The sequence below is a fragment of the Grus americana genome, unplaced genomic scaffold (genome assembly GCF_028858705.1).
Source record: "Grus americana isolate bGruAme1 unplaced genomic scaffold, bGruAme1.mat scaffold_115, whole genome shotgun sequence".
Lineage (NCBI taxonomy): Eukaryota > Metazoa > Chordata > Aves > Gruiformes > Gruidae > Grus > Grus americana.
Window position 1 is genome coordinate 1 of NW_026561437.1, and position 62216 is coordinate 62216.

A 62216-nucleotide genomic window follows, 5' to 3' on the forward strand; every position below is an offset into this window, starting at 1 on the left:
TTTTTTTTTTTTTTTTTTTTTTTTGAGAAATTGGAAGGAAAGCGAACTTCAGGACGCCTGAAAGGGCAGGTATGGTGGACGAAGCCTGCGTAATGGAAGGGTATTTACAGTGTTGAATGCCAGATTAGAGGAAGGGCACAAATATGCAGACTTCTGCTCCCAGAACACCTTGCTAGAACCACTAATTTAATATTAGGAAAAACTTTGCAAGGATAGCGTGTCTGTCCATGAAAGAAAACTACAAAAGAGACTGCTAAAATACTTTCAATATCCTCTGCATCTCCTAAAACCAAATTCCTCCAACAGATCTGCAAAAACAAATAAATCCAATGCATTACTAAATACTTCTATCCAGAAAAGACTACGAAGCTAAACCCAGAACCACATGAAGCGAGTATTACCTGATTTCTGCTGCCTTTTTTTAGGAGAGGTTTCGCTCATTTCCAAAACAGATTCAGGAGCCTTCAGCTAGGAAAGACACAAGCCAATGATTAAAAAACAAATTCAAAGTAACTACATACTATTTAAGGAGCAGAACCAGTAGTCAGTCTGACATGAACAAATATTTACCTGGGAGTTGCTGGGTTTCTCTGGAAGGCCTGGAGGTGAAAAATGTTTTGAAAAGTGTTATTTTATTTAACTGAAGGTATCTTTGAGTCCATTCAACATCAGTAGTTTGTACACCTAAGTATTAGTTGCAAGCATTATTTCATCAAGAGTACTATACCTAACATTCAGTTTACCTCATCATACACCATTTGTATCAGTATAACAAGAAACGGACAATGCATACTTCCCATTGTGCCCCTGGATTTTAAAAAAATAATAGTCACAGAACTAGGATAATTCACGTGAAGCAACAAGGTCATGCTTGTCAACAGAACAACATTAAAATGTTTAGTCCTTTTGCGGAGCCGAGTCCTGCTTTCTAAAAGGATTATTTCAAAAGCCAAAGCTGGTCTGCTGCAAGGAATGATCATAAACCAGTTCAACAGCACTATGACTGTGATTATCCTACAAGCGTTTAGTGTGAGGAGTATTCTCCTTTCCATGATGGAACAGAGAAAGCATGGGTGCAGACACAGAAACCTCATATACGCGTCATTCGGTGAGGTAAAGACGAGCTAGTTCTCATCAGATTGTTCTGGTTTAGCTTGCAAGGACAAAAAAAAAAATAAAAGAAACAAACGTTGTTTGCTTGTCATCTGCGTTTATAGCAAATAGAAATACCTTAGAAAGATTACCATAATCACCTTTTATCGCCTTTTCACACGAATTTTAAAAAGTTATCTTAGTAGACTCATACAAAGCAGACTTCCACAACAACTACTCAACTAGCAGATTCACAAGCTCCCAGGAGCTCGTAAAGTTTGCTTCCAGCTTACTAAACTAAAATTGGATTAGCTTCTTCAGCTATTCTGTTGCACCTATACTATGAGCAGGACCAACAAACCATTTGTTAAAGGAGAAATCCTTCGGAAAAGTTCTACCCCAACCACAAAACTTCCCTGCCATCCTATGCTCCAGAGACAGTGTCACAAAGTACAGGCAGAAACCCTTCGCAACAAAACCTGAACTTTTAGTTACATTTTAGCTCCTAGGCAAAGCACAACAGAATGCTATCCAAAATTAAGCTAGGGAAAAAAACGCTTAGCCAGATCATAGCTTTCTTCTGCTGCATTATCCAAGAATATTTAAGTGTTCCGACAGGTCAGTCCTAAAACAGGTAAACTTGCATCCCTATGCAACGAGAACCTGAAATCAAAAAATACAAACGCGTCCAAAGGATGCCCATAACGCGAACAAGACAACCTCCTTTACAAACTGGCCAGCAGTGCTGTGATAACTGGTGTTCATTAACAAATACTAAGCACTTCATTGCTATAGCGCACACCCACACCATAACAGCATTCCTAAGACAGACACTGATAAAAGTTCACTTTAGTCTATAAATGCTTACAAACAAACATTTAGTCCACCAGGAAGTTACCATTGTTGTGTTCCCCTGAAGCAACCTGTGAGGACGCTCCACGTCTGTCTGCAGCTGAGAGCAACACACCGGACGATCCTTTTCTCATATTTTTCAGAATCCGTCTCTATACTCTAAAACACACGCATGAGAATTGGTACAAATGCATTTTCAATTCATTTCTATGCAAAAAGCTCCTGCTAAGCCAACTTGCATAGCACTGTATCAAGTATATTAGAGATGCAAAAACCTTGAGAAGGTCCTTGGAACGGACACATCGAGACAGAGTATATTGGAAAATCACAGCAGTTGTGTGTGTTTTCAGATCCCAGGCAAAAACCTCAAAACTCATCTCAACTACTCTGTCATCGCTATTCCCAATCACAAAGGTGATTTGGGTTGAACAAACACTAGCGAGACAAAGCTTACAGAAACTAAGACTACCTAAAACCAAATAATTTAGTCTTGTATATTTGAGAAGGGGGTGCGGAAGAGTTGATTTTTCCTCACAAGAAAAGCCAGAGGGGGTAAGCTACAGACCCTGCTTGTTTTCTTCCAGCCTATTACCACGCACAGAAAAAACTTAAAAGGGCAGACACAGCCAGCATGCGTCTATCTCTGTTGAACATGACTTTCAAAAAGGGCCAAAGTACACCTACAAAACATAGAGAGGATCTATTGAGAAGCAGCTAACTGTCTAGGTCGTAGACCCTAAGGGCAGCCACCGACCAAGTCAGCAGAACAGAGCTGTATGGTGAAAAAGCAACAATCCTGCCAGCTCCTCTGGAAAGCTCAGAGCATTTTAAGCAGCAAGAAACTTCACTGCTTCAATACTATACTAGAAACCAAACTCAAAGGCCAGTTGCTATGAGACCCAAGTCATTAACTTGACCTGACTTCATCCCGATCCTAACTGAACAGCTGGCCTAGAGCAGAAATATTTCAAGGGCCCCCAGTTACAAGCACATGGCAGAAGCAGGAGAAGAGGAAATAAGCCTTGTCAACAGTAGGGCCCAAGTCAAAAGCAAGCTCTCAAATGTTTCTGGATCTTACTCCTACCCTCCCCCTGCCCCCAGTGGGACACCCCCCACACCCCCGTGCCCTTCACAGAAAGTACCTCAGAATCCCAGGGAGATTCATCATCTTCATCCTCCTCTGCTCCCACTGGTGGCAGGGCACCTACAAATGAGGTAAGAAGAAGTGAGACACTGAGCGTTTGTATTTCACTCTGCTTTTCCCCATCAGTCAAACCCTGCATGCAAAGGATGCACAGTGATTCTACCGCTGAGGAAAAACTAAGAAGCGAGCGTTACTCAAACATTTCTTCACACCCAGCCACATCATGGTATTTCCTTTACATTGCCACCTCCTCTTGCCTCCTTTCCACCAGGAGATGGCTATGCACAACAGCTGACACAATTACAAGCCAATACCCAACACGTGTTTGGGTAACATTCAGTGAGACACTCCAGTATGCTGCAGTCCCGTGGTATACAGAGTTTAGGTCACCCGCTCTCCAGCCTACAGCTCCAGAATTTGGCATTTACTACCACTTCCCACTGCACAGGAGGTACCGTAGAAACACTATCCAAAACATCCGCACGCTAACATCACTAAAATCACCAAGAAACAATGCTCCTTTTGCAGTGCTACCAGCAAAGATCTTCCTTGCCAGAGAGTCCTCACCCTGCACCTTCCCAGAAGCTAGACACCTAAGCACTGCCATGCAAAAATACAGTAGAGGCTCACAGCACACACACTCACCCCAGACACACAAAAGTCACTTCTATCTCAGGATCCAAATCTCTTCTCTACCAGACAAACGTAAAGCTCAGTCTCAGTGGATTCCTGGCCAAATCAGACTGCCTTCACTTCTCTGTTTTAAGCTGCTCCATTAGGTAAAACTGATTCAGGAGTCACTCGTGGGGAGACACGCGTGCAAAGAAGGGGGAAGGAGCTGGAGACCAGCGAGGGCACCCACCTCAGAAGAGGACAACCACTGGTTCCAGCCTGGGCTTTACTTACCCCACGCCAAACACATGCTTACAGTAAAACGCAGAGAGACAGAAGAGCATGCACAGGCACAACACTTGAATACAGCAGGTTCTGCCAGGCCCCCTGTGTAGCGTTTGATCAGCAGCTACACATGCTCATGTGGTGACACCTACCACACGAAGCTACTCTCTGGAGGCAGACAATGGAAACAGTGCCTTCTCCTCCTGCTGCAAGACATGAGGTGGGGACCAAAATGCTCAAGTCTGAGCTGGTAATGCTTTCAAGCACACACAAGTGTGGCACCGGAGAGGCCTTCTACGTTTTAAAACTGGACAAACTGAGGCACTGGCACAGAACAGTTTTCTCTCAGGTTGTCTCAAATCTTTTCCAGGCTTCAGCCAAGAGCAACCACAGTTTTTTAAGCTGACAGCACAGGCCAGAAAGGGAAATACTACTGTCACACCCAAGACACTCTAGTCCCCTTCTCTTTCTCATCTGCGCACTTTGTTCAGGTCGTTTCAGGGAAAACACAGCAACAAAAGCAAGAACGGCAGCTGCTTCACGTAGCATCGTTTGGAATCCAATGCCACAATTTCAGTTCTTCAAGAATGAATGAAAAGGAACAAAAGCTGCTTTCCTTCTCTGCCAATGCCCACTAGGATTCACAGGCAAGGGGAAAAATTGGCTCAGAAGTCAATCACCCTTTTAGTTCTTTCACTCTGTATTAATATTTGTAGAGGAAGACTTGGGATCCATGTTTACCAACTCATTTCTCTCACCAGCATTGCCTTTTGAAGCATTGTGGACTTGATGGCTATCATTACAAATAGAATTTTTCACACTCTCAACAACTGTAGTTCGGAGCTCTTCACCAGTGTCTTCCTTCCCCTCTTCTTCCCGTTGAGGTGATTCTTCCTAAAAGAGATCACCCAAAACAGCTCGAAAGAGCAGAAACAAGCATTTTCTTCACTATCCATCGACAACTTGAAAAATACGTGTCTTGAGAGACAAAAAAGAGAAACTTTGTTGACCTTTGTTTTGCAAAGCCTTCAGTTTTTCCATGGGAATCTGTATGAGTAGATTGCCTAGTGTCTTAAGTCTCACCCTTGGTTTTGCAAAGCCCCTGAGAAGCACTTCCTCATGTCAATCTAACTCTAGCTTCACTTTAATTACATCATTCTGGAACACATTCCTTCTTTTCACCTACTTTGCTCCAAGGAAAAATCACTAGCTTCCTGCTCTCAGTCTTCTTCAAACTTCCTGTTGTTTCCTCACTTTCAGCCATCACATCATGAATTTTACTAAATGGCAGTAAATCTTCACAGATAAAATCTGTACATACAACTGAGAAAAATGTGATTCCAGAAAAAGTCTACCGCCTATTCTTTTTCCTGCAAAACCACTGTAGCTAATAGAAAAAAAAATATTGAAAATACTGCCTAATATTATTCTCATACCTAAGAAACTGCTTTGGCTAGGTGTAAGACATTTTCTAATATCAAAAAAGGATAATCAAAAGACGGATATATGTGAACTATTAACAGAAACCCAGTTTACCATTTGTTTCTTACCTATATTACCCTTAGAAAATATCCTGATGGGATTTAATCATCCTTATATACTTACTTTGGTGCTTGAGTGAAATGCTGCTCTTAAATTTTCTTCACACCTATTTGAGTGCAAGCTTTCACTTTGTTTCAGTGCTTCACAGACTTTATCATCTACTTGTTCATATTGCTCTTCTTCGGTATCTTCATCATCCATGTGTTCAAGAACAACAGAGTTCTGTCTTTGACTTTGAAGCCTTAGGTTTTTTGCTGCTGACGAAGAATTATTACCACTTTCAAAGTCATCACCAAAGTTCGACTTTTTCTCTTTAAGACCACAACTATGTGAGAGAGGCTGAAGTAGCTCTTTTTTACAGCCTGTCATTTCAGAGTCTGCCAAAAAGGAGTCAGCATTCTTGTGAAACTTCTGAATCATGCTTTTCCTGCCCCAGCTTTCTTGTGTATTTTGCAAATTATTTACATTTTGAAAGACAGGTTGTTTTGGTACTGACTTGCAAGATACTTCGTTATTCATTCTCTTTGGAGACATGGCAGTTACATTTTCCTGCAGCCTTTCAAAACACCCAGCTATAAAAGACACAGGAGTATCAACAGATTCCTCCACCTCTTCATCAAGTTCTTTACTTATTTTATCATCATAGACATCTCCAGTTCCACACTGAGCTTGCCCTTCAAACTTAGCATTACTAAAATACTCCAATTTCTGATTAATTTTCCGTTTAGGTTCTGATTTCTCTCCCTGCTCCTCCTCCAGTATGTCATTAGACCGAGTTTCTTCATCTTCCAGATCTTCATCCTCTTCATCCTCCTCCTCCTCCTCAGAATCTTCATCATCATCATCTCCATTCTCATTTTCATCATCATCCTTCTCCTCCAATTCTTCTTCCTCAAAGTTGCTTCCATCTGAGACATCTTGATTCAACAATTCTCCACGTACTCCTTTGTTCAGGTTTGCATGTGACGGGGTTCTTTGTTTGAGGCGGCTCTTTGGTGTCTTAGGACTTTCAATTTTAGAACCATCACCATCATCTTAAAGCAGAAGGAAAAATACATGTGAACAAAAGAAGTTATGTAAATAGCAACAGGCATGTTACCAGATTAATGCACAGGAGAGGAGTTGTCTGGAAAACAAGTCAGATAGGGGATGATCAGGATGGAGGAAGGACTTGAACAGGGACAAAGGCTTAGGAGGGTATTAATATCTTTATTTTAATGATATGACTTATTTATTTCTGAAATGATTAAGTGATGTGCTTTCAAAATGCTACTTTGCTTATTTACTATAGCAAAAAAAAAAAAAAACCCCAAAAAAACCTGCTTAGCAAGTCTACTTTTATGTATCAGTATATCATGCAATCTTTTTCCAAATAGCTTACTGTTTTTCCTGAACAGCTGGGAAGCTTTCATTAGCAGTGTCAAGTTTGGCTTCTGCAGCTTCTATAAATAAAGATTTAGTTAAGAAAAAAAAATTAAACAATAACAACAACAAATCCTTTGTTCACATCAAATCTTGATCAGTAAATATAATCAGGCTGTCGTTTTGATAGTGCTCAGGTGCTGGCTCCATTCTATACCTCTAACTACACAAACACTCCTCACATATGCAATTCAGAGACTATTTCACCTCAAAACACTGTTCAGGTACCCTTCTGCAAGTTGTTTCCAAAACACTGTTTACATGCATAACAGCTCTAAAAATCTGTTTTTATGTTTGTAATACTTAAGTAAAAATTCAGCTATATTTAGGATCGCTGTTTCAGGATGCTTACTTGCAAATACACAGAACGCAAGTAACTTAAGATCCCTAGACTTCATGCATAAATTAGTCCCTGCAAGTACACTTACCAAAATACTCCTAAATTTCACAATCATACCAGAAAAATGCATCGTTTCTATTTAAATCAGTGCAAGAACATGAAATCATGTTAAAACTAAACATGCTTGCATCTCCAGCATTACAGAATGGGTTGAAGTACCACACTCAGGTTCCTCATCACTGCACAATCCCAGTGCAACAGAATAGATGCTCCAGACATCACTGTGGAAGTTGATAATTCTTCAGAACATTAATAAAAACAGTAGCCGCGAGAGCTTGTAGCTGACAAAAAGAATACTACTCAAGCATTCAAAAAAGAGGGAGAACATGCAGTGTGAGATTACATGCAAGCACAGAATGCCATCTCATAGAAGAAAATAGACAACCCATTTGAGTAACTCATCCACTGAGTGCTCTTGAAGAACCTGACAAGGAGGAAAGGAGAACTAGGTGATGAAGGATTTCAGAAGGTCTTGATAAATAAATGCCCTTTGTCTTTAGCAGTTAGGATTCTATCACCAAATTCACAGGAAACAATAAATGTTTGGTGAAGAACAGAATAGGTTATAAGAAGTAACTTAGAAACTTTTAGTGTCTGCAAGTCTGACTCAAACGAACAAGAACAAATGAAACAATGTGGTTGTTTATCTTGTCACCTATTGCTCTTTTGCCCCAAACCACAAATCTACTGCATGCTCTGCCACAGCTACAGGTCTTTTAGGAAAAACTCACAGCAGAAGAAAGGTTGGCAGGCCAGAGACTGCTTCTAAGGAGAAACAACATTGGCTGGAACCGCAGTTTCTTTCAATCCCAGAGAAAACTTGCCTTCAAATCACTTATTTCTCAGGACTTTTTTTCTTGTAAATGTACCATACCTTGGGGGTAAAATCGAGTTCTTCTTCCTCAGAAGTATGCCAACTGTCATCACTCCCCTCTTTCTCAGAGCTTCTTAAAAAGTAAAGCAAAATGAGTACTGTGTCTCTCAAATCATTCCTCAGATCACCATTAGATATTTTTAAAGTCTTACCTGATTGAGTCTCCTTGGGAAAAGTCATCTATTGCTGTTCAAACATAAATTGACATGTTGAAATTAGATTCGGCATGCTAAAAATTAACCAGCACACAAAAACATTTAACATGGACAACTCTACAGGTCATAACAGAATGAAAATCTGGGTAGTCAATTCCACACAAGACAGCATGAATGAATGCATTTCCAAAACAACTGCTTTTTCAAGCCCTACCGAACTAAACAAAGAAAACAAAAAAAGACCAGAGTTATATCTCCTTTGGACTCTTACACCTGGAGATTTAAGAAACATCTCTAAACCAAAAAAAAAAAAAAAAAAAAGCATAGCATGAATATGCTGTGTTAGTAAACAGTTAACAAAATGGTGGTGGTTTAACAAGACAGTTAGTAAATGAACCGCCGAAGTACTCATATTACACACATGAGTACATATCATATGCAGAGACTTTACTATTTTATCTAACATCATGCTATATACTACACTATCTGCTGCTCTACCCAGTTACAGATTATTCTGAAAAGGTAAAGAAAAATCAAACAGCATAATCAAGATCTGAAGCTTGTCCTCAGGTAGAAGAATCACCTCTACAGCGATTCTACTACTAGTTCTCTACACTGCACCAAAAAAGGTATTCAACAGACAAAAAAGGTATAACCTGGCATTCTATACTACACTCCAAGCTTTCATCAGTGTTATGAAGGCGACTTGCACAAAGGACCACAGGGATAAATCAGGTCATAAGGGACCTCAGGAAGCCTCTTAGCCAACCTCCTCCTCAAAGCGGGTTCAGCTATAAGGTCAGATAAAGTTGCTTAAGGCTTTATCCAGTTTGGTCTTGAACACCTCCAAGGAGGGAGGCTGTACAACCTCTGTTTTACTGTCCTTACCATGGTGAAGCTTCTCCCATCCAATCAGAAACTCTCTTGTTTCCACTTACGCCTCTTGCATCGCTGCCTCCTGTCACGTGCCACTGGGAAGCACCTGGCTTCTTTGTCTTATCCTCAGATGTACTGGAAGCTGCTGCTACATCCTCTTCAAAGTCACCTCTTTGAGGCAGAACAAGCCCAGTTTCCTCAGCCCCTCCTCAAAGTGCAAGTACTCCTGCCCCTGATAACTTTGATGGCCCTCCACTGAACTTGCTCACTGTTAAAAAGACCAATCTCTCTTGTACTGGGGGCTTAAAGTCATACCCAGGAAGCTGGACGCAATCCAGTGAGTACCAAGTAGGGTGCATCATCACCTTCCTCAGTCTCTTGGCTATGCTGCTCTTAATACAGCCCAGGGCACTGTTGACCTTCTCAGTTGCCAGGGCACCCTGCTGGCTCATGCTCAGCTTGCTCTCTGCCAAGATGGACCCTCTGGGCCTTCTCAGCAAAGCAGCTCTCCAGCCAGGCAATCCCAGCACGTTTTGTAGCAAGTGGTTGTTCCTTTACACATGCGTGACTTTGCATTTGCCCTTGCTGAATTTCATAAGACAGGCCTGACAGTCCGTTCACCCAGCTTGTCGAGGTCCCTCTGAATGGCAGCACTGCCCTGAAGAGTATCTACTCTTCCCCTCAGTTTGGGACCATTTGCAAACTTGATGAGAGGGTATCCTAGGCACATCGCTGATGTACTAAAGAAATCCAAACTCTAGGAATCCAGCCTGAAGAGTGCTAAAACTTCTCTACTATCAACAACTAAGATAAAATAAAAGGCCTCTTCAATTCCCAAGACAGAGGGTAACAAACAAACAAATATAACCTCCACATAGTAGCTATTTCAGTGTTCCTCAAGTTCTCGATAACTAATTCTTGCTAAATATCATAACAAAATGAAGTTGCTCATAAATAGGAGATTGGTGACCTTCTATAAAGTCATATGATGATAACCAAACCAAGGTCTTGGACAAAACCATTAAAGGAAAAAAGAAAACAAAGGCATGTCTTGCCTGAAGACTTCTCCTCTACTACCAGCAAATAACAAATGAGCACAGAAATTTTGTTTGTCCTCAAGACAGGGTTTATATGGGAATTTTGAGTACATCTCCTGACCTGAACAGGACTTTCAGACAACAAAATACAGTGTACATGTTCAGTGTAGACACGTCATGTGGACAAAATCTAGAAGCTGAAACTTCCAGTGTGAGTACAAGCTAAAACACTTAAAATACCAATACAGTCTTCGATTTTTAATGTTTCCTATTACAAACATGAAGTATTTAAAAATATTAATTAGTTTTACATGCCACAGTTTTCTGTTAACTCAGTACCAGCAGTCTAACCTACCTGCTAACCTCCCAAGCTGAATAAAAACCTCTCTCTCAGAACTGGGTGGATAGTGTGGAGCAGTTATAAACTCTTGGCAGGTGACTTCAGTTATGTTTTCAATTAGTACAGTTATAATTAAGCAAACCAGCTGGGTAAGTTATCTGAACTTTTGCTTTCACTGTATAGCAACTTTGAGCAATGATCAAAACCAGGTCACATCATCCTTTAGAAGGCAAGAGAGAAAGTTCATGAGCTACCTTTCAGACAGACCTTGATGCCCTACTATAGAAATGGGATCTAGAAAAGCAGTCTCTGGGGATTGTTTGTTTCCACTTTAATTGAAGTCCGCTTCCATTTGGGAGTAACAGAAGACCATATTTAAAAAAAACAAACAACAAACTACTACCACTAATGACACAAAGCAAACACTCAATTCAATAATAAAGGACCCATGCAAAACATGCAAACAAATAAGAAGTGCCCAAAGCCTGCTCTCAAATTTAATTTATAAAACCAAACCCATCAAAACAGGGACATCCAGGACAATAAACATCATAGACGTGTTAATATTTGTATTTCATACGACATGTTTCATATTTGAAATGCTACTGTATAGAATACCTTTCCTTGATTTTCCTGTTCTTGATGTCTGGTTAGGAGATTGTTGCATTCCTATATCCATTTAGGAAAAGGCATGGAAAGGATAGATGAAACAATAACATCAGAATAAATTTAAATTCCCAGAAATTTGGAAAATGTCATCAGTACCTCAACAAAGCTATAGCAATGGGAGAACGTACCGTGACTATCAGTCTGCTCTACAGTTATAAGTGGTAGAAACAAAACCAATCTACAGAACTCTACTCTCAAGGGACAGTGCCAAACAGTATAACTTAATTTACTTGCTCCATGTGAAACACACACATTCCAATATTTTGAAATAAACAGATTATCAGAAACGTACTCTATTGCCAACTTTATATTTCCCTCAACTTGACTAGTCCTTATCTAGCACAGACCACAAATGCAATACCTTCATATCTGTAGACTGCTTTATACATACAGCACACTCAAAATCCCTCTAAGCATCCCAAAAATCCTTAGGTGCCAACACCTAAACTTTAGAGTTACGCTGTCCAGAAATTTTGAAGGAAATCTTGGCACTCAGTACTCACACCACTATGCAACTTGGAGCCATTATATTATTTACATTCACTCATCTCAAGTCAGTTTTAGCATGTTTGTTATCCCTCGCTAAAAAAAAAAAAAAAAAAAAAAAAAAAAAAAAAAAGCAACCCAAAAACTTGTTGCCTTAAATCAGGTCACCTTAACAGTGTGTCGGTGCCTGATGCAAACATAGGCTCCTCCTACCTCAGTATGAAGACAAGAGAGTCCTGCGTATATTGATTTGACCATGCTGAACTGTTCCCACACAGAAGCTATGCCACCAGCCAAAACACAGACAGGACAAGTAGTCAGAATGACTACCATGTTCCCCCAGGGCTATAGGGCAGGCCACAACTGGACCAAAATGGGTGCATTGACTGGTGCGAGTGTCACGCACGTACGCGTGTGCCTATGCATTTCTGTGTCTTGTGGAATAGCAGTTTGAGGATATAAATCACTATCCACCTGCTCTACCCATCCTACTTAGTAAAATTTTATACTTTAAGTCAATGAATGGTATGGTTCTGTTACCGCAGCTACCCGACACCACATTTCTTTGTGACAAGGCCATAACATGGAATGGATGTGGCAAAAGGACTCCTATTGAAGACATGCACTTAAAGAGTTAAGAAAGGACCTCAAAATGCTTTCTCATCCCTTCTTCATTTCTCAGTTTTCTTAAAAGGTGATACAGGACGACTTTTCCTGGCCTTGGGAGATGTAAATCACACTGAAGCACTTATTTCTTTAAGAGCTCTACAATGAAAAAACAACAGTTTCTGCAGGGACTCGGGGAAACACTGAAGAAACAATGCACTAACATGCAGTGCAGTAGCAAAAAAAAAGTTGCCACTGCACACATACTAAAAATTCAGATCCTCGCCTTTAGAAAAAAAATGCATAATTATTATTTTTTGCCAAAGAAATTCCAACTTCATATCTAAAAAGTCTGTCATTCGATATGCTAGGGTTGGAATCCATTCTCTTGGAGGCTTTTGCAAACTTGTCTGTGATTAATAAAAAGGTTCACGTTCTGACAAAAAGTAAACATCCAAATAAGCATGAGCCAACTTCTTAAATATGCTGACTTGCTCATTAGAGGAGAATATTTGAAGACATTTCAGCTAGTGCAAAAGCAGCAAAAGGAACAAGGACAACACTGAAGATCCCAGAACAGTGGTACAGAAGAGCAAAAGAAAAAAACAATTTCAAAGTGGATGCTTCTCTGGTCTCTCAAGATCATCCCAGCTTCTCCTCTAACAGCAGCTTCAAAGCCTGTTACTGCAGCATATCAAAGGGACTCTCAGCATGCAGGAGCTGTGCTTTGTGGGTGCAAGCCAGAGACTGCAGAATTAATGCCAATAAATGTTCCCTATATGCTACTAATCTCTCTCGCTCAACATGACGGCGTCATCTTTTAAGAGACTGAGCACAAGAAAAGGATTCATACTACTCAGAAGAAAAACGAGCCCTACTAGAAGCAGACTGAGAACAGAGCATACTCTTTCTCCTCCCAAGTCCTTAAGCCACATAACTTACTATGCCTCTTCAAATGAGGATAAGAAGTCACCATTTCCCATAATATTGGGGACTTATATTTGTAGTATCATAATTTTCAAGGAATGAGGCAAATTATTTGGCTCAAGAACCCATATTTCCCTGAGGCTATGTCACTTATAGAATCATATAACAGTATTATTTTTCAGGCCACATATTATTTTAAAATAACCCAGGCCTGTCAGCCATTACAATGTGGTACCACAGGAATTATCTACATGCACAGGAGGCAGAAACAGTGCTGTTTGGGCAACAGCAACATTTTGCTGATTCAACTACCTGTACCAAGCCCTTTCCAAAAAATTAAAAATAAAATAAAATTCTTCCTTCAATCTATGAAGAAACTTTACAAGTCTCCAACTAGATCAAAGCCACTGTTCCCAAGTCAAAGGAACAAAATTTGACTCTAAATTAAATTCCCATATCTGGGAAAAAATCAGTGAGGAAAATATATCCCACGTTTTGCTCATATTTCTTGACATATTTAAAAAAGGAGTAATGAACTGTGTTTGAACACTGTCTGCTGCCTATTTGCCACATAGTTTTAACACCCATAAAAAGCCCCAGAAAGAATAAAACATCCCACTGTAAGGCCTGAGATGTAAAGTACAAGACGATTTCATTTATATTAAAATATTAATTTTCTACGATTCCTCTAGGGCAATGTGAGCTCATAAGTATAGACTGGACTTTAAAAACTCACTGAAGGAGTTAATGTTTTGATCACAAGACAATTTAATGGTTTTTCTGTATCACAAGGTAATAGGGATTTTTTTTAAAGTTTATTTCATACAATTACTGAAAGTGGAAGAAAAGCTGTATTTTTATTGTAAATCAAACTATGTCCAATAAGATACGGTATACACAGACACTGCATTGATGTTGCTAACAAAGTTACTTTTCCAAGACAATTTTTCCTAAATACATCTCTATAGGTCCTACACAGAAACAATTGTAACTGATGCTGGAAATGAGTCACTGGAAGGAGCTTAGTGCTGGTGAAACTATTAATATTAAAACCACAACCACACAAACTCAGTGGAAATCAACTAGATATATCTTCCTGCTAACTCATCTGTTGCTTCCCAGATGAACAAGTACTCAGGATGAACCTACTGCTTTTGCAATTGGATTTTCAAAATCTGAATGCCCATCTATAGGTAAAAGTAGACACCTGAAAAACAAAACCACTCTCACCTTAGTTCCTTCCCTGTTCCCTTCTCTCTCTATAGGAAAACCTATATAGACAGGCAATCTGACAGGTAGAAGGCAACAACCCCATAAGGAGACAGACATGTAGCACACAAATCACAACTGCCTTCACAGCCTGACAAGAAGCACCTCCAGCTAGCAACAAATAAGCATGTTCACAAAACTTCTTGTGCTACCCCATCCAATGCCTCCACTAAATGTCAATGGCGAACACACTAAGTGTTAACAATACCAACCACCTAAAGAAAAGGCCATAGTGATTCTCCTCGTAAGCTCCTCTGTGGTTAAGGATCCTACCTCCTCTGTCCATAGCAGGTGCACCCAACGTAAAGCCAGCAGCTCCCGTCCGGTGAGGAGTGCTAAGTACCGTGATGCCTTGTGCACCACCTGCAGAAGCTTCTCCTGTGTTTTCCCCGTCTGTGTATTCTGCCAGTTGTTCACTAAGACTATATAAAAAAAGAAAGGAAATATATTTGGTAGAAATAACCACATACTTCCATATACCATTTAATAGAATAATTAACAGCCACTTATTATCCATCCTACACATATTCATAGCCACATGAATTCATATACGTGTATGTATTTGTTAAGGGTAATACACACAGAGCTTATTGCATGACTATTACATACTTCAATATTCGCTACAGTCATGTTCATTCTACAGATGCATATTCACACCTACGAAGTTATTAATTCCTGCTTGGTACACTTGTTTCAGCCTAGCTTTTAAGCACATATAACCACCTTAGAGAAGGAGCGCTTGTGGGCACAAAGCTATGAATAAGAGGAGTAAAACTGCTTAAGATTTTAAACAAAAGAGATATCAGTTAGATCTCCTCTAAAACAAAAGTCTGGTAGTTCCTGGTCATTGTAGTGGAAGTCAGTAAAGACAACGGTGCTGGTCTGGGGAGAGGGTTTACGTGCATTTCAGTTTGCCAAGTTCCACCTCTGGATAACTGTAGGATACAGACACTGTGTAGAGTTTACATTGGGCGGATGTGAGCTTAGCTACAAAACCTGAAATCTAACAGAGAATTCTGGGCAGAAATTTGCCTCAACTTCCAAATTAACACTAGACATAGGAATGATACATATCAGAAGGCGTCACTCGGCACAGCTTCAAGACAGGTCTCAACATACCATTAAACCTTGGTGCCTTTACCAAAAAGGTGTTAAAAAGCCACACTGATAACTGACAACTCATTCTAATGATAAAGTTAAAAATTTACCTAGAATATCCATGAATAACAGCATAATCCTCAGCTGTCCATCCCTGACTGTCTTTATGGGAAACATCAGCACCATACCGAAGAAGAACTTTTATCAAATTAAGCTCCCCGCCAGAAGCAGCAGTCATAAGTGGGGTTCTGAAGCATTGAAAAGATGATATGAAATAGATTTTTTTTTTTTTGAGAGCAAATAGGAATAAAAATAATTACAGTGTCTGTGTAAAATACAGAATTTTCCCCATCATCTTAAAATGAACAAAAGACAAAGCAGTTTTCATTACGTATTAAGAGCAACAATAAAATGGGAAAGGGAGTCAAAACAATTAAATGTTCAATCTTCAGACAGCCTCCACATAGATAACACATACAAACGATGCTGCTATGCAGATGTTTTTTCAAATTGAGGCAATGCTGCTGAGCTAATGACATGTTTCTTGCCAGAAGGGCCACCAGAGACAATGCCTTCTTGCAATCCTCAGTGCAGAAAGCATCCACTGAGGTATGACAGCAGCCAAGTGCAGACCTGCTTTCACAAGTCACACAGAAATAGCTCCTTCTGTGTGGCTCCCTGGTTTTTTTTTCAGAGCTCATTCTCATGTCTCTCATCAATCCAACCTGGAGAATATTAAAGAGACCCACGAAGAGTTTTGACAAAGCCCTCACCTTTCACACTGATCTCGAGCATGCACATCAGCTCCTTTTTTAAGGAGCAACTCTACTATCTCTTCATGATGTTCAGAGACAGCAAGAAAAAGCGGGGTATATCCCTCCTGAAAGGACAGATAAATAAAGTTAAAAATCAAAATAAGAAAAACTCTTCAAGAGAAATATTAATGCAACTTTTTGAAAGAATTTCCTTAACAAATATAAAAGTTTACCTTATTGTGAGCGTCAATATTGGCATTATGCTCAAGTAACAGCCCTGCTACAGATGTATTAGGAGATATGACAGCGAGGTGAAGGGCAGTGTTGCCATCAGCATCTGCCAGATTCGGGTCAGCACCATGCTCTAGCAGAATAGCCACACACTCTTCTTGCTGGCACTGTACTGCCTGGGAACAGCACACAAAAAAGAAAGAACTTCCAGCATTTACATTTCACTCCGTTACAATTTCCCCACCTTCCCACTGCTGGAAAATAAGAGCACCTGCAAAGATTAGCTAACATATCCCTATTCCATGCCAATCACAATATGCATGTTTCGACACAGGTCTATGTAAAGAATCCTGCAAGATACATCATTAGTGCATAATCAGTAAGTCACGCTTACAAGAACATAACATACGCCACATACCTTCATCAGCGGTGATCTGTTATCATTGTCAAGAAGATTTAGTTTACACTTGTTTTCCACTAGATATGTAACAACATCCACATGGCCACTCGCACAAGCGAGGTGCAGAGGTGTCCTAAAAATTTAATATATTAAATTAGCACAGACAATTAAAGCAATCATTTCAAGCTGTGATAAATGGATATGACCACAAGTTTCACTTTGCAAAAAGCAAGCTTAAGACAGACTTCTCGTTCAATTACCAGTAACAGCAGTTGCACACCAAATGCCTGAGGCTGCCTAGCAAAAAACCCCTCCGCATCGTCTGCTTAGTAAGGTGACATTTCCTTCACTGTAGAACTGAATTGGCACAAACAGGTTCCTCTGTCCAGGCACTGGTCACTGCCTCCAGCAGGACTACACATATGGCACAGCAGAGACCAAAGCCTGGGAATCGGAGGACTACGGCAAGTAAACCTCTAAGTTCTTCTATGATCATTCATGTGCCAGAAGTGTATCACAGAGGTAGGAGATGGGTTTTATAACAAGAATATTAGTGTTTCCCTGCACTTTGATAATTTCTGCTTTTTCTTCAGCTTGCTTACTACTGCAGCAAAACCAAGAACATGCTTGCACCAAAGCGCCACTGATAACTTGTAGGAAACGAGACAGCAGAACACTGCCATCCTGACTGCAGGAAAGTAAATGTTTGGCCTTCCTGACGTGGATAACAACTATCATAGTCATAAAAAGCCTACTACAGAGGAAGTGCTCTCCAAGGAGGGAATACTGTGTTTCCACAATACATGACAAGCATAAGAAAATTAAACTTTTTTCTTCAAGTAAAGCCTTGCCAGGCAGAAAAGGGCTCCTTCAAACCACAGAACATCTTAGGCCTAATGTCAATTAACCAGCATACTTGTACCCAAAGACACAATCACCCAGAAAGTCCTTGCCTGTGTTTCCCCCTAAATCACAGGCACAAAGCATCACTAACTTCACCCTGTGCAGAAAGCAAAGTGCCTGCTGCTCTGCAGGACACCTGTGCCAACAGAGCAGGAGACAAGCTAGAAAACAGCTGGGACCTTTCTCCCCTGAAGGTGATGCAATAAAAATCCTGCAGTTCCTTAAGAACTGAGGGGAAAGCCAGCACTAGTTTTGAACTGCATCACTGTGGGTGGGTCCTCCTCTGTACTTAGGAAAGCTCAACTAACCTTGCAATTGGTTTAGTACCTTGCTGAGAGACACGAACCAAAAGGCTCACTGGCTAGGTGGGAACAGAAAGGGAGAGGTACACAAATGCAGTGGCATGTGATGCAGAAACAGAGCAATTTGTAATACAGATATTCTTGTTACAGGGCAGCTGATGAGCATCCTCCATGGCAACAAGGATGAGGACAAGAAAATCACAAGACTTCCAAAAACTTGTAATGTCTTGCTACAGACAGGGAACAGACTGAAGCATCAACAGAAGAGTCCCTCAAGAACAACTACCTCCACTTTTTGAGAAATTTCCATATACGTATGCATGATCCTTCATCTCTGAAGAAATGACTCACTGAGACTATCTGAAAGCTAACCAGGACTGGTTATGAAGGAGTCCATGATCACCTAAAAGCTGCTACTACCAAGCACTGGGAAACATGAAAAGCCTGAAGAAGTCACTATCCGCTTTGCAAACAGAAGACTTCAGAAAACCTGCATACTTCTTGCTGCCCTCCTCAATCAAGTGGCTCAGTCTGCCAACAGGAAAGGAGATTGCTCTACTTGCAACAAGACCTGCTGAGCTCCATAGAAGATCCACTTCAGGGAACAGGCTGGCAGAGAACATCAGAGTGTTCAGAGTTGCCTGTCCCCACAAGAAGCTTCCAGTAACACCAAAGCTGTTCTGCCACCCAGCCCTGGGAACCCTGCCCAGACTCCGCTCCTCCTGCTGCTGCAATCCTACGCTGATCACCCATGGGGTAGAAGAGAACTGCTCATGCCTGAGATGCTGCAGAACAACCCCACTGGGAGACCACAGGGAAATAGCAGGTTGGTGGCACACACTTCCAATGGAACTTGAGCCGACAACCCAGCAGCTACAAGATAAGCAAAGAAAAGCTGTAGAGTTCACTCTGACAGGCAGCTGACAGGGTAAATCTCTCAGTGATTAGCTTTGACCCAGGATTCATGACTAGCTGGCATTGTGCCTACAGCGTGTCCAAATCTGTGCTGAGTTTTGCTCATCTCTTTCAGCAAGGCTGAAGGCTTTGCTAGACCACCTCTGGAAAGCTACCTGCTGCCAACTGATGCTGTTCCCAGTGCATTTTCTGAGAGGTCCTATGGGCTACAGGACCCACTTTATGGAAGGAGCCTGTAGGTGTGATACTTGCCATGTCCCTGGTGCAGGATTTTGCTTTTGGAAATCCTGAAGAGCAAAACTGAGATATTAATACGAACAACGCACACATTTTAGCCATTACTTCCCACATTTCCTATTCTTCAATTCTATTTCCCATGATGTCAACTCTTCCAGTCCCTGGAGGACATGATGAAGCTCTGAAACAATTGCATCTGGTGGTCAGTGACAATACACATCACACCCACAAGCACTAAGAGGGCATAGGTGGTCCTGCAACCCTCATGGCTGGCATAGTCTACAGGGGCTGCAGCAAGCAGGCAGACACTCTCCATTGAATCCCTCTCAAGTAAGCTTTTCGAGCAGCAGGCATTGTCCTGTCATACCATCACAGTGTTCTAGCCTACATACACTGCCTTGTCTCTTGGCTTTCTATTATAACACTGATAATAATAGCGTGACACACAGAAGGAAAATCTTTCCAGAGGAAACAAACCTTTTTAACAAGATGAACTTAAAATGCAAAAGCTAGACAAATTTCATACCAGGGTCTGCTAAGACCTGATGACCCACTGAATCAGCCAGAGTGAAAGAAAAGGTAGTAAGAAAAGAGGAGGGGAAAAAAAAAAAAAAAAGAGAAACATTCAGCAGCGATTTCCATAAATGCCATTGGGCACCTTGACTCAGGCAGCTGGAATATGCACAAAACATACTCAGTCCACCTTAAACTGCATCCTCCAACTCCATCTGCATAAAAGAATACTGACTGGCAACACTCAGGCACACAACCCACATTACTAAAGTGCATGCTTACCATGCTCTTCCTTACTTCTACAAATCTAGGTGGGTTTAGGTGTTTCCACGGCAACAAGCTAGCAGGCTGGCAAAAGTCCAGTCTTCAGGATAGACAGCCTAGGAAGCTGAGCTACTCTGATAAAACCAGCATCTCTTCAGAATATCACGAAGGTTTTGACTCCAAGTCTTTTCAGAAAAGGCATTAAAGGGTTGACACATACAAGACCCAAACACTTTGGTCCATTCCCTTATGCTTACAATGGACCACTAGGAGCTATGCTGCAGCCCAGGGCTTCTCCTTACGAGATAATTGCCAAGTATTTGCTGTGCTTGATTAAAAAACCTACACAACAATACCTGCCAGAAGCAGCAGCTTTTCCTGTAAGTCGCTGCTCACATCTTCCAACCTAACTTCCAACAACTTCCTTAGGCTGCTGCCAGCTCCCTTCCACTCCTGCGCCCCCGGGCAAAGAAATAGGTCTCCGGGAACGAGGGCACTGAGGAGGCCGGGGCAAAAAGGGTAAGACGACACTTGGATGCCAGGCCGAATTCAAGGGCTTGTGGCAGCACAGGCCTGATTCCCACACCCAGCCGAGGGCTGAGCTTGGCTGCGGAGCCAACTCTCCTGCTCCTGGCGGGGAGCTGCCGGGGGCTGCGGCTGCACCTGCGGCTCCTGACACCGCCGGGACCCCCCGCCCCGCCTCAGCGCCCGCCCGGCGCCGCTTCCCCCCTTACCGCTCCGCCTTGTCCCGCCCGTCGATGCCGTGTTTCTTCAGTCCCTGCCGCACCCGGGCCAGGTCGCCGCTGGCGGCCGCGCGGTGCAGCTTGCCCAGGTCCTTCTGCCGGAGCTCGTAGGCACCGGCGGGACAGGGCACGGAGGCGCTGCCGGACGGCGGCTGCCCCTTCCTCTTCCTCCCGAACCCGAACCCAAACCCAAACCCAAAAAACCTCTTCATCCCGCGGCAAGGACGCGGGCACGGTCCCGCCTCAGGGGAGCGACGGCGTGGGGCACCCGGCGGGCTGTGTCGGGCCCCAGGCAGGGACAGGGGAGCGGAGTCCCCGGCAGCGCCCTCGGCCCGGTACAGCTATCGCGGAGAGAAACAAACCACCGGCGGGCTGCCCGGGCAACAGAAGCAGCGCGCGCCGACGCAACCGCCCACCCAACAACACCGCTCGCGCAGGCGCGATCGAACCGCGCCGGGAGGGTAGAGGGTAGCTCCGCCCACCGCGCCGGGAGTGCGGGTGTGTCCGCGCATGCGCGGCCTCGGGAGGGTGGGGTGCGTTAGCGGGGCGCTTCAATACCAAGCGGGATGGCGGCACACTTAAACGTCAAACGGGAGGGCAGCATGCTTGCCTTTAGGTCAGTTCCTGGTCTGCCCCTGTGAGTAGATTATAGGGCGTGTCAAACGGTGAGTGAGAAGGCTTTTTCTCCCTCAGGCTGCCGTGACGGGTCCAGGGAAGGAGGCGCCTGGGTGACAGGCCTGGCGTGCCCCGGCGGGTGACTGGGGGGATAGTGCACCCCACAGGGCACTCGGGGATCGCTGCTGTGAAGCTTGTGGGGTTGTTGGTGTACCTGGCAGCAGCAATTCCCTGCTGGCCCCTGAGCAGCTTGGGCAAGTTTGCTTTAAAAACAAATTGTGCAAAATGAGAAAGCATTTAGTGAAGAACAAAAAGTCTCGTGAAGGAGTTATGGACAAAATAATTCTCCGATGAAACTAATGTGTCAGTTGATTTAGCAGTACTGCTTGAGTGCTGTTATTAGGCTTGGGTGAATGGATGCCAAAGGAAAAACCAGCAAGGATTAATATGGTAGGAAATGGGATGGAGGGGGACTTCAGATATCGTCTACTTACGTACCTTATTCACGACAGAATCAGAAAGTTACTTTCCAGTCAATGTGGCTGAGTTGGCACCACCCCAAAAGAATACAAACATGCACGTGCACTGATTGTAAGAAAACGTGGTACGGAAATCAAAAGACAGGTCACACCTTTGGTATAGATAAGGTGGGAATCATTGTCAATATTGTACTGCTACAGTGATGCTACTAGGTAGTTCAGAGTGGTGAAACCTTACTGTAAGAGACCATATGATTTTGGGGTAATGTCATAGTACAGTATATCCTAGATTATTTGATTAATGAAAGACCTTGGAGAAGACTTTTTCCTATCTTTAGCAACTCCTCCTTGCATCTGAATTTGTGAAAAATGGAGAGATGGCAAACAAAATCTAATTAAGAGGGCCACGTTTACTGTGATTAGCAGTGAAAATATTTATTGCAAGGGGACAGGAATATAGTGCCACTTCTTAGGGAAGAGATTCAGCCCTTTGAAATATTTTCTTCTCCTTCGTCACTAATAATGGTACATCTCTTAAAACCTTCATTTTCCTTTCCAGAGTGAGTCTTCACAGCTTTATCAAGCCTGTTTCTGGCGGTGTTCTCTTGTATCAAAGTGGCTGACATATAGTCACTTTCATTAGTTGATTCTCAGTGTATTAGCAGTGTTCTGTTGTTTCAGACCAGATCTCTTGAAGGAAGAGCTAAAATAATAATAATTTTAAAAAAGATATATATATATATATATATATGTATATAAACCCCGCCTTTTTCTGAAACCACAGCCAAGTAAATTCAGGTTGCAAACCCTAAATTTTATGAGTATTGGGCAGTGGCTACGAGTAGCCATTTTAAGAGTATCTCTGTAATCAGTGACCATTTAATGGAGAAATGAAGAGCAAAATGCATTTTTAATTGGATATTTTTGTTTTCTTACAGACAGATACTTAAAACACACAAAGACGTGGTACTTGGGGACTTGTTTTAGTGGTGGCCTTGGCAGTGCTAGGTTAATGGTTGGACCTGACGATCTTAAAGGTCTTTTCCAACCTAAACAATTCTATGATTCTATCTTAGAAGAAAGGCAGGATTTTATTTACAAGATGGCAATATAGGGTAAGCACAGTGCATCTCTATGCTCTTTCCAGGAGGAAGTATTTCTTCTCAAGTCCTTTTTGAAGTGGACACGTGCTCAGCCACAAAAACTTGTGGTTTTTACAGGTCACTCCCCAACTAAGACCAGGAGACCCCTACAGTCCCTATGAAATGTCAAATGTTTCAGAATGGTATTAATACAAGCCCCTGTGATGAGAGAGTCAGCTTTAGCTGGTAGGGACTTTGGTAGCTGTTTGGGCTGCAATTTGCCTTCACGCTTAGAAGAGAAGAGGGTGCTGATGAGGCCTATAGATATAGTTATGTGGGCACAACAGGAACTGTTCATTATTAGCCAAAAAGGATGCAAAATGAATAGCTAGAATCTTTCACAACCAATTAACAGCTGTTTGCATTATTTTTTCCAGCTTTTTGATCTTTGTTTGTACTATTTCTTGAATCTCTTTGGCTCGTGGGTGATGTTGAAGATACCCAAAGTTTTTGTTTTAGTTTTAATCCATTTCTATTTTTTTTAAATAGTTCCTTTATTGGGGGGATTTTTTTGAGGTATTGGTATTTCCTATTGTGTTGCTTTGTCCTTTCAATGTGTTCCATGTAGCTTATCTGTAGCAGTTTCAATATCATCTAGTAACTGTTGTTTCTACTCCTGTCTGCATGAAAGGTTTCATTCCTGTTCTGGTGCCCTGCACAACACCCGTGTACCACAGGAAGATTTCCAAATAGGGCTTAAAAGTGGCTTAAGTGTTGCATAAGCCTTGGTATTTGAGTTAGTCTGCTAAAGGTACACCTTTCCTTTGACGTGATTCACTGTAGCTGGACAATTTAGCTCACAAAATATTTTTCAGTGCTGAAGTAAAAGAATGGCAGTCTAAAATTCCCTTTTTCCAATCTGTATTTTCCCCCTATTAAATCATTCTTTGTATTTTGTTTCCCAAGAAGGAAAAAATTCAGTAAAGACTTGTTGGGCTGATAACCATATGCTTCTAATCATCTGGTTTAGTACACCTGCTTTTCAACTGCTGTATTTATAGGAGGGGTGGTATAACTCAGAAAAGCTGTCTGGGAAGATTGCATTTCTCCACATTGCTTGCTCTGAGACTTTGAAGAGAACTGGGTAGTTACATGCATCCTGCAGACAGTGACTGTAACAGGTTTTCCTCCCTCTAGGTGGAGAGCAGGAGCTGTGGTGGTGCTTCTGGTGTGCCACCTCTGGAAACGCTGTACGGGCAGTGGGTATGCTGAGTCCTGTGGTGGCAGTTTTACTTGATCTCAGTACAGTCTGACATTGACACCGTATCCCATTATGGTGGGTTGACCCTGGCTGGGGGCCAGGTGCCCACCAGAGCTGCTCTATCACTGCCCTCCTTCACTAGACAGGGGAGAAGAAGTACAACGAAAAGCTTGTGGGTCGAGATAAGGACAGGGAGAGATCATTCACTAATTATCGTCACGAGCAAAACAGACTGAACTTAGAGAGGGAATTCATCTAATTTATTACTAAACAAAACAGAGTAGAGGAATGAGAAATAAAACCAAATCTTAGAACACCTCCCCCCACCCCTCCCATCTTCCCGGGCTCAACTTCACTCCCGGCTTCAACCTCCTCCCCCTCAGCGGCACAGGGGGACGGGGAATGGGGGTTACGGTCAGTTCAGCACACGTTGTTTCTGCCGCTTCTTCATCCTCAGGGGGAGGACTCCTCTCATCGTTCCCCTGCTCCAGCATGGAGTCCCTCTCACGGGGTGCAGACCTTCAGGAGCAAACTGCTCCAGCGTGGGGTCCCCCACGGGGTCACAAGTCCTGCCAGCAAACCTGCCCTGGCGTGGGCTCCCCTCTTCACGGGTCCACTGGTCCGGCCAGGAACGTGCTCCAGCGTGGGCTTCCCACAGGGCCGCAGCCTCCTTCAGGTGCCTCCACCTGCTCCGGCATGGGGTCCTCCACGGGCTGCAGGTGGAATCTCTACACCCCCTCATCCTTCCTCCGTGGGCTGCAGGGGGACAGCCTGCTTCACCATGGTCTTCACCACGGGCTGCAGGGGGATCTCTGCTCCGGTGCCTGGAGCACCTCCTGCCCCTCCTTCTGCACTGACCTTGGTGTCTGCAGAGTTTCTTACATCTTCTCACTCCTCTCTCCGGCTGCAAAAGCTCTCTCTAACTTGATTTTTTTTCCCCTTCTTAAATATGTTATCACAGAGGCACTGATTGGCTTGGCCTTGGCCAGTGGCGGGTCCGTCTTGGAGCCGGCTGGCGTTGGCTCTATCAGACACAGGGGAAGCTTCTAGCAGCTTCTCACAGAAGCCACCCCTGTAGCCCCCCCGCTACCAAAACCTTGCCATGCAAACCCAACACACCCATGCACACGTGCACACAGTAGGATTAACAGCTAGCTTTCTATTGAGAATGTGGAATGGATTTCTTTTGGCTTCTTCTAAGTGATGAACAAGAAATGCTATTTTTTTTTTTTCAATACAGTAATAGAGCTACTGTGCAAGAGAAGAGACTTACTAGCATATTCAGAACCACATAGATTCACTGGCTCACACTTTTTGTGCAACCAGTATACAGTTACCATTGAAATGGGTCCACAATAACACACTTGAGTCCAAGTAGATCATAATTGGATCTATTAGGTTTAGTTACATTTTAGTTGATTGCAAAGAAAAAGAAAACTTTTGTCTTCCTTCTTTTAATTAAACTACTTAAAACTTATAAACCATAAGAAAATAAGGAACGTCTGCTAAAAATAGGGCTGTAATGCACTGAGGATTGATTTCAATTCCCGAAGGAATACAGAGTAGCATTCCTACTGATGTGGTTATTCTCAAGATTTTGTAAAAATCATGTCCTATGAGTATATACCTGCTACTAACAATGTTTTTTCTTATGTTTAAATGGAATTTCCTGCATTTCAGATATCAGTTTGTGGCCATTGCCTCTCAGCTGACTGCCACTGGATGCCAAAAGGCTGCTGCTCTTCTTTACTGCCCCCTCCCCTCGACTGATAAGATTTCTCCCTTGAGCCTTCCTGAATGAAATTCATTACAAAAAGATCTTTGCTACCTTGAGGCCTCTCCTGTTCTCATACCAAGAAGCCATAGAAGAATGGTTTCATTGCCTCTGTCTCATCTTGCTAGCACTCCTAGCTGATTGCTGTATCTCTCATGCTGCCTTCTGCATTGACCTGAGAATAGCATGGTAGAAAACTAATTTGGCTGAGAAAGACTAATTTCTTTCTGCTGGAGCAGTTCCACAATCCTGGTTCTGCATGTAGTAGCACAGGCATCTGTACTGGCCCACAGCAGAGAAGGCATAAGCTGATAGTGGCAAGGGTATTATCATAAGGAACAGATACTTTGGTACTGCAACCTAGAGGTTGCTCACTGACCGTTGCTTCTGGGGTGTTATCTCAGCAGCTCAGAAGATGCACAGGTGAGATGAACAAGAAATGGCCGGGGAAGTGGAGAAGTTCCAGAAGGCTCTTCGTGATCAGGAGTTGGAAGTCAAGATTTCCTTGGCTAAATGTATGGCCATTCTTGAGTGGTGCCATCACGCCTAACACCATGACTTTGTATTTAAGAAGGTTGATCTCATCTTTGTGCCTTTGTGCTTGCAGATGTTGAATACATTCTGCAGTGTTTTTCTTTGTTGCATGTAGCCAAAGACAAAAATTAAAGCTAAGAGTAGGCCAAACTTGGGCAAAATGCTCATTACATTGGGTAGGAGGTCTGCCTAAATAAAAGCAGGCCCGCACTTGAAAGTTTAGGATCACTGGAGATATTTCCTGTTTTATTTTGGCTGTAAGAGCAAAAAATTATTAATAAAAGGATTTTATTATTCAAATTTGTCTGGTCAGTCTTTGGGTGGTATATTAGACACAGCTGTGGTGTTACAAGAGGTACTGCGTGTGGGCAGGTCTCGTGTGCACAATGCAGTTTGCTGTGAAGATCCCCACATCAGTGCTGGACATTTCTTGTCTTCCAGGCCTCAGGAGCCTCCCCCAACTGCCATGGCATCTCTGAGATTATCAAGAGTCCCCACAGTGACACTGGAGATGGACTTTAACATGAAAAAATTGACGGGACTTCTCTCTACTGCCTCACCCCCCACCCCACTGTAACTGGTATCAACACCTGTTATGCCAGATGCCAATGCTGAATTTCCATTCTGCGGCTCCACCAGCCAAGAACTTTCCCCTCTGACTGACAGCCTCAGCCTCATGGCAGCACAGGGCAGGTTAGGAGCAAAGCTGAAAACAGGTCACATCTGAGTTTATCACAGGGACAACTCAAAGTGAAGGGCAAGATGTTCTGCACCTGCTTTCTCTGCAGAGAGATGCCAGAAAGTACCAAAAGCTGAACTTCTCTTTGACTGCTGTGGTGCAGGCTGGAGAGATATCTGAATGCCTTTTCCCTCTGTGGGCTACAAATTGGTCAGCTTCCCAGGGGATCAAAACCTGTGGGATTTGCCAGTGTTTCCTGGCTAGCAGAAGCTCACCCACTACCTTCTGCCCAGACCACAAGAAGGATTGCTCTAAACCAGAGGAAGAGCCTGGGAACTGATAATTAGCAATTCCTCAACTCTAGTCCACACAACTGTGCTTCAAGCCTCCCTGGAGGAAAAGGAGAGAGATGTGTGCTGGGCATTTGCCTGGCCTCCAGGACGAGCTGCAGCTGTGAACAGAGCTGAAGTGAGCAGAGGAGAGCTCTTGCTTGGACTTATGGCCTTGCTTCTCTCTCACAAGCGAAGATGTCTGCGCGACTGATTTTCACTCAGACCAAGGTCAGAGAGAGAAGTCTTAACTGCCTGCTTAGGAAGAAAGCCTGCATAAGCCTTCAAAAATATGACTCATCATCCATACCAGCTAGGGCCAAAGAACTCAAATTCTATGACAAAATGCAGCAGTTCTGCTAAAATGTCACAACAGTTCTAGCAGCCATCATCATTTTGCAGCAATCAGACGGGTCCTTGTCTGTACCAGAGGCAAGCGGAGGCAGTAAGAGTGTACAGCCACATGAAAAGGGAACGGGAGAAGCGAGACCAGCAGGGGGAACGGAAGAAAATAAAGACGCATCCTGGATTACACATTTTATTAAACATCAAGTTGGAACAACATATTTGGCATTAGATGGTGGTAGCAGCACAAAACTGTCATCTTCCTGCCAGTGTGGTGGCCATGGCTGCTCTTCCTCACTGCCTGGCAACTCCAGTCCCTAAATTAGCAGGTGGAAGGGAAACCTTTCCTCTCAGTATAACCGCTCCTTGTTTTCTGGAGTTGGGACTTCTCTGCTCCAGCATCTTCTGATGGGTAATGATGCCATCTCGTCAGCTGTGAAAACAGTGAGAGGCAGTTGACTCATTCCACAAGAATACCTTCTAAAAATGAAAGTAGCTCTGCAACAGGGCTGCTTTAGCAACACATCTGAGTAACAAGCAGAGAAGTACATAAAAGGTTACATGCTACTGACCAGCCAGAACAACCACAACAGCACTTCTGGGAACTCTGCTTCTGGGTCCCCATAACAAGGGAAAGATGGGCTGAGACAGCAGCTACTGGTGAGCAGTAAGTTTGAGAAGTTTTTCTGCATCACCTCACCGCATCGTGCCCTGGGAAGCAATGGCACTGTTTAAAAAACCAACACCTGAGCTGCCTCCTGCTCAACTGGTGCCTAAGACGGGGCTCAAGGGCTGATCTTGAGCAAAGCCAACTTCATACAGTGGTTCCGAGTTATGATGGTGTTACTTGCCTCTCTTCCAGAAAAGGAATTAATCTGTCAGGCCTAGAAGATGCTGCCACAGCCTCAAGCTGCAGCCAGGCCTGTGCTGGAACACATGGCTGTCAGCCCTGACCCTCACCTGCGGACATGATGTCCTGGTAGGACTGCAGACCTGCCTGTCCCTCTGGATGGGCCTGGCGATCTGCACTCTTGGCTGGCCCCGCTGACTGTCACTGGACCTGTTCTGCTCTTCTGGGTGAGGGCCTGTGGGACTGCTCCCTGGCCCATGAGCTCACAGGCCCTGCCAGCCTTGCTTCAACTCTTGGCTCGCCCTTGACGTGCCTTTGCAGATACTGCTCTGCACATTCATTTTTACCCATGATGACAACTACAGCAGTGTCACTACTACTACAACAGAAAGAGCATCAAGAAGAGAACAGATAATTGACTATACCAAAAAAGTCTAGGAAAAGGGTAATATAGGTCTCAAAAGAGGAAAAAACACCCCACAACAAAAGAAAATCACCAAGAAAACTCCAAACAAACCAGAGCTCACCTTTGTTCTTCATCTACCACCTTCAGTGACCATTTCAGAGCAGTTGTTCTTCATTTCTTCCTATAAACAATGGGGGGGGCCTCCACTTCTCTCCCCTCATACACTCTCAGTTTCTTCATAGCTCTGCTCAGAAGGCTAATCAACCTACACAGCAAATGAGTCAAGAAAACAATGAAGCAATGGAACAACTGGCCTTTTTCACATACTCTTATGATGACAGCGCAGATGTGGCTTGCTTGATCTTTAATGTGCTTGATACACCAGCAATGACTGAGAAAAAACAGCATTCCTGTGCCACAAATCACTCAGAGGATCCAAATTTCACCTTGTGGTGGGTTGACCCTGGCTGGAGGCCAGGTGCCCACCAGAGCTGCTCTCTCACTCCCCTCATTCACTAGACAGGGGAGAAAAGGTATAATGAAACGCTTGTGGGTCAAGATAAGGACAGGGAGAGATCATTCACTAATTATCGTCACGAGCAAAACAGACCGAACTTAGAGAGGGAATTCATCTAATTTATTACTAAACAAAACAGAGTAGAGGAATGAGAAATAAAATCAACTCTTAAAACACCTCCCCCCACCCCTCCCATCTTCCCGGGCTCAACTTCACTCCCGGCTTCAACCTCCTCCCCCTCAGCGGCACAGGGGGGACGGGGAATGGGGGTTACGGTCAGTTCAGCACACGTTGTTTCTGCCGCTTCTTCATCCTCAGGGGGAGGACTCCTCTCATCGTTCCCCTGCTCCAGCATGGAGTCCCTCTCACGGGGTGCAGACCTTCAGGAGCAAACTGCTCCAGCGTGGGGTCCCCCACGGGGTCACAAGTCCTGCCAGCAAACCTGCCCTGGCGTGGGCTCCCCTCTTCACGGGTCCACCGGTCCGGCCCGGACTTGCTCCAGCGTAGGCTTCCCACAGGGCCACAGCCTCCTTCAGGTGCCTCCACCTGCTCCGGCGTGGGGTCCTCCACGGGCTGCAGGTGGAATCTCTACACCCCCTCATCCTTCCTCCATGGGCTGCAGGGGGACAGCCTGCTTCACCATGGTCTTCACCACGGGCTGCAGGGGGATCTCTGCTCCGGCGCCTGGAGCACCTCCTGCCCCTCCTTCTGCACTGACCTTGGTGTCTGCAGAGTTTCTTACATCTTCTCACTCCTCTCTCCGGCTACAAAAGCTCTCTCTAACTTGTTTTTTTTTCCCCTTCCTAAATATGTTATCACAGAGGCACTGATTGGCTTGGCCTTGGCCAGCGGCAGGTCCGTCTTGGAGCTGGCTGGCATTGGCTCTATCAGACACAGGGGAAGCTTCTAGCAGCTTCTCACAGAAGCCACCCCTGTAGCCCCCCCGCTACCAAAACCTTGCCATGCAAACCCAACACACACCTGAAAAGAGGAATAAAAGACTTCCTTCCCCCCGGGATGTCTGCAGGGCAACCTGTATTTGCATTTCATTTAGCAGCTATTGAATACTATAGGCTCATGCACAGAAGTGCCGTGCAAGAACTAACGTGAGGCTTGAATTTGCTCACAAACAGTTATGTACACCTATTTTTATGGTAAAGTTCAATACAGCTTGACTTCTACTCAGGGGTACCTCTTCACCATACGAAAAACACATACCTCTCACAGTCCTTCTGCAGTTTGAAGTTTATTCTCAATTCTTCACACAGATGCACTTCATCTCTGCATATCCCCACTATCAGCTTCTTCACTGGCCGTCCTTTACTGTCGTGCTTTCAAAATAGAAAAGATCCATGACACACACAGCATAAAAACAGTATCTACGTGTGGTATGTGCATCTAGCGTTCTCAACAGAGAAGCTGTCTCTCTCTGTTGCTTCCTGTGTGACCCCCAAATGACAAGATACTCAGCACCTGAATGGCAGGGGTAACAGAAAAAGCCAAGCATGTAAGAACTCGGCAAAAAGGTGAACACAGTTCTCCTGGATATTGGATAGGCATCTGGAGAATTTTCACCTGTTGCAAAAGTTGAGCCTTTTCCCTGTCATTCTGAGCAGCACGCTCTTCAAGGTAGTATCTTGACTTCAATTGCTCTTCCCACGTGCTGTGTGAGTCCTTTGATGTCCAAGCCAGCAGATTCTGCTTTTGCATCTGTGAAAGCAACAGTGGCAAAAGAAAAACCTAAGGTGACCGGAAAGACAACTCTGAAATAGAATGCAGTAACTGAAATAGAAACAGGCCTAAGCTCTCTGCTCCCCATCCAAAATCTAAAACACACCTCGGGAAACATAAGCAAGAACAGGAGTTGAAGCTGGAGGAAAGAATGAACACTCTAAAAGCGATAAGATGAGGTTACAGCTTTGGGGGATAAGAAGACACGCATACACACACACACACAAAATCACCCTACAACTTTCTTCCAAAGGTCCTCCAGAGTGCATAATGATACCTACTTTATAAAATAATAATTCCTCTAGTGCCCACCACAGAAAATACCCTACCCTCACGACTTCTGTAGCAACTGTACTATCATCTGAGAGCAAGAAAATGCTCTGCCTGCTACTGTACAGCATCACCTCACCTAATTATTCTATACCTCTGCCCCACCGTGTGGCAGGAACGAACCATCGCCTATTCACAGGTGGGAAAGGGACCCTTCACATGGTCTCAAGGGCAAGCTGTGACAAAGCAACACAGATCTCCCAAGTCCAGTCTCCTCTCTCAGCTTTCAACCACAGATCTCCCTCCTGGCCCCAACATCCATCCTATCCATCTGTCATAGTTTAACCCCATTAGGCAGCTAAGCACCACATAGCCACTTGTTTGCTCCCCCCCGACAGGATTCGGGAGAGCATTGGCAGGGTAAGAATGAGAAAACTGATGGTTTGAGATAAAGACAGTTTCTTAAGTAAAGCTAAAGCTGCATAAGCGAGCAACGCAAAAGAAGGAATTCATTCATTACTTCCCATCGGCAGGCAGTTTTTCAGCCATTTCCAGGAAACCAGAGCTTCTTCACATGTAATGGTTGCTTGGAAAGACAAATGCCATATCTTCAAACATCCCCCCCTTCCTCCTTCTTCCCCACAGCTTTTATTGCTGAGCATGATGTCATATGGCACGCAGGAACTGAGTTTCCCTAGGCTTTCCAGGAAAATCTCATCTTAAGATTTCCCCACAGAAACAGGTAACTAGGCTCAGGAGTTCACAAAAAAGGGAAGTTTATGATCAGCTTACTGAGGCAGAAGCTTGCAGGTCTCTCTGAAGGGCTTCAATCCTACTGCTCTGTTGCTGGACTGTGGCTTCCAATCTGGCATTTTCAATTTCAAGGCTTAAAAAGAAATACAGGTCTTATTACGCAAATCCACCAGAGCACCAATTCTGAAAGAACAGCGTGAAATAACATCATCTAAACCAAAAGCATCTTTCAAATTTGTGTTTTAACTTGCTGTAATGCAACAAGGCTATCCTGCTGTTTTTGAACAATCCCAGAAAGCGACAGACACCTTGCTTCGCTGTGTTACTCTCTTACCGTTGCACGTGTTCTTCCAGTTGTTTTACAGTAGTATTAGCCCCTGAAGATGCCAACAGGAGGTCCTGCAGTTTCTGGGAAGAAGCTGTGACTTCTCTTTCCTTATTATCCAAGGCAGTCTTCAAGTCACGAACACAATGCTCAGACTGAAGACGCTGTTCTTCCAACTCCTGCAACTGTAAAATCAAAGTAGGAATCCAGAGTAGTCAGGTGAGCTTATACAGAGGAGTCAGCTGCTGCTGAAGAATTCAAGCGCTGCATATATCGGCACATTCCCTCTACTCAAAGAGCTGTAATCATTTCAAATACATTCAAACCTTCTCTTCTACTAGCAAAGGAACACAAACCGTGTTACTTCATCATCCTTTATACTGGCCTCTCCCATCCCTCCACTGATTTCCTATTAGCACGGTTCTAAGCACCGACACTGCTCCTGCTGCCCTTTCAGTGGCTTGTGACACTCTTTGTATCCACTTGTCTGCTCCTCCATGAAAACAGGAATTAGAAAAGTTCCTCCTTCTCCTAAAATGAACCCACAGCTCCCTCATAAGGAGATTTAAGATGATCTCTGTTTCAGAACTGTGAGGCCTCTATACTTCAGTTTTTGTAAGAACACTGCAAAAGGAGGTCCCCACCTCAGAAAGCAGCTTACAATTCACTTGCAAGAAAGCTGCTTAAGGACAGCAAGTTACAGCAGGCCCAAAGAAGGGAGAAAAAAAAGGTGGTGAGATGCTGCTTTGGATATACAGTGCAAACACACCACCTACAAACAAACTCTGCTTCTTGCTTAGTTCAATCCAGATGGTTCTGACACCTGTGTTATTGAAAAAAACCCCAAACTCTAACAACTCCTTAAAAAACGTTCCTTCAACCATGAAGAAGGTTCACATTGTTTTACACGCTGTGCACCCAAACCAAAGATGACCTTCACATGTATTTAGCAAGCTACATATAAGGAGAATATAGAGAGAGTGCAATATCCTGACCAGGGAAATCATGCCTCAGAGCAGAGGTGAGTTTTGAGAGAGAACGAACTGCTCTGTTTGTACCTAGCTGCCATAAGGCTGCTCCTAATGTACTGCCTTGCCCCTCCAGTTTGTGAGGAGCTCCCCAAAGGGCAGGTTGCTTTTATCACCAGGGGAGGGGAGGAAGAAGGGAAGAGAAAGGACATTGCTGCAATAGTACCCCAGAGCCTGAACAAGAGCTTCTGCTGTGGGGTTGAGGAGCAAGATTGTCTCTTACTTGCAACAGAAACCAGGTGGCTTTTTGATGATTCACGTAATATTGTCTTGCACTCTGGAAGAGGAAAAGGAGGCCACTTGGCTGAAGGTTTCACTGGCTTTGTGAATTATGACAGGGTATCACTGTTAACTTCCTTAGATCTCTCTCCTACTGGCTGCCGGAATACTGTTTTGGCCTTTTTCATAGTGTACAGGAAGAAACAGCCACCCACAGGTTTATTCTTATAGTGACAGGCTTTGCATACCTCAGCTTCAACCGTGTCCAATTCCTTTTGCAAGCACAGATTGTCTTCCTCCAGGTCACGGTTGTAGAGCATAGTAACATCCAGTGAAGCTTCTGACATAGATTGCTTTTTAAGAGCATCAGCAAGCTTCTGCTGCAGCTGTGTGACCCAGTCCTAAAGAAATGTTTTTACATGAGCATGAAGAACTTGGTAAGAACATGAGACTGAGGCATGCTTTTACTTAGCTTACATAATTAGGTCAGTGTTCAGAGTGAATTCAAAGACAAGAATTGTTGCCTGCCACCAGCAGGCACCTGCAAAACTGATGACCTCTGTCTCCCCATCTTTCTCAGCTAAGCACCGCTATGCTACCAAGGGGGAGCAGGGGGAATCTTCACCGCTTCTAGACTATACTAGAAATCCGACTCGAAGGCCATTTGCTATGAGACCCAGGTTATTAGCTTGACCTGCCTTCGTCCCAGTCCTACGTGAAAAGCTGGCTAGAGCACGAGTATTTCAAGGGTCTCCAGTTACAAATGTAACTGCTGCAGGAGCAGCAGCAGAGGTCAACAAGTTCAGAGGTAAGTAAGCCCAAAAGCAAGTGAACCAAGGGGGACCCCACTGCATCCCTCATAGAAAGTACCTCGAAATCCCTGAGAGATTCAGCATCTTCCTCTTGCTCTGCTCCTCCTGCTGGCAGGGCACCTACAAAGGAGGTAAGAAGTGACACACTGTGAGTGTTTATCTCACTCTGCTTTTTCCCATCGTCCAAGCCCAGCATCCAGAAGATGAGGGACAGTTCTACTACAGGCCACAGCGATTTTCCTCATCGGCCCTTCCGCAGTTAAGGATCGTACCTCCTCTGTGCTGAGCAATTGCAGCGTGTGTAAAGTCAGCAGTTCTCACTGGGCGGGAGGTGCTGAGAACTGCCTTGTCTGCTGCACCACCTGCAGAAGATTCTTCTGTCTTTTCACCATCTGTGTTTTCCATCGGTACCTTACTAAGGATATATACAGAAAGAGAGGAAATAAGAGTTGGTAGAAACAACCGCATCCTTGCATACACACTTGACTAGGAGAGCAACAGCCATTCCTTATTCCATTTTGTTGCCAACTGAGAAATGGTAACGCTCACACCTTACTCTTGCACTACCATTACAGATTCACAGATTGGGAGGGGTTGGAAGGGACCTCTGGAGATCATCTAGTCCACCCCCCCCTGCTAAAGCAGGATCACCTAGACCAGGCTGCACAGGATTGTGTCCAGGTGGATTTTGAATATCTCCAGAGAAGGAGACTCCACAATCTCTCTGGGCAGCCTGTGCTAGTGCTCTGTCACCCTCAAAGTGAAGAAGTTTTTCCTCATGTTCAGATGGAACTTCCTGTTTTCCAGTTTGTGCCCATTGCCCCTTGTTCTGTCACTGGGCACCATTGAGAAGAGTCTAGCCCCTAGAAGAGTTGGGCCCCATCCTCTCGACACCCACCCTTTAGATATTTATAAGCATTGATAAGATCCCCTCTCAGTCTTCTCTTTTCCAGATATTCAGATTTATATTATTTATTTTATATATGAATTTATATTCATATATAAACAGACCCAGCTCTCTCAGCCTTTCCTCATAAGAGAGATGCTCCAGTCCCCTCATCATCTTTGTAACCCTACATTGGACTCTCTCCAGTAGTTCCCTGTTGTCTACTGGGTTGCCCAGAACAGGACACAGAACAGAACTCCAGATGTGGCTTCACTAGGGCAGAGCGGAAGGGGAGGATAATCTCCCTCGACCTTCTGGCCACGCTCTTCTGAACGCACCCCAGGATACCATTGGCCTTCTTGGCCACGAAGCCAAGCTCATGGAGAGCTTGCTGTCCATGAGGACTCCCAGGTCCTTCTCCGCAGTACTGCTTCCCAGCAGGTCAACCCTTAACCTGTACTGGTACATTACATGACGAAATATTCGCTTCAGGCATGTTCATTCTCTAGATGCATGTTGGTATCTGTGAAGCACTTCAGCCCTGCTGGCTACAATCTAAACTGATGAACAACTGCTCCATAGGGATTATAACAAGCCCTCTGGCAGATTCACATCTAACTGCAAGGGTGTTACATCCACAGGATGCTACATTAATTCAGATCCCAACTGAAACAAAAGGCAGGTAGTTCCTAGTCAGTGGGGTTGAATAGCACTTAGCAACACATGCGGGAATTCTAAAAGAGCATTGTGGGTGTAAGTTCTCCTCAATTCCCACATCCACTTTTGACATGGGAAGGAGATTTATCAGAAGTCATCACTGAGCCCATGTCCTGGGTTTGGCTAGGATAGAGTTAATTTTCACCAGGAGCTGGGATGGGACACAGCCAGGACAGGTGACCCAAACTAGCCAAAGGGGGTATTCCATACCACGCGACATCATGCTCAGCATAAAAGGGAGGCTAGTCGGGGAGGGGTGGAGCGGCTCCAGGACGCGTGGCTCAGGGACAGTCCAGCTTCAGGACAGGTCTGAGTGTGTGGTCTGAGTTGTATGGTTGTTGGGTGAGAAACTGCATTGTGTATCACCAGTTTTGTGTATTCTGTTAAGTACTGTTGTTGTTATTTCCCTCTTCCTTTGCTGTCCCAGTAAACTGTCCTTATCCCAACCCACGAGGTTTTGCCTTTGTCTTCCCATTCTCCTCCCCATCCCACCAGGGAAGGGGAGGGGAGCAAGCAGCTGCATGGTGCTCAGCTGCCGGCTGGGGCTAAACCACGACAGCCCAGCTTCAATAAAGGTCTCAGCATATCATCAAACCTTGGTGCCATTACCAAAACGGTTCATAAATCAGCACAGACACTCTGACAACTCAGCCCCTCTAATGACCATGTAAACCATCTTCCCAACATGTCTAGACACACGAGCATAATCCACAGCCATGAAGCCAGACTTATCATCATAAGAATATCAGCACCATGCCAAAGAAGAAGTTGGATTGCATTCATATCCCCAGCAAAGATGGCAACTGTAAGAGCAGTCCTAAAGCATCCAAAAAGTGATATGAAATATACCCGCTTCTGGAGGCACTGTGTTGTCATCATTTTAATTCCTGCTTGCTCCCAAACCAATTCTTTCCCCCTTTCCTACAAGCACAGTGAAAGTGAAGCCAAATACATGGAGGAGTTGGAGAATTCAGGTTGGAAGGGACCACAGGAGGTATCCAGGCCAACTGCTTTCCCAAAGCAGACTCAGCTACAACCATGTCAGACCATGCTGCTCAGGGCTCCTTCCACTCTGGTCTTAAAAGCCCCCATGGATGGAGGCTGCATAAATTCCTGGGGCAAGGTGTTCGACTGCTCGACTGTCCTCATGTGAGGAGAGAACTGGTGATGCTTGAGCAGCTGCAGAACCACCCCACAGGGAGACCACAGCAAAGCGGCAAGTTCGCAGCATGCACTACCAACAGCACTCAAGCTGACCTGGCAGCTACAAGCAATGAAAAGCTCTGGAATTCATTCTTCCAGCTGACAGGGCAAATCTTGCTTTTCAAGTGATTAGCTTGAATGTGATCCCACACGATGCCTTAAGGGCAGATGCTTCTGCACGGCACCCTGAAAACTGCCAGTGGTGTTCATTGTGCCATGCTGATGCTCACGCTGGATCAGTAGACTCTTGAGTTGTGCTCCTTGTGCTTGAGAGAGGGCTGCCAAGGACTAGCAGAGCTTGGCTCAGAACCTCCCGCAGCAATGCCTGCCAGAAGCACTGATGATGTCCCATCAGAAAGCCAAAGCCCCTCACCATTTCTCTGTGTCTCGCCTGTTGATGCCAACTCTCTTCAGCCACCAATGCCACCGCCTCAGCCAGGCTGGGTTGCTGCGGGCAGCTGTGTGGTGCAGCCTGCCCAGGTCCTCCTTCTGGAGCTCATAGGCACTGGTGGTGGTGGCAGCATAGGGCTGACCAGAAGTGCTGCCAGAAGGCAACTGCTGCCACTTCTTGCAGAAGAGTCCCATGAATTGGTGCACGCTGCGGCGCATGCTCCGGTGCATGCTGCGGTGTGGGCACAGCCCCGCTGGGAGTGATCCTCAGCAAGAGGCACCCAGCAGACTCTGCCAGGGCCCAGGCAAGAACAAGGACAAGGACGAGGGTAAGGATAAGGACAAGGGTGAGGATGAGGAGGAGAAAAGGCACAAGAGAGACGAGCTCGCCCCGAGCTGTGGCCGCGGCCTGGAGACCCCGAGGCGGGAGCAAGGAGGCACGATGCTCCCAGCCGGGGATGTGCTGCTGCTGCAACAGCGGCGGTGACAGCACTGAGCGCCTGCTCCCTGCGCCAGCAGGGCACGCGCCAGCCCCCTGCCTGCACAACAAGGGCGGTGAGCACTCCAGGGGGCGTCACAAGGGGGTGTCACAGAGGGCAGGGTGACGCCGCCGTGCGGGCCGGTTGCGTGCCTGCAGAGGTGTGGCGGGCAGGTGTGAGGGCGACCCCAGAGGGCGGCCAGGTGCGCGGCACGGGGCTTGTGAGGGCCCCGCGGAGGGGGGGTTCTGCCCCCGCGACAGGGTGCCCCAGTGCAGGGGCCCAGGCTGCTCCTGCCTGGCTGAAGGCTGCGGCAGATGCTGGAGCAGCTCTTGCCTCACCCGCTCTTGGTACTTGCCTCAGCGCGTGGCCAAGGTGCCTCAGGACACGCATCCCTGAAATGAGGCTCGAGGTGGAGTCAGAGCCCAGCTCGGGTGGTCAGAGCAGGCTCAGGGTGCCCGTTGATCGCTTCAAGCCTGCCATGTCGGAGCTCCAGGATGATGTGCTTCCTTCCAACAAAAGGCGGCCTGAACTTCCTGCAGTGTGACGAAAATCAAGGGCACCATCTCGCTTTTGTGTTGGTACAAGGGTCAGCACAAGGAAGGTGCTATTTAGTCCTTGAGTGCTGTGGAGGACAAAGATGTATTAATCAGGAATTAGATTAACGTAAGCTGTCTTTCCTTTGACGTGCCTCTAATTGCCCTAGCATGGTCTTAGTGCAGCTGAGAGTGGGGCCTCTTCAATCTGCTCTTTCTTGTGTCATTGTGCTTTGCAAGGTGTTGCGAAGGCTGTTAAACCCAACAAATCCTTGCTGCCATGTAACTTGTGAGCCTTGCAGTCATTCAGCCCGCAAGGACAGCTCATTTTGTGTTCACAGAGATGCAATGGCAGTAGGAATCACTGCCCAGCCTAGCGTTCAAAGGAGATGGTGCTGTATAGATGGGGGAGATAGGTTGGGGAATTTGTTCCTCATTATGTTTGGGAAAGAAATCCTAAACCACCATCGCTGTTGTAGTGTTTGGTGCCAGTGTTTTCCCAGGTGACCCCTACAGTGCAGTCTGTCCCCAGGCCTAGGGTGGGTGAGGTGGTTTTATGTTAGTTAAGTCGCTGTCCACATCATGTGGTGTGTCCCATAATCACTCCACAAGACAACAAGGAGTCTTGTGGAGTAAACCTTTCCAAATGGCTAAGGATTTCCCTCTGCCCCCTTCTTTTGTGCTCTCCTCAGAGCTTCACAGTCTCTTGCAGCCAGACTCCTGAACTCTGTTGAGCCCTGTCCTCAAAGCTTCCCAATGCCCCCTGGGGGCTCCAGCTGCAGCCTTTTTTTGTTTGTCTGTTTGGTTTTTTTTTTGTTTGTTTGTTTGTTTTAGCTAGCTTTACAACACAACTCAGTGCAGAGGGAGGTGGGTAATTAGGCAGCGTTGGGACCCAATGCAGCTTTTCCAAAGGCACAGTGCGTGCTCGGACAGGGCTTTTGAGCTGCCTTGTTGCCTTCCTGCCTGTGCCATCTGAGGAAGGAACGAAGTCCCCTGAGCGAGGAGACTAGTAGTTGTCCTCTCAGAAACGTGTTGCTGCTTTCCATGTGCGCTTTTTGCCATCTAGTGGCAGCAACGTATTGGTGTTCTGTTTGCATCTGATAATTGCACTTCCTAGGTGTGGTACAAAATTGTTTGTGCTGTAGGACTCCTCCATCAAGCAGCAAGGTGCAGCTATCCATCCGCACTACTGACTATGCTGCTGTGATGGAGAGCCAGGAGACTAGCTTTTCCTGGAATAGGTAGTCTGGGAGAAGTATCTATCCACTGTCAAGTAAAACCACAGGGATGCTCAAAATCGGTGCTTTTCTAAAGTTTAATGGAGTTTTGAGTTGTTGAAGCAAATATTCACTATGTGATCATATGGACGCCTTGTTGCTGATTTGGGGATGTATTCTGAAAGGTAACATTGTGAGGCCTTTAAAATGAAAAGTTGTATTTTGATGGGAAAGTTTGTTCCATCAGTGACCCCGTGCACAATTAGGTACGCTATATCTCTGATATGCAACAGTTCTGTTGGGGATGCAGGTAGTTAAACCAGCTCCACGTCGCTGATGCCAAATTGCTTTAGAGGAACTTCCCTCACTGAACTACAGTCCTGTAGATCGGTAGAGATTGTATGTGGCTACCTTCCTGAGCTTCCACTCACTTTTGAAGCAGGCTATGACTTGGAAATGAGTTTGTTTTTATTGATGGCTTGTTCTAGCTCCTGACGGGAGGCTATGAAAAGTGTCTTTTCACATCCAGAAATCAGAGGCCTGCTGTTGGTCACCCCACATCTGAAAGATGCTATGATCCCACCAGTTTGCAAGTATGATAGGAATAATATCCATTCATATTACTGCTGAGGTACTGAGGCCTGAAGCAACCATTACCAGGCTTCAGCATGGGTGGTACATGCCAAAAGGCCATATCAGGTATGTCCCAGGTGCTTTGGGATAGATGTTGCATGCAGGAGTAGACATGATATGAAGTGTAGCTATTCGTGGAGTGTTTCCAGCATGTCCTGATGCTCTGAAAAGTGACCTTGGAGTGGTCCTTTATCTAAACAGCTGTACTGCGGCAACCCTCAGGAGCGATCTTGCAGAACAGCACTGAAACGGCCAAATACTCTCCAGGAAGCTATAATGCCTGAAAAGAACTATGCAATGCATACCTTTGGTAAGCAGGCTTTTTTGACAATGCATTTTTCTTTGCTCCAAGACAGGCATTATTTCCCAAGATATAGAAACACTGTGCAGAATACAGTCCAGTCAAAGCCAATATTGAAACTGCAGCTCAAAGGAGCATTGCACTGGAGATGAGGAACTAAGGTAGATCTACATTCCATGGTAGGATGGCTTTCTTAGCATAATTAGATTATGTTGCCATAGCTAGATTTGCTCCCATAAGCGAGTAAGCTTGTTTAGCAGTATCTTCACCCTGTTGAACAGGATACCATGAGGACAGACCCTTAATCCCACCTCATTTGATGTGTGTCTACAGAGCTGTTTCCTCACTGAGCTCTAGTGGCTCACCTCCCCCATGTGTGAAACCTGCTAATTTGCTTTCCTCTATGGAAACTTCACAGATGGCTGCTGCCCAATTACTACACCGTTTCCAGATGTCTAATTGATAGATGTTTGTTTAGCAAGCATCTGTGGTGCTACAGGGTGATCTTGCCTCCAAGTGCTTGCTATTGCCTTCCACTCAGAAGGACAGTGGTTGCCTTTCACCTCTGTGGTGCATATAAGCATTCCCTGATGGACTTTCCCTTTTAAAGTGATCGACTGGGTTCTGCCTGAAGCAGTTGAGGAAGTACTCAGCAAAACAACTCACAGGCTCTAAGTAATAGCTTTAGATGAGGATATTGGCTGCTGTTTGCAAAATTACTCTCTGCTTACACCCAGCCGTGGGACAGTAATTCAGAGAGAGGGCCAGTAAGCAACAGCTGGAAGTCGCAAAGTCCTTCACCACTCCAGCTGAATCCAGGAAGGGTGAATAGTCATAGCCCAAATGCTGCACAAAATAAAGAGTTCGTGTCTTTTCCATGCTCCTTCTTGGAAGAAGCATTTTATTTCTAAACATCTGTTACTGCAAGACAAGAACTTAAGCTAAATTTTAAGAAGGCTAGCACAGAAAGAAAAAAATACCAATAGCAGAGATATCGCGAATGTGCAGTTTATTACTGGGATACTAAATTTTTCGTAATAAGTCAAAGACTTAATGTACTAATATATAATGAGCCCAACAAACATGAATGTTACATATTTACCCACAGAAATAGTCCTAGTAAGTAAACCAAATTGCCTGCTCCAGATCATCTGCCCTATTTTATTTATTGCAGGACATGATAACATAGTGTGTCAAGCTGGGGACAGAGCCCTTTCCTTATCTTTAAGTGGTGTGATGTGATTAAGAAATGATGTTCTTTCACTTCCACCTTATGTTTGGGAGTTTTGCTGTCCCAGTAAAGCATTATTCTGGTGTGTCGAAGCCTCTATGTATATAATATTTAGATTTTTGGGGGGTTTTGCAATTCAATTTCAGTTTCTTCTTCTGTCCAAGGAAATTGTTTTACAACAGTCTTGAAATAATCCCCTAATAAATAATTTTCAAACTGCTTAGTTTAAAATTATAAGCTCATAGAATGAAAGTAAAAGAGTTATTGAACCATTAAACCTTGTACTGGTTTAAGCCTCATCCTTCATTCATTGCCATTCACTGTGATAATTGTCCTTTAAGTATCTGAGAGAAGCTGAGAAACTGTCACTTACCAGTAGAAGTGATATAAAGAAGTGGCAAATTCTTCTCTTGAAGTGAAGCTTTTTTATAACAAATATAAAATGAGTAGCTATAAATGGTAAAATAACCCTTCTTCTGTGGCTGATGCTTGGCTGGTTGTATTTGGTATTCTCAGAGCTAGACAATTACTCTGTTTTATTGATGTTTGGTTTTTTGGTATTGAAGAGTGTGCTGAATGCAGTTACCTCTTTGTTACCATCTTTCCCCATTTTTTCAGTTATTATAACCACTTCTTGTTTCTCATATTTAAATAGTAAACTGGGTTGCTATGTCTGTACAGAGCTTGCTGCAAAAGGCATTGAGTGTCCCACTGCTATTGTACAGTTATAATAATTTGGGTTTTTTCCCTATACAACTCTACCTGATAACTGGAGGAAAAATAGACATTTATAATTTTATTGGGTTACCAGTAGTTATTGGAAGGACAACCATCTTTTCAGTAACTAGAGCGAGAGGTAAATAAGCAACAAATACTAAGGCATCTAATGAAAGATAGTGCAACATTTCTCCAAATTGCAGGATTGCAATTGGCCATTACATTTTATCAATGTAATTAAAAGGCAGATAAGAAAAGAATAACCTATGCAGTATACAAGCTGGAAAGTGTCAGTTAAATTTAGTTTTCAGCATCAGGTTTTTAAAAACATTGATTTCTCTATTTGCAGATAACTCTAAATAATGGTATGTTAATGAAAGAAAATGCAGGGTATGAATTTTACATGATCTAATGAAAGGATTACTTTTGATAATGAAAATATTGATTGTCTAAGAAAAATCTTTTATGAATGATGTGAAATAACTGAGTCCATTTCTTTATTCTGTCTCTGGGTACCACTGTTATGCCAGGTATATACTTTTTTGTCTGGTTAGTTTCTACTATCAAGATTTTTGATTGAGTAATGACAAATCAATCATTTTCTTCTTCATTACGAAGACTGGAACTTTCCTTGCCTGTTGCTGTACATTTCAAATTACAGTGGTCTATTGTATACGCCTTGCACTATTTGTGGCTTTCATTATATACAGAATACATATGCACATATATAGTTGAGTAAGTATGTATATAAAATACAATTGATAGGCTATTTAAGATGTGTAACTAGCTTTGGAATACAAACCTTGTTTGTTTTCAGAGGCACTGTGGTTGTAGAGTGCTTGGAAAAATCTCCCCTCCTTTTTGTTTATACAGAAAACAAACAAATCAAGAAAACGCCCCAAACCCCAAATTAAGTGTTGTAATAATTAATTCTAATTCACCAAGGATCAAATCTAGAAAATAATAATTTTTCTCCTTGTTCCAGTCGGGGGAAAGGGGGAGAGAAATATTTTTTCTTACATAAAAGCCAATGAGGGATAGTTGAAGTGCCTTGTTCATCACAGATAACATAACCATCCTCAAGTAATACCTGTCAAAAGGCTGTCCTCTGCACCTAGCAGCTATGTGTGACAGAGAGTGGGTCAGCAGTGAATTCTGGTGCTGTTCCCAGGGATCTGATGGCTGTTGTCAACTTCTTCACCAGGCTGCTTGTGTTTGTTCCTAAGGAAAGATATTATGGATATGTTGTTTCTTTTCTTTTCTTTTTTTTTTTTTTTTAGAAGAAACTACACTTTTCAGAGAAATGTGACACGTTTTTACTTTCCTACCCTCAGGCTTGATCCTACTTGATCTCAGTAATACATCTCTAGGCTTGACCACAGTAAAAAGAAGAATGTCGCTATTATTGTCACTCTCCTCTAGGGAGAGTTTGTCTGCCTTGTTCAGCACTTTGTCTGGAAGAGGCTTTGGCTTAGTTGTGTCCCACCCTAGCAATAGGAACACTAGCTAGGTAGCTGAATTCTTCCAGTTCCCACTGGAGAGTTTTGTTTGTATGTTGTGCATTTGTTTGTTTTCTGAAGTTCTGGTGAGCTCCAGCTGTGGGTGAACTCGCATGTCTACTGCAGAACCACTAGATGTCCATATTATTTAGCATCGGCTTAATGTATCTTAGTATTTCCCGGGTTTTTACTTGGCTGGCCATGTCTTTCTCACAGAAGTGCAATACGTAGGCCTCAGTAGATTATACAAGTTTAATGATTTTTTCCTAATGCATTTTTCTGCACAGATCCCCAGTGCCTGTGATCTACCATTGAACTAATAGTTGCGCTATGTCTGTCAAACAGCTCTGGAGTAATTGTTTATGGCTAGATAACTAGCTATACGGCAGATTATTTAAGATTAATAACACTGGACTCCATCTTAACTTGTACATTGTATGTTCAAATTCAGTTGGGTGGCAACACAAGTGATGTACCAGGTGTACTGGTCTACAGACTGCAGATAAAAACAGATATAAAGAAAGAGAGACTGGAAGAGAGGAAATTAGATATGCGGGTACTTGAGAAAAATGTTTGAGACCCATAAATACAGTCTGCAAGATGTTCGTCATTTGTATCAGTCTTAATTGTAAAGATGAGGAACAGTGTGTTTGTGTTTCCACCTAGGGCAGAACTGTTCTGAATTTTAAGGGAACAACAGCATGTCTTCTTCAAGGTTGACCGCTTTTGAAGCAAAACCCCAGGTACCTCAGACACAGAGCAATCAGGTGCAGGCTGAATGTAGGCTTTGAAACTCCGTGAGTCAGAGACAAATAGGAATTAAAATGTCGAGGCAGTCAATACCCGAGTAAAACCAGTCATTGTCCACAGAGCCAGCAGGGGTAGGTAACCAGTGAGGTTACGCTGGCCCCCACAGTCCCTGGGATCTAGTAGGCAAGCCACCCGTCCTGTTTGCACTGAGACAGTTTGGGAAATGGGTCCCTTTGTCCCTGCCTTGGTTGACACGCAACCACACAACCTAAATACCAAATCCTCCAAATTAGCACTCCTCTTGTCTCTTTCTCCAAGACTGCCTCCCTCAGATCTGCAGATGGTACCTCTGATACACCCACAGGAAAACAATCTCTTTGGTCACATGGCGATGACTAAACCTCTCACTTGCCATGGTCACCCCTTCTGCTTCCAGAAAGCAGTGCCACCGTCGAACCCCAATGAGGGTCTACTTCCCCCTTCACTTCAGCAGCCCTCTTCTACCCCTCCAGAAACCCCTCAGTGCCGTCATTGCCTGTAAGATGTGTGACATCTTACACAGTGGGAGCAAAACCCCACCGGCGTCACAGCAGTCTGTGTGACTGCTGATCTCTTCTGCCTGTTCTCTGGCTAAAACCTGGGGATGGAAGAGTTACAAGAATTCCTGCATTGGCATTGGAAGAATGGAGCTATTATTCTTGTTGGTTTTATAATTATGAGGAAAAATATAGATCAGCCTAGGGCATAGCACAGAACTATCAGTGACTGAGCATCGACTTTCGTATGAAACAGTTATTATAAAACACTTCCCGGTCATTTCCACAATTCATTGGTCAAAATCTACAGAAGGTTTTGTTCAGAACAAAGATACCCATGTCTTTTTTTTGCATACAGAGAGAATCATGTTATCTTGAGAGGATTATTTGTAACAGAAGTCATTATTTAACCCCAGCCAGCAGCTAAGCACCAGGCAGCCGCTCGTGCACTGCCCCCCCCAGAGGGATGGGGGAGAGAATCAGAAGAGTAAAAGTGAGAAAACTCGTGGGTTGAGATAAAGCCAGTTTAATAGGTAAAGCAAAAGCCACGCACACAAGCAAAGCAAGACAAGGAATTCATTCACCACTTCCCATGGGCAGGCAGGCGTTCAGCCATCTCCAGGAAAGCAGGGCTCCATCACGCGTAACGGTGACTTGGGAAGACAAACGCCATCACTCTGAATGGATCCCCCCTTCCCTCTTCTTCCCCCAGCTTTATATGCTGAGCATGATGTCATATGATATGGAATATAGGGGTCAGCTGTCCCGGCTGTGTCCCCTCCCAACTCCTTGTGCACCCCCAGCCTCCTCACTGGTGGGGTGGGCTGAGGAGCAGAAAAGGCCTTGGCTCTGTGTCAGCACTGCTCAGCAGGAACGAAAACATCCCTGGGTTATCAGCACTGTTTTCAGCACAAATCCAAAACACAGCCCCCTGTGAGCTACTATGAAGGAAATTAACTCTATCCCAGCCAAAACCAGCACAGAACCAGTTCCAAACCTGCTTTAATAAATAACGTTAAAAGGTGGTTAGAGGCAGATAGCTGTTTTGGGAGCTGCAGCGCACATCACCTGTGAATATCGAGGAAGCTCTGTGGCTGTGTGACTAGACTGTCGAACCTGCATTCGTTCAAACTTTTTCATTAGAACATTGCAACAGAGTTTCCACATGCAAAATACTTCGCTGGGTAAGGGTTAAATCCTCCTAGAGCAGACTGCTGCCAGCGGGAGGCTGGGCTCTGTCACTGAGCGGGTCATTGTCCCCAGGCATGTGGTAAGGGCTGAGATCTCTGACCCTTCAGCTCAGCTTTTTGAACATCTCAGATAGTTAATTATAAGCTCTTTCTGCATCAGTAGATCTCATAATTTCCCATGCAGTGACCAGTGGTAAACTATAGAAAAGCTGTTTTACAAACCTATTCCTCCTCGCCAGAAAAAAGGGAGGATGGTCACATCTGATCGATTGGAAGGGCAGAGAAGTTAATTATTTTTGCTTGTTTGCTCAGTAGCAGTCTTTTCAGGCCTCTGAAAGGAGACGCTGTGGAAAAGTTAGTGATGCAGAAAGTAATTTCCCTGGCGAATTTGTTTCTTTACAGACCGTGCATATGCCCCGTTTAATAAAGAAGAGAGAGGGGTGAGGCTTAGGTGCACTAATTCATCCCTGCTGGGGCGCTGTGAAGCCCTGCCGTGCGTAGGAGCTCTTTTCTCGGGCTGGGGAGCACCGCTGGGTGGGCTCAGAGCCTGGACAAAGCAACAGCTTTTGCTAATACGGTACTGTCATCCAGCAGAGAAATCGCTGGCAGAAGGTGCAAGCCAAGCCGGGCCGGGGCCCCATTCCTGTCCAGAGCATCACAGCCGTGTCTGCTCTGGCTGCCCACAGCTCTGTGTTTTACAGACACAGCTGTTTGGTTCCTGGGGTGAAGCTGTTCGTGGCTCAGTGCTAGGGCATGGGAGAGAGAAGCCATGGACAGTCCCTGTCCGTCTGTGTAGACATCCTCCAGTTATATTCCTGTTCAGCTTCCATGGGCACAACTTCCACCACCAATTTCCCTTTTTTGGCCCTAAATCAGCACAGGCTTATGACAGAGCTGCTAGAAGAGCAGGTAAATTCAGTGGTGCGCTTTCTCTACGGAAAGTTGTACAGTGATTGTAGAAGCTCAACATTTGTATTTAATCACCGGCTTTTGTCGTATTATTTTGTATGTATAGTCTCTATTTTGCTTTTTCGTTATCATGCCAGATTAGCAATCTTGGGAAGAAGCGTTAAAGCAAAATTTTACTAACTTGTGCTCTACTAACTTGCATTTTTACATAAAAGTGAGTTTTCATTTAGATTCCTTTCATATTCAAATCCCTCTGGAAGATGGATTTCCAATAATTACCCTGTCTGAAAGGTAACACAGGTGCCTGATGCCAGATGGGAGCTGTTGTGTGATCCGTCACTGTCCACCTGGTAAAGTTACGGACACTCCTAGAGGAGCAAGTTTAGAACACAGGCACCTTAAGAAAATTCAGATGTCCTACACTAGTAAGTTTGAGTTTGAGTTTCAGGGCTTAGGTGTACCAGTATCATTATAACATATCATGCACTCCAACTCCTGAAATTCTACCATTTCAGGAATTAAAAAAAATGTGGATTTTATACAGTTTCTATGGAAAAATAATTCCAAACTAAAATTTCTAGTTTAGAAAAATGGAAATTTGTTGCTCTGCTAATTTTGGACCAGCCCTAGGGACAGTACATGGGGCCAGCGTGGAGATGAGGGAATCCTGCCATCGCTATACATGCATACTTACAGCAAGAGGATGCAGAAGGTGCTCTCAGGCCTTTGCAGATCTCTGCTGGAGTCTTGAATGAGAGCTGCCAGGCTGCTGGTTGTCTCTGGACATGCAACTGTATGGCACAAGGCCGTTCTGAACCGGCCGGGTCGGGAACCTGATGCACTACAGGTATGGCAGTCAGCGTTGCCTGGGCTAACTCACATAAGCAGAAGTTTGTGCAAACATGGGGTGGGTATTGCATCTGGGACCCAAGCTAATACCTGGATAACACTGAACTGTGCGGTGTGGGAATGCCTGTTTATCTGGAGATAGACTCAGTGTTTCTGCCTGACACTAGTGTGAACAGGGCAGTGTAACCTTTGGTAGGATGCCAAAGAGCTAGGGAGGTGTACGTTTTTTCTTCATAAATGTTTCTCCTGCGTTCAGATGTTACTACAGGATGTCTCAGTTCTAACAAATTGGCATTTGTGCCTGTGAAAGTATTTTTCCATAATAATAATAATAACAACAACAACAACGATGATGATGTATTCTTATTGACTCTAATCATAAATGATTGCATAAGAAATGAAACTGTTCTCAACAAATACATTAACAAACAACTTTTGTTGATACATTACCTTGCTTTGTTCATGTATTTGTTCTGTTATTCACTAATTTGATCCCTCTGAGCATTGGTGTTAATTAGTGAGGTTTAGCTGTTCCTGAACGTCAGTGAGAGATTTTAAGTATTTATAATTGTTTAACTACTACAGGATATTTTCAGCAATACTGAAAATCTAATTTTATAGGATATTAGGAGAATATCACAGAATCTAGCATTCATAATAAAGATAGGATATACGTTCTTCTTTATATGCCAAAACACAATGACACAAATTATGCAGGCTTTTTACCACAGGCGATGATGTGGGAGTGGATTTTTTTTCTGGCTGTTAAGTGATTAAGAAGAGCAGTTTTATAACCTGATCACAGGTGACAGGTGGGTTTTGAGACACAAAAGGAAAACAGAAGATAAGCATGACATCTTTCTCCATATCTCTGTTGGGCTGCTTGGATATTAGCTACTAATCTATAATAAGCAGAATTGTATGCTTCCTTTACCCTCTTCCTGGTATGCTCCATTATAGTTTTCAACTGGGTTTTCATTACCTTGGGTAATGAAAAGCAGCTAAGATGAAAATGAAGACTCTTGTGCTAGTATTTCTGATGCTGTAAGCAATATGAGTGCGCAAGGAAGACAATACCAAATTCTTTGCTAAGGTAGCAGCAGCCTAATCGGAATTGAATTCTTCAGATTTTCAGTCCCTTTTCCAGCAGGCATGTGAGCTGAAGTTCTCAGATTACCTGCTCAACTTCAGTAATGTTGCAAATACCTCCTGAGGGTATTGTAATGTCTTACACAAATATTTCAGCAACCTGCACTTCCTCACTGTACAGCTTTTTGGGGTTTGTTTGTTTGTTTATTTGCTGTCTGTGTTATTGCACATCTACCTATCCATAAATTTTCTTTTAGAGCTATGATGTTTAAGTTTTCTTGGGACAAAATCTTCTGTTACTATCTCCTTTTTTTTTTTTTTTTCCCCCCATCTTCATTGTCCTCCACTGCAGATTCCTGGATGGTGCGAGTTGATCTTGCTTCAGAAGCATATAATTTTATATCAACTGAGGACCTACTCTAGGGTTGCATGTTTTCAAGAGTGGCTCCATAGGGAATGCTACACCTGGGTTAGAGCCTTGTCTTTAACCTCATAGTCCTGCAAATCTTCAGAAGTTTCTTTTATATGTGAAGGGTGTAGTCACCAATTACTTGCAGATTTGAATGGGATCAGACCATTTCATGGAAACCTCAGTCAACCATTTTGAGATGTCCATATTTCCCCACAGGTTATCTATTCCTTCTCTCTTTCCACTATTGATTTGGGCTTTCGCCCCCCCCTAAGACACCATTCCTTGACCAGTTCTTTTGCCCTTACATGAATTATCATGTGGAAAGGCACGATTATTTCCTTAGCACTAATTTATAGTGCGATTTGTAGCCCTGGTCTAGCAAAGCGGTTATTTCCTTATATTTTCACTTGAAATTAATTTTTGCAGTCTTTTTCTCAAAAATAAAGTGCAAAATAAGTGCAGATCTCTTTGCCTTGGATATGGTAATTACAAATGTCTTCCTGAAAATTCCATTTGGCTAGTAATTTGCACATTAGCACAGCGTAACTTTGAAAGATGTGAGAGCACTGTAGTAGTGCATCAGTGCGAGTCCTATTTTTACCTTGTAGTGAGTAACGTGGGGTTTTTGTTTACATATAAAAAATTATGCATAGTCCAATTTTTTCTGACTTGGCAGACAAATAATATCATTCTCTTCCTGCTTCACTCCTACTGTGCATAAAATATTAACCCTGGTGTTACACAAAGGCAGGGTTTTTGCATTTCATTGTTACTCAGCTGCAGCCTGGAGAAAGTATTAATTAAGAGAAAGAATGATACCACTCCTTCCCAATGTATGCATTTTGTCTGCTAAATTGCTGAGACTAGGATCATGCTGGGCTAGTGCTTCTCTGTTAAATTCTTATTTTACATCATCTTCTATATTTCATGGGATCATGAAGGAACAAGCTGAGGCCAGGGTATCTTAAGAGAGTATGGTCCAGACTGACTTGCTGTGGGGCAGGAAGAATTTTAGCTCCTTAGTCCTCATTTTTTGGTTCTCCTCTGCAGTGCTGACATCTGACCCAACCCTTGCTGCCCCTCAGAGAGCACCTTCTCTCTAGCTCCTCTGATGTGAAGGTGAGCAGGTGGAGGCCACGGCCCTCTTGGGCTGGGGCTGCTTCTATCCCTGCATCCCTGTGAAAACGGCAGCTGGGAAGGGACCAAGTGCAGTGGTACATGGGTACTTGGAGCAGGTTGCAGGATTGATGCACCTCTGTATGAAACAATGATGAAAAGTGCATTATTTGTCACTGCCTTGTTAGGGTCCTGAGCGCATCCTTGACCTCCAGGGGTTTTTTTGAGTTGGCTCAGGGCTGGTGCTGATGTGGTGCAGCTGTGCAGCCTTGGAGCATTCTTGGTTGACCCTGTTTGCCATCACAGGACCTGCTCTGCTCTTCTTGCTCAGGGCCTGTGGGACTGCGTCCTGGCCTGTCAGGCCATTGACCCCACCAGCCTTGCTGTGACTCACAGCTCCTGCCTGGCCAGCCCTGAGGCTCTTGGCACTTGCTACGTTGGCTTCAGTGCAGGGATGAGTATTTCCAGCCAGGTTCTCCTATAGCCAGAGAGCAGAGCTGCTCCTTCAGAGCGAGGGACAGGGCTTTGGATCCCTGGAGGCTGCCAGAGGAGCATCAGCCCTGAGGCACAGAGGCTGAAGCCAGGCACTGCCTGGTGGATCCTGAGCAGGTACAGCTCCTTCCTCATGAAGAGGCCTGAGGAGGTGCATCATTTCAGATGCTGCGTGGTGGCCACCATTTCCTGCTGCTGGCTAAGGCAGCTCTCTAAGCAATGTCCTGCCTGATTTGGGTCCTTCTTTGGAGGTATCTGACCTGCCATGACTCCTGTGGTAGGCTCTGAGGTTCCTCCTGCAGCAGGCAGTTACATTGATTTGTTGGTGAGTAGTACACCGAACGCCAAGGCCAACAAAGAGACATTTACATATGTTCCAGGATGCCACAGGAGAAACATACACAGGAGAAGACACTCTACAGCCGTGCAGACTACAAGACAATGACACACCAACATGGTGGGAAGGTCTGAACAACTTTCCAGGATTAGGCGTATGTGGTAGTTGTAGATGAGGGAGCTTGGAAGCAACTGGAGTAGAGATTTTGGCAAGAACACAGAAAGCAGTGATCCATTTAACAAGTCATAGGTATACACTGGAGCCTAAACAGGATCACTGCATAATTATTTCAGTTATAAAATTGCTTATGTTTCTGACATAAGCTTGTATAGAAAAGCTACTTCCCTGAGAGTTGCTCTGCTGGAAGCAACGCTCTTTCTAAGCACTCTGAATTCTAAATTTATATAAATCCAAAGCAAAAGCTTTCCTTCACAGTGTTTAGGTATAAGCTCCAATTTAGGCATAAGCTTTGCCTTGTCTTCTCCAAAACTAATCGTGTGCTAAGGCTTAACTCCAACTAGGATTTCTACCTTGAGAAGAAACGCACAATAAAAATGAAAAGGTGTATTTTTCCCTCTTTGGCCTTCAGCATTTTCTCTTTGGTTTGATAAAACTTCCAGCAATTCTCACTGAAACTAGGATTTTAATATGCTAGGCTCAGTAAAGGAACAAGAGATTGAATTTGGCTTCTAGATTTTTGCGTGTGCGTGGGTAATGTGTGTGAAGGTAAAATTTCTCTTTTATTTTCTGGAATGAGTTCAGGTCATAGTAATACCCTGTGGTAGGATCCATCTCACCTGACTGTATATATAGCTTCATTTCACCTATACCTTTCAGCTATCCCTTTCTAGTCAAGAAGAAACATAGGCACTTCTAGAGCATGAATCACCAGACCTGTTTTAAATACCTGCTTTAGGGAGCGATGAATCTCCACTGACTGGCAAAGGAATCTTGAGTGACTTACTCAGATGTAGCATAAGATGATTTCCATCCATTGCCCCCTCCCTGGGAGACAGAAATGTCAATGCAGGCATTTCTTGAAGCCTATTACAATAGTTATGGTTTAAGCTGCAGTTAAGAAAAAATGGACGAGTGCCAAGATTTTGTGTATATTTACAAAATAAGAGGCTGAGATTCTTGCTGGTTTTCTCAAATCTTCATTTCAATGAGTGCACTTTTTATATTCTCCTTTAACAAAACTTTTAGTTGAGTTCCTGAATTAGAGGGTGGGGGGGTGGGGAAGAAGAAGAAAAGAAGGTTTTATTTGTTTCCTCAGTCCAAAATGAATCTTTTGGGCAAAGAAAATTGCAGAACCTACTAGTGCACCTCGGTGTTGTGGTGATGCAGCCCCCCAGGCCACTCTGAGATCTCACGATAAGCCCCATTGTGCTGCTCTCTTGGATACAAGCGCAGTGATTTGGGCATCAGACACTCTCTGGCCACCCCTGGGCCAGCTGCTGCCTGAATTGACTACCAGAAAGACTCAGCACGAATTGTGGCCAGAATGGAGAATACTCACCAAAGTGAATCATCTCAAGGTCCTATAAATAGCGATCCAAAAGTGAGACCCTTTGAGCTCTCTGGGACGGCAGCAGGCTGCATGAGCCAGTACCTCCCCCCGAGCTGGGACGCCTCTCAGCGTAGATTTCACAAAGATTGAAAGTTCGTCCGACGACGATTTCATGAGGACTTAAAGGCCTGATTTCACTAGGTTCACCGGCTGCCTGTTGATGAATGCCGACACATAAAAGTGAGCAATTTATGAAACTCACAGAAAAGGAAATTTTAATCATAGGTTAACCTCTGTGTGTGTGTGCGCAATGGGTTCAGAACTACTTGTCTGTCTCTGTGTGTGTAATTTGATTCAGGATTATTTGTCTGCCTGGCTGTATGTGTGATTTGATTTAACCCCCATCTGTGCGTGCCACCCTGCTGTGAGTTTTGTGCGACCCTTACCATTCCTGAATCTTTAACTAAGTCAATATTTTGATTGTAACAAATTCCACTGAATCTCTCAGTTAAATTGGCTGATGATGAAGTGCTGTTAATAATTATACAACCTAATCTTGTGATTTATCTCAAAAATATTAATAAATCCTAAACTGCTGCTAAACCAAAGCCGTGTAACAAAATCTTATTTGCGACAGGCATTGTTATTGTTTTAATGTTAGATTCATGTTCCTTTCTAGGGTACGTATACCTCAAATCTAAGGGACGGGAAAAGCTTTGCTTAAGTGCACCCCGAGGAAGTGTTTCTTTCCCCAGATTTCCTGTGTAACATGCTACCACCAGTTGCTCAGTCGTGTCGTGTTCCATCATGTGGAGTAATACTTGGTGACTGTGACAGCCAGATGTGACATGTCCCTCAAGGAGACACTGCCTGAGGGAAAACGATCATTATTTTGAAACCCATGACATTCTTCAGAAATGAAGTTATAAAAACCCAACCACAATACTCAACAACAGCTTACCCCTCCTTGTTCAGAGAGAAGTCGTCCGATTCTTCCTGCAAAGATCATAAAAGACCAGGCACACTAGCACACAATTAATCCCTTCATCTAGTAAATTTTAATGAGAACAGAAAGGGCTCAGAATTCCATCAGCCTGATAAAAAATGTGATGAGAACAAAACCCAGCATTAAGATTGCAGTGTGAACAGAAATTATACAAACTATTTCCATTTGACTAAGGTTATAATGAGAGCACCAGGACAAGTAAAGGTGTAAATCAGTTCTTTTGACAGCATCAGCATGGCAATTTGATTGTTCTCTATAGATGCTGTGCCAGCTCTTGGCAGGCCTGATATACTGTAGGCTAGGCTAAGTAAGGAAGACACAAAGAAAGACTAAGAACAACATGTATAGTAGCTTATGTAAGGAAAAACAGACCACACAAAGATACTTAGGAAAGAAGGAAAGTAGTCAGTGAGATGAGCTGTGCGATGAAAACACCCGTTTCCTCCACTGCCAAAAGAGTTGTGAGATGCATTCAGAAGACTTACTGACAAGAAAAGTGATTTTGTACCTAGTGAGCTAACGGGGGTGAGCACCTAATGTCAACCACTGTTCCTAGATGTGATAAAGTATAGCTGAGCCTTTCCACTTAGTGGAAGAAACATATTTAAATGAGTCATTCTTTTGTTCTGAGTTCATAGCCGAGATTCCGTCTAGCAAGGCAGGAGGTGGTGCTGAGATTAGCAGCTGTGTTTAATTGCAGAAGAGCAGAGAAGTGTCTGCCTTAAACAGGACGCTTATATACCATAGTGTCAAACTCATAAATGCCAATGATTTTCACAGATCAAATAAATGATAATAGCAAGTTTGTGGTTGCATCTGGTGTAGCTGCAAGTGACTTTCTAATTTATAGCTGGAAACATAATCACTTTAAGATAATATAGAGAAAAAGCCTCAGATCTGCCCCCTGAGTTCTACCACCACTCCATGAGAATGTGACCATGGGGAAGAATAACACAAATGGAGGAACCTATATAGGGCGGTTGCCATCTATGATACATTATCTATCTTCTGAATTTCATACATCAACAGTGCCGATGCTGAGGGGACCAGTCTATCTCTTTGCTCTGACAGACACATAGTAGGTTACAAAATTTCACAGGCACCTTTTGCCACCCCACTAGATGTTACTGCCGGGATCAGCCAGTCTGGTCTTGTTTGCTTCAGAGACTTGAGTAGGTGTTTTGTACCTGCGGTCACATAATTCCACCTCCTAGCCTCTGCTGTGTGAAAGGAAGAAACACATTCTTCCACATTTTTTTTTTAATCAGTCAATAGTAGTTCTAAAGGTAGTGAAAGAAAGTCCAGAGGCTACACGCTGAACATCGTCAGGGAATCCACAAATGACTCTTGCTTACACCAGAGCTAAATTTAGCCCCCTGCAGACCTCTTCAACCTCAAGTGTCTACTTTCCTTAAATGTTCAAACTAGTGATGCATTGGAACACTACACCTAAAAACCTGCCTCTGCATTTGCTGTGACAAACTTTAAATGAATCTGCCCATGAAAACGTGAACACCTTTGCACTGCAGTCAGGCCAGGACAAGTCTCCCAGCCTGGCGCCTTCTCTGAGGGGAGTCTTTGTAAATTGCCCTGGCAACACAGTCTTTGCTCCATGAAAACACATACTCAATGAAAGCAAAACCACCTTTGCCACCTTTCTCCAGCCACCTTTTTCAGATAAGGTCCCCAAACCAAAACACACTCGGTGACTCCTAGCAGATGCGAATTACATTCAAAATGCACACGGTTGCAATGCAATGGCTTTGTGTCTGTTCAGACATGTGGAAAGAGCTATGAAGCAACAGCTGAACATGCTCGATATGATTAAAAGCACACAGGAACAGAAGGAAATGCTCTCAGGGGCTACCTGCTTTGAAATAGCACCAGTCACAGTGACTCTGGAGGAACAATTATCATGAAATAGGTTGAATTCATCTTTGGACACCTGGCCTCATATTACAGAACATGTTTTATGCTATGTATTACAAGCAATCAACTCATCTCATGTTTGCCTAAACACTGCTGAATGATCTTTTCCTAAAGAAAGGTTATATTTTGTCATTGATTATTTTCTTCTTGCTTATTCAGAAAAGACTGCAACATATAAGCTACAAAGACAAGCAATGAATAGGAGATGTAGCAAAAAAATCAAGAACTAGTAGCAGAGAATGTGTATGTGTCCTGGTTTTAGCTGAGAGGGTTGATTTTCTTCATAGTAGCTAGTGTGGGGATATGTTTTGGATTTGTGCTGGAGACAGTGTTGATAATACAGAGATGTTTTTGTTCTATGGACTTCTTGTTGAGCAGTGTTTACACGGGGCCAAGGCCTTTTCTGCTTCTTGCACTGCCCTGCCAGCGGGATGGCTGGGGCTGCACAAGAAGTTGGGAGGAGACACAGACAGGACAGGTGACCCAAACTGACCAAAGGCATATTCCATACTACATGATGTCATGCTCAGTTTATAAGGAGCTTGGGGGAAGGGAAGGGCGGGGCGGCAGCATTCGGAGCAATGGCGTTTGTTTTCCCAAGTAACCGCTACGCATGATGGAGCCCTGCTTCCCTGGAGATGGCTGAACACCTGCCTGCCCATGGGAAGTGGGGAATGAATTCCTTGCTTTGCTTTGCTTGTGCGCGCAGCTTTTGCTTTACCTATTAAACTGTCTTTATCTCAACCCACGAGTTTTCTCACTTTAACTTTTCCAATTCTCTCCTCCATCCCGATGCGGGGGGGAGCGAGTGAGCGGCTGCATGGTGCTTAGCTGCCGGCTGGGGTAAAACCACGACAGTCCTTTTTTGGCGCCCAACGTGGGGCTCGAAGGGTTCGAGATAATGACAGATTTGATTGGAATGTGCTAGATTGAATTTATAGTTGTTATTAGCTATTAATTGGCAGGCTCCTGTGCTTGCCATGGGGCTTGCCTGCCTTACTGTATATTAGAGGCTAGTGCTCGTTAGTGGCTGCTTTTTGCTTTCGCTGCTCGCTGTACTGCTGTACTGCTTATCATCTTACTGTGCTGTGCCTGGGAACGTTTTGATAACAGCAATGGCGATGTGCCTGGCCTGGCAGATGGCCAGGGCACCGCTGTTGTTTCTGTGCTGCTGTCCTGGACAGGCTGGAGCTCCTGTGTGCACTCGAGTCGAAGGGACTGTGACCTGTGGATGAGTCCACGTCGGAGCAGGACACCCCAAGGCGTCTGTGGCTGTGGTTGCATCTGTGCCGCAGCAGGTATATCTCGAAGTGTCTGGGGCCATGGTTGCGTCTGTGCCGCAGCAGGTATATCTCGAAGTGTCTGGGGCCGTGGTTGCGTCTGTGCCGCAGCAGGTATATCTCAAAGTGTCTGGGGCCGTGGTTGCGTCTGTGCCGCAGCAGGTATATCTCGAAGTGTCTGGGGCCGTGGTTGCGTCTGTGCCGCAGCAGGTATATCTCGAAGTGTCTGGGGCCGTGGTTGCGTCTGTGCCGCAGCAGGTATACCTCTGTAAGGATTGTGAGCCAAGGATAAGTCCATCCTGGAGAAGGTACACCTCAAAGCATCTGTGGCAAGGATAAGTCCATGCTGCAGCAGGTACACCTTGAAGCATCAGTGGCTGTGCATGGGGTCATGCTGGAACATTTCAAAGCGTGGGGCTATGGACGAGCCCATGACAGGGCAGGTTTATTTCTGAGAGGACTGAAGTGACTGTGACTGTGGACAAGGCCACGCTGGAGCAAGTATATCTATGAAGGCATTGTGGCCCATGGAGAAGGCCATGCTGGAACAGGTGCACCTCAAAGTGACTGTGGCTGTGGATAAGTCTATGCCACAGCAGGTGTACCCCTGGAGAGACTGTGGCTCGTGGATAAGGCTCCACTTGGAGCAGGTACACCCCTAAGGGACTGCAGTCTGTGGGTAAGTTCAAGCCGGAGCAGGGGCAAGGGGAGGTGTTCATTGCAATGGTAAACTTGATGGTCTGACTCGAAGGGACCAGGGGTGGAGATTGTAATGGAAATACCTTTAAATTGTTGTAACCCATGATTTGAGTTGCATGTTACAGGAATTACTGTAGCAGAAATCACCTGAACCAATGGAGAACGAGCCTTACAAGAAGCAGCGCAAGTGCAGCAGTGGACCTGACCTGAGCTGGTTTTGGTGCCCAGTAACTCCACACGTCAACCACCTCTCCTGTTCTGAGTGATCACCATGGTGAATGGAGCCCAAGGTTGTGGACCAAGTCAACCCAATGGACATTTTGTGGACATTTATGGACATTTTAAAAGGGTGGTCCACAGACTAAGGGAATGATATCAGCATATTATATCAAGGGATGAGAAGGGGGGTGGTGCTTAATGAGGATGTATTGAATTGTGTGGGACCTGAGCATGACGTAAATAGTATGGAATAAGGGGTGGATAATGTCCTGGTTTTGGCTGAGAGGGTTGATTTTCTTCATAGTAGCTAGTGTGGGGATATGTTTTGGATTTGTGCTGGAGACAGTGTTGATAATACAGAGATGTTTTTGTTCTATGGACTTCTTGTTGAGCAGTGTTTACACAGGGCCAAGGCCTTTTCTGCTTCTTGCACTGCCCTGCCAGCGGGATGGCTGGGGCTGCACAAGAAGTTGGGAGGAGACACAGACAGGACAGGTGACCCAAACTGACCAAAGGCATATTCCATACTATATGACGTCATGCTCAGTTTATAAGGAGCTTGGGGGAAGAGAGGAGGGGGGGGCAGCGGCGTTTGGAGCGATGGCGTTTGTCTTCCCAAGTAACCGTTACGCGTGATGGAGCCCTGCTTCCCTGGAGATGGCTGAACACCTGCCTGCCCATGGGAAGTGGTGAATGAATTCCTTGCTTTGCTTTGCTTGTGCGCGCAGCTTTTGCTTTACCTATTAAACTGTCTTTATCTCAACCCACGAGTTTTCTCACTTTAGCTTTTCCAATTCTCTCCCCCATCCCGATGCGGGGGGGGGAGCGAGTGAGCGGCTGCGTGGTGCTTAGCTGCCGGCTGGGGTAAAACCACGACAACATCTAGGGAGAGACGCAACATACAGATGGGCTCGTGATCGAGGGGTGGACCTGACCATGGAGGCCATCACACAAGTCACTCATGAATGTGAAATATGTGCTGCAATCAAGCGAGCAACACGAGCAAAATCTCCCTGGAATAGAGGGCGGTGGCTGGGTTTTCGATACGGCGAGGCCTGGCAGATTGACTATATTGGGCCACTGCCACGAACACGCCAAGGCAAGCGCTACATACTCACCATGGTGGAAGCAACTACTGGCTGGCTAGAGACTTTTCCTGTAAACCATGCCACTGCCCGAAACACCATCCTAGGCCTTGAAAGACAAATTTTATGGCGACATGGTACCCCAGAAAGGATTGAATCAGACAACGGAACTCATTTTCGAAATAACGTCATAAGCTCATGGGCAAAGAAACATGGTATTGAGTGGGTGTATCACATCCCCTATCACCCACAAGCCTCTGGAAAGATCGAGAGATATAATGGACTGTTAAAGACTATGTTGAGGGCATTAGGTAATGGGGCATGGAAGCACTGGGATACAAATTTAGCAGAAGCCACTTGGCTGATTAATACCAGAGGATCTGCTAACCGTCCTGGTCCTGCCCAAACGAAACCCCTACATACTGTGGGAGGAGACAAGGTCCCTGTAGTACACATGGGAAAGTGGCTGGGGAAAGCGGTGTGGATTGCTCCTCCCATGGGAAAAGGCAAACCCATTTCTGGGATTGTCTTCGCTCAAGGACCTGGGTGTACTTGGTGGGTAATGCGGAAGGATGGGGAGACCCGGTGTGTGCCTCAAGGAGATTTAACCTTGGGGTAAAATAATCTGTAATGTGAGTTGTACGTTCTAGGAAGCAATGTAGAAGGAATGACCCAAACCAACGAAGAGCAAGTTTCGCAAGGAGCCAGATGAATGCAACAACAGCCCAAAGCAAGCCGGTGTTGGTGCCCAACAACTGAACCTGAACAGCCATCCTGACAGATTGGGCCCAAGTCATAGCCGGTTCATGAACATCTGGAGGAGCAGAGGAAGCCCATGGAACAGGAGAGTAACATCCATCTATTAAAGGACTGGAGATCATAGTTGATAAGAACTAAATACAATGAAACGGTTATAAAATATATACATATATGTATTAAAGTGTGTGGAGCGTGAGCATGACACAAATGGCGTGGAATAAGGGGTGGAGATTGTATTGGGTCTGGCTGAGATGGAGTTAATTCTCCCCACAGCAGCCCTCATGGTGCTGTGCTGTGTATTGGTAGCTAGCAAACTGTTGATAACACACCAGTGTTTTGGCTACTACTGAGTAGTGCTAGCACACACCAAGGCTGTCTTTCCAACATTTCTTTTTCCCCAGCAGCAGGCTGGGGGTAGGCAAGATCTTGGGAGGGGACACAGCTAGGACAGCTGACCCAAACTGACCAAAGGGATATTCCATACCATATGACATCTGCTCAGCAATAAGAAACTGAGAATAGGGGGAGGAACAGGGCGGGGGCATTCATTGGGTTTTTTTTTTTTTTTTTTTTTTTTTTTTTTAACAATGTTTGTCTTCCGGAGTAAGGGGTACGCACACTGAAGCCCTACTTCCCAGGAAGTGGCTGGACATCGCCTGCTGATGGGAAGTAGAGAATAATCTTTTGCTTTTTGCTTTGCTTCCGCGCGCGGCTTTTTTGCTTTAGCTACATTAAACTGCCTTTATCTCGACCCACGAGTTTGGGGTTATTTTTTCCATCCTCCTTTCTCCCCTCCCTGCCTTACTGAAGAGGGGAGTGATAGAGCGGCTCTGGGCACCTGGCCCCCAGCCAGGCTCAACCCACCACACTGCAACATACAAATTTTCACAAGTGAACCATGGAACAGGAAACCCTAGACGGCACTATGTAAACAAAATGATTTCCAGAGGCTTTCCCTAGCATTTTGTTCAAATCATGTAATTTTTGGTTAAAACATTACGATATTCCTGTATTGCCCTGCAAAGGGGATCCTGGTCAACGTGGAAATTTTTTGAAAAACCATCAATGGATACCATGGGAGAAGCTCCAGCAGATCCAGCTTCAAGTTCAGCAGTGGCTGGGGAAAAAAGAGACAAGATTCCTGGTGTTACTTCTACAGTAGACAGGGCCACACAAGTCATTGTAAGAACATTACGGGTAACTGCAGACACTACAATCCAGAAAAAAGATTTTAAAACTTCCAAGGGAACGTTACAATGAAAGGGCTAGGCACAAAGGAAGAAAC

At 44.4% G+C, this 62216-nt stretch overlaps 2 protein-coding genes and 2 long non-coding RNA genes across 15 annotated transcripts; 1 reads left to right on the forward strand and 3 right to left on the reverse strand.

The window, feature by feature from the left end:
- Nucleotides 1-399: 399 nt before the first annotated feature.
- On the reverse strand, nt 400-21400 carry LOC129200430 (POTE ankyrin domain family member B-like). 10 transcript variants are annotated; one of them, XM_054811786.1, is made up of 16 exons: nt 20941-21400; nt 17091-17205; nt 16675-16848; nt 16460-16566; nt 15797-15934; nt 14862-15010; nt 11250-11300; nt 8376-8409; nt 8224-8293; nt 6909-6969; nt 5591-6561; nt 4744-4879; nt 3087-3148; nt 1991-2103; nt 571-599; nt 400-468 (listed from the first exon to the last, which is right to left on the reverse strand). In XM_054811786.1, the coding sequence occupies exons 1-16, from the start codon at nt 21159-21161 to the stop codon at nt 455-457; spliced, it is 2445 nt and encodes an 814-aa protein (XP_054667761.1). In that variant the 5' UTR covers nt 21162-21400; the 3' UTR covers nt 400-454. The 10 variants fall into 10 exon arrangements, 9 of the variants coding, with proteins under 9 accessions (XP_054667761.1, XP_054667760.1, XP_054667768.1 ...); XM_054811785.1 differs by having other exon boundaries at nt 8224-8296; XM_054811793.1 differs by lacking the exon at nt 20941-21400 and adding an exon at nt 20225-20898 and having other exon boundaries at nt 8224-8296.
- Nucleotides 21401-21481: 81 nt separating this feature from the next.
- LOC129200428 (uncharacterized) lies at nt 21482-26993 on the forward strand. 3 transcript variants are annotated; one of them, XR_008574876.1, is made up of 3 exons: nt 21487-21614; nt 24323-24388; nt 26067-26993. It is a non-coding gene; the product is annotated as an uncharacterized LOC129200428 (long non-coding RNA). The 3 variants fall into 3 exon arrangements; XR_008574878.1 differs by having other exon boundaries at nt 21527-21565; XR_008574877.1 differs by lacking the exon at nt 24323-24388 and having other exon boundaries at nt 21482-21614.
- A 1483-nt stretch (nt 26994-28476) lies between these two features.
- On the reverse strand, nt 28477-46749 carry LOC129200427 (ankyrin repeat domain-containing protein 26-like). The gene is made up of 11 exons (XM_054811783.1): nt 46638-46749; nt 44356-44486; nt 38989-39255; nt 35231-35373; nt 35017-35078; nt 34395-34547; nt 32909-33084; nt 32614-32707; nt 31396-31530; nt 31039-31151; nt 28477-28480 (listed from the first exon to the last, which is right to left on the reverse strand). Exons 3-11 carry the CDS (start codon nt 39021-39023, stop codon nt 28477-28479), a joined length of 915 nt encoding a protein of 304 aa, XP_054667758.1. The 5' UTR covers nt 39024-39255; nt 44356-44486; nt 46638-46749.
- A 4511-nt stretch (nt 46750-51260) lies between these two features.
- Nucleotides 51261-54659, reverse strand: LOC129200429 (uncharacterized). The gene is made up of 2 exons (XR_008574879.1): nt 53964-54659; nt 51261-53658 (listed from the first exon to the last, which is right to left on the reverse strand). It is a non-coding gene; the product is annotated as an uncharacterized LOC129200429 (long non-coding RNA).
- Between the last annotated feature and the right edge of the window lie 7557 nt (nt 54660-62216).

What these genes read in the sequence shown, in the direction of transcription:
- LOC129200430 (XM_054811785.1), bottom strand. Translation starts at nt 21,161, where the DNA reads ATGAAGAGGTTTTTTGGGTTTGGGTTTGGGTTCGGGTTCGGGAGGAAG. An exon ending in GTTATTCATGGATATTCTAG is followed by an intron (nt 15,011 to 15,796) that starts GTAAATTTTTAA and finishes TTTTTTATATAG; the next exon opens with TCTTAGTGAACAACTGGCAG. An exon ending in CATTTCACTCAAGCACCAAA is followed by an intron (nt 4,880 to 5,590) that starts GTAAGTATATAA and finishes GATCTCTTTTAG; the next exon opens with GAAGAATCACCTCAACGGGA.
- LOC129200427 (XM_054811783.1), bottom strand. Translation starts at nt 39,023, where the DNA reads ATGCGTGTCCTGAGGCACCTTGGCCACGCGCTGAG. An exon ending in AATTGCTCAGCACAGAGGAG is followed by an intron (nt 35,079 to 35,230) that starts GTACGATCCTTA and finishes CCTCCTTTGTAG; the next exon opens with GTGCCCTGCCAGCAGGAGGA. An exon ending in AATCTCTCAGGGATTTCGAG is followed by an intron (nt 34,548 to 35,016) that starts GTACTTTCTATG and finishes ACATTTCTTTAG; the next exon opens with GACTGGGTCACACAGCTGCA.